A 72,089-nucleotide genomic window follows, 5' to 3' on the forward strand; every position below is an offset into this window, starting at 1 on the left:
ATCGGCCGAGGCCGGTCATGACCTGATGGTGTGTCCGGCCGGAGTTGATCGAGCGTGTTGGGTAAGTTGGTGCACCCCTACAGGGAAGTATTCTATCTATTAGAATAGCCATCTCCACAGTAACGGAAGCTCGGAGTTGTATCCCGATCGATACAACTAGAACTGGATACTTGAGATGATAACTGGATAGTATGGCTCCGGGATTGCTTTCTCGCAGGGAGTCAGGAAAGGATCTCTGGGCGAGGATGATGACACTACTACTACTTTACTTTATGCTAGTCTGCACTCTTCTAATGCCGAAAGACCGCTGGAGATGCTGAAGATGATAGTCTTTCATAGGACTAGGCTCTCCCCTCTATTCTGGCATTTCTGCAGCCCAGTTCACACATACAGCCGTCCTTTGATAATGTTGCATATGTAGTGTAGATCCTTGCTTGTTGAGTACTTCGGATGAGTACTCACGGTTGCTTTGCTCCCTATTTTCCCCATTTTCCTTTCTTTCCGGATGTCGCAACCAGATAGTGGAGCCCAGGAACCAGACGCCACCGTCGATGACTACTACTACTACTACCGCGAGGGTGCTTGCTACTACGTGGAGGCCGCCGACGACCAGGAGTAGTTAGGAGGCTCCCAGGCAGGAGGTCTTGCCTTTTCGATCGTAGATGCTTTTATGCTGGCCTTCTTAAGGCAAACTTGTTTAACTTATGTTTGTACTCAGATATTGTTGCTTCCGCTGACTCTTGTGTATTCGAGCTTATGTATTCGAGCTCTTGAGGCTCCTAGCTTGTAACATAAAGCTTGTATTATTTTAATTTGTGTCTAGAGTTGTGTTGTGATATCTTCCCGTGAGTCCTTGATCTTGATCGTACATATTTGCGTGTATGATTAGTGTACGATTGAATCGGGGGCGTCACAATTTTTTTGGTAAAACTCCAATCTCAATCGATTCCAATTCCAAGATCCAATATCATCGCATAGCCTATACCATGCCAATGCTTTTCCCTTCAGAGATAAAGGGAAAACCTTCTTCTTAGCTTCATCTCCGGGTAAACCTGCATGCTTAAACAATCCACAAATTTATTCCACATACATCAAGTGCATATCAGGATGTTCGGTTCCATCTCCTGCATAAGGATTAGCTAGCAGTTGTTCTATCATACCCGAAGGAATTTCATATTTAATATTTTCAGTAGGTGTAGTGGGTTGAGGGATGACTAATTGTGGTTTCGGTCGAGGTGAAGATACCCCGAACAAAACCCTAAAAGGATTGTTTTCCATAGTAACAAGTGACAATAAATTTCAGCACGTAGTAATAATTTTCCTTCTCAATTTCCACTTACCAGGAGCACTTCACTCCTCGGAAATGGCGCCAAAAAAGAGCCTTGATGACCCACAAGTATAGGGGATCAATCGTAATCCTTTCGGTAAATAAGAGTGTCGAACCCAACGAGAAGTAGAAGGAAATGACAAGTGGTTTTCAGCAAGGTATTCTCTGCAAGCACTGAAATTATAAGTAACGAGTAGTTTGATAGCAAGATAATTCGTAATGAGCAAGTAACAATAGTAGTAACAAAAGTACAGCAAGATAGCCCAATCCTTTTGAGGAAAAGGACAGGCCAAAACGGTCTCTTATGATAAGCAAAGTATTCTTGAGGGTACACGGGAATTTCATCTAGTCACTTTCATCATGTTTGTTTGATTTGTGTTCGCTACTTTGATAATTTGATATGTTGATGGATCGGTGCTTAGGTGTTGTTCTTACTTGAACAAACCACCTACTTATGATTAACCCCATCGCAAGCATCCGCAACTAAGAGAAAAGTATTAAGAATAAATTCTAACCATAGCATTAAACTTTTGGATCTAATCGGTCCCTTACGGAATAGCGCATAAACTACGGTTTAAGTTTCTGTCACTCTCGCAACCCATCATCTAATAACTACTTCATAATGCATTCCCTTAGGCCCAAATATGATGAAGTGTCATGTAGTCGACGTTCACATGACACCACTAAGGGAATCACAACATACATAATATCAAAATATCGAACACATATAAAATTCACATGATTACTTGCAACAAGATTTCTCCCGTGACCTCAAGAAGAAAAGTAACTACTCACAAATGATAATCATGCTCATAATCAGGGGGTATTAAATAGCATATTGGATCTGAACATATAATCTTCCACCAAATAAACCATATAGCAATCAACTACAAGATGTAATCAACACTACTAGTCACCCACAGGTACCAATCTATAATTCGGGTACAAAGATTAAACACAAGAGGTGAACTAGGGTTTGAGAGGAGATGGTGTTGTTGAAGATGTTGATGGAGATTGCCCTCCCCAAGATGGGAGAGTTGTTGGTGATGATGATGACGATGATTTCCCCCTCCAGGAGGGAACTTCCCCCGGCGGAATCGATCCGCCGGAGGGCAAAAGTGCTCCTGCCCAAGTTTCGCCTTGAGACGGCGGCGCTTCATCCCGAAAGTCCTCTCCTTATTTTTTTCTAGGTCAAAATGACTTATATACCAGAAGATGGGCACCGGAGGTGGGCTGGGCTGAGCACAACCCACCAGGGCGCGCCTGGGGCCCTAGCGCGCCTTGGTGTCTTGTGCTCACTAGGTGCCCCCCCCCCTCCGGTAGTTGTTTGCTCCAATATTTTTCATATATTCCATAAAAATTCCTTGTGGAGTTTTAGCTCATTTGGAGTTGTGCAGAATAGGTAGTCTGACATAGCTTTTTCAGGTTTAGATTTCCAGCTGCCGGAATTCTCCCTCTTTGTGTGAACCTTGCATATTAGGAGATAAAAGGCATTACAATTACTCCAAAAATCATTATTATGCATAAAAACATTATAAATAACAGTAGGTAAACATGATGCAAAATGGACGTATCAGACACAGGTTGGGCCAATGTGGGTCCACCCGTGTGGCCATATGTAGTGTTCCTCTAGCCATCTCTTGCTACTCTCATCTCGGTTTGTTCCAGTTGTCAATTGCCCAATCCACATAAGAGATCCATCCTCACTACCATATTTATCTTTACATACAGCCTATCCACTTCATCAGTTTGCCACGTCATCGTTTTTCTTCAATTAGCACACCAAAGCGCAACCTTCTATCCCTAGAAATAAAAGTGAAAATCTTTTTCCCTGGCACCGTCCGAAGAATAATTACTCTAATCTCTTCGCCTTCCTGTCTCTTCACTCAATTCACCCTTCCCCTTCTCTCACCTCTCCACTCGATCGCCTTCCCCTTCACCCTTCCCCTGTCGCTCACCTCCCCTTCCGAGTCGAGTCAACATCTTCCATGGCATATGCAACATACACGACGTACGAACCATCCTCCACATCGGAGACACCTCCATCATCGTCGACCAGTGCCGCGGCAGTTGGATGCCCTACCTTGTCCCCCACCTCCTGCTTGCATATCATGTCCGAACAACGTTTTCCATTCAGATTTTAGACATAGTGCTTGAAGTCCGGCATGAAGCAGAAGTGCCTTTCCCGATCACCTCGTCTACGGCCTGGTCTGCTTCCTCCGGCAGGCCAGTGGTGCTCCATGCATCGACCGACGCCTCCGCGCTGGAAGTGTCCTAGAACTGCGATCATAAGAAACTGACTCCACATAAAACCCATATATACAGTATATGGAAACGATTCTGCAGGCGCACGTACCTAGAGATCGATGCTTGCACGACCCAGGTTTTCGAGAATGGCATGTACGACCGATCTGATCTGTTACTCAGTAACACACACAATGATCTGGTCCACGGATAAGGATGCCGTCCACGCGCTGCAGGACGCCCACTTCACCCGTTGGGCCCGCCAAACACGCACTATTCCATGTAGTATACGCGGCGTATCCTATTTTTCCATTGTTTCTACTGTTTAGTGTCGGACTGTATTCTTAGAATCCCAAGACAGGAACTCTCCATAGACGTGTCAATGATAGGTTGTGTACATGCTTTATATTTCACATGGCGTTATGTAGGTCTACTTTTAAATCTCAACCATTAATTTTTATGGTTAACAAAAAATCAACGGATATAAGGCAATGACGTATGGAGAACCTTGAAAGCCTCCGTTTTTAATAATATTAGGTATTAGGTATAGAATAGCATATTAATGCATATAAAACATTCAAAACAGATAATATAATAGCATGAAACAGTAAAAAATTACGGATAAGTTGGAGACGTATCACTTGCCAGGATCCAAGTTCTAGTTGGGGGCAATCACTGTGGACGAGGAGGGGAGGAGATGCTGCGATGCCGATGCCAACTGTCGGGATCAAGCAGGTGAGGTGCGGCAGGCATGTGCCTGCTAGATCTTGTGGGCGGCGCCTCAACCTGCCTGGTCAGTGTTTAAGGGCGCGTTTGGTTGCTCGCATTAAACCCGGCCAGGCCTGCGCGGGGTAAAATTAAGCTATTTAGTAACCTGCTTTCACTCTTTGGCCCGCATAGCACGAAACTAAAACACCTCTCAGCCAAGCCCGCTAGGAACGACCGAATCGGCCATTTCCAACGAGGCAGGCTGAGGCGAACTACATCAGACACACGTGATGTATCCCGTTGCACCAGAGTATACAACTAGTATACACCATGTATGTGCTATCTTCTCCTACCTCCGTTAAACTCTCCCTAATCTCCTTTCTTCCTCTTGTCGCTCCGGCACAGATAGTTGTCGATCCAGAGCAGCCCACCATCGCGCAACACCCGGTCCCTCGTTCGGGCGGCGAAGTTGGCGGCGCCGCCGGCGATATCAAAGCCGATCCAGATCTTGCATGCGCTTAGGCGCAGCACATCGTCGACGAGGAACTTATGGCCGCCGCGTGGAGGGCCCGCCCAGCGGCGGTGATCGAGGCCCATGCCGGAGGCCGGTAGTAGGGCGCGGAGCCCGCAGCAGAGGCACCAGCGGCGGGGCAGCGGAGGCCGGCATGTGGGGGAGCCCCGTCCGTGCGTCGCGGCCGAGCGGGAGCGCGTGCTGGGTGGGGAAGAGCAGCAGCTCCCGGGGCAGGCCGCCCGGGAGGCGGGAACCGGAGGAGGCGGCGCCGCCGATCTCGCGCGTGATGGCGGTGACGTGCGCGGAGAGGTTGGAGGAGGCGGAGGAGATGCCGGTGGCTGGGTCGTGTTGGGGAGGGGGCGGGAAGAAGACGAGAAGGTTGGTGGAGAGGAGGGAGAGCAGCATCGGTGGGTAGAGGCAGGAGAGGGCCCGGCCGTGCCGGCGACGGGCCGCCAGCAGTTTCAAGGACACGGACCCCATGGCGCGCGTCGTGGGCTCCGGTGCTCCCCGGAGCGAGTTAGATCAATTCATCGTTTGTTCACCTAAATCTGGTGGTACTATTTCTAATTCAGAGCACACTCTTGTATTGATTCATCTTTAGCTTGATGTGTACTTTGCACATCTGCAACTCTGGCGAATCAGAGGCCATAGCCGGCGGCCTTGGTGTCCTTGCAGCCACAGCCGAGCGCGAACCTCACGTTGCTGAACCGCTTCGTCGCCACCATTGTCCATCGCAATCGCTATGGCACTATGTAACTGTGTGTTATGTGTAGCTGTCAACTTTTAATCATATCCAACGTATGCAATCAAATAATGTGCACTCGTATGAGTACAATCAATGCGAGCAACCAAACATAATGCAAAGAGGCCTTGCTATAATACAGGAAGAGGACATGCAGGCAATCAATCAACATATAGATGTTGATTTTTTGCTTGTATATGATCAACCAGGCTTAACTGAAACAAAGTACGCAAATGGGCAAAAATTATGCAGATAATCAAACGCACCCTAAGAGATGCATTGTGTGCAGGTCTTGAGACACTTGTGCAGGCAGGGCTGTGCAGAGAGCTCCTCACTGGCACACGTGGGCAAGCCCAAGAAGGAGCCGCTGAGCTCGCGCACGATGCACGCTTCCATGAAAAATCCAGAAATCCCCATTCGCCGCTCGCTGCCGTAAACTGTTAGGCTACCGCACAGGGCAGTGATGCAAGCGACAAACATGGGCCGGCCAACTTCAAGATTTACACAGGTGTGGTCAACCGGTTTTAGGAACCTTCTAGAAGGTTCTCTAAACCAGGTTTTTTCTGTGTTCGTTCCTTTTCGGTTTTTTGGTTTTCTATTGTGTTTTATTTTTCGTTTTTCCGTTTAACTTCTTTTTCATGATTCCATTTTCCTTTTTCTGTTTGTTTCACAAAACTGTACAAAAATTTCAAAAAAGATTGCATTTTTCAAAAATTTATTTAAAGTTTCAAAAACTATGCTTGTTTTCAATTTTTTTTGTAAATTTATAAAATATTAGAATTCAAAATATGTTCGCATGTTTGAAAATATGTTTGCATGTTTGAAAATATGTTCACAAAATTAAATATCGTTCTGGTTGTCAAATTTTTACAGAAATTTAAAAATTGTTCAATCTTTAAAAAAAATGTAATTTCCAAATTTATGTTCAATCTTTTAGAAATTTTTCCTGTTTTCAAATTTTTGTTCAGAAATTTCATAAATTTTCAATTTCAAAAATTGTTCACTTAATTTTGAAAAATGTTCTAAATTTCAAAAAGTGTTCACCTTTTTAAATTTTGTTCACAAACTAAGAAATGTTTGGTTTCAAAAATATGTTCCCGTTTTCAATATTTGTTCAAAATGTTGAAAATATTAATATTTTAAAATTTGTTGACAAATTCAAAAAATGTTCGTGTTTTAAAATTTTATTCGCAACTTAGAAATTGCTCAGGAATTTTAAAAAATGTTCATATTTTCAATATTGTTCACAAAATTCAGAAAATGTTCCCGTTTTCATAATTTTTTCAGAAATTCAGAAAACATGTTCTTGTTTTCAAAACTTGTTCACAAATTCAAAAAATGTTCGGGAAAGTTCGTAAAGGTTTGTGTCTTGGAAAAAATGTTCATAATTTCAAAAAATGTATGCAATATTCGACAAATGTTCTAGTTTATAAAAAAACACAAATTCAAATGATTTTGTTTTCAAAATTTGTTCACAAATTCAAAAATATTGGGGAATTTTGTGAATGTCTGCATTTCCAAAAAATGTTTGCAATTTTCAGAAAATGTTCGCAACTTCAGAAAAGGTCTGGGGAATTTCATAAAATGCCCTGTCGAAAAAATTGTTCATAATTTTGAAAATGATTCTTGTTTTTCAAATAATGTTCCTCTTGTAAAAATTTCTTCGCAAATTCAAAGATATTCATGAGTTCAAGATTTTGTTCGCACATTAAAAGAATGTTCGGGAATTTCATAAGATGTTCATGTTTTGAAAAGAAAATAATAATTTAGGAAAATGATTGCATTTTTCATATTTTGGACGTGGTTGACTCTCTGCATGTCGTGTGTTCGATCCTCTAGTTCACATAATTTTTTGGGGATTTTTTTGAATGAGTGTTTAAGTTTTGTCACAGTCGCTCGTTCTTTAAGTTTCGGCCTGCATTTTTTACGTTAAAGTGAGCTTGCTGCAGTGGTAGCAGCGCGCCCGCATGTTCTGCTGGTCCCGGGTTTGAATCCCCCGGTTTTTATTGGTTTTCGAAACCTTCTAGAGGGTTTTCTGAACCGAGTTTTTTTTGGTTTTCTGTTTCTTTCTTTTCTCTTTTTCCCTTTTCTGTTTATTTTCTTTCCTTTTTTATTTTATTTAAAAATATGTTCACAAATTAAAAAATGTTTGAATTTCGGAAAAATTACAGGAATTTCAAAAAATGTTCCTGTATTTTAAAAAAACATTGATTTAAAAAATGTTCTTGTTTCAAAAAAATTCTGGAATGGCAAAAAATGTTCACAGTTGCAAATTTGTTCTGAAATTCAAAAAATGTTTACGTTTCAAAAAGTGTTCAAGAATTTCAGAAAATGTTCACTTTTGCAAACTTTTTGTTAGATGTCCCATGGAATGTTGCATTTTTAAATTTTTGTTCATAAATTCAAAAAATGTTCGCGGTTTCAAATTTTTAGTTGGAATGTCATGAAATATTCTATTTTTAAAATATTTGTTCACAAATTCAAAATAAATTCGTGGTTTGAAAATTTTGATCGGAATTTCATAATTTGTTCACAACTTCAAAAGAGGTTCAAGTTTTAAAACAAAACTTTCTGCAATTTCAATTTTTCTCGCATATGCAAAAAAATATTCCTGTTTAGGAAAATTTGTTCAGAAATTCACGCATTTTTCGAAATATACACTTTCAGTAGAAATGTACACCTTTTTGTTAGATGATGACTATAGTAACTAATTCCGGTTGGATATAGTGCATCAGTCTGGTTGTACAGTCATGCTATTATTAATGTGCGTTGTTCTATTGCATGGGACGCTAGTCAGCTGGAGTGGCCAGAAGCGCTCAGTCGCAATTTGCTGGTCGCTAGTTTGACTCCTTGCATTGCGCCTTTTTTTGCTTCCTTTTTCTTCCCACAGAACAGCTCGATGGGCCGGCCCAGTCAGGTTGCCTCCCTGTGCGTGGCGGCGCCAATTTGAGGAGAATCCTATTTAGCGCTGCAGGCGCCCGTTAATGTGTATTCTGCACTTTCTTCCTTCCCGTTTTGTAGATGCAAAAAAAGAAGCGACGCAGTGAGGAATCGAACTCCCGACCTCCACTACGAGGTAGCAGAGAGTAAACACTGCGCCACCATGCCCGACCTATTGACTAACATCCTTATACGTCTTTTCTTATTTCTTCTTTCATTTTACCTTCTTTATTCTTTTTTTTGTTTTTTGTTTTTCGTTTCTGTTTTTTCTTTTTTCATTTTCTTCTTCCTGGCTTGATGATTTTTTTACAATTCGTGAACTTTTTCTTCAAATCGATGAACATTTTTTAAAATTGGCTGAATTTTTTTCAAATTCAATGAACTTTTTCCAAATTCGATGACTTTTTAAAATTTTAATGATTTTTTTTCAAATTCGATGAACTTTTTCCAAATTGGATGAACTTTTTTCAAATTTGTATTTTTTTGAAAATTCATGAACTTTTTTCCCATTTCTATGATTTATTTTTAAATCTATGAATATTTTTTTCAAATTTGATGAACACTTTTTGAAAATCAATGAACTTTTCAAGTTTGTGAACTTTTCTTAAAAAATGATGAACTTTTTCCAAAATTCAGTAACTTATTCTAATCTCGATTTTTTCCCAAAAAACTGACACAATACAGTACATGGTTATGTGCAACAAATATCATTGCGACCATGTTATTTATTGTTTCACGCTGTTTATAATTGCTCAAGGCCAGTGGCTCCAGTGGTTGGCGAGTTTTGATGTGGAGCGAACTGCGTGAGTTTGAATCCCGTTAGTAGCTACTCCCTCCGTCCCATAATGTAAGACGTTTTTTGACACTACACTAGTGTCAAAAAGTATTTTACATTATGGGATGGTGAGATTACTTTTTTGGAGGGATTTTCTGCGCTAATTTACTGTTCGACGCATTTCGTGGGCCGGCCCAACCTGCAGGGCGTGTGGGCGCCGTTTCTCCTAGCCGGCGCTTAAGGCGCCGACTAGGAGCTCCCCGCTTCCCTGCCTTTCCCTGCTCGATTGTTTCCTTTACTGATAAAAAAGGAAATAAGCTCCATCGTTTCGTGGTTGACTGGTAGTGGTAGACCGGTCAACCATTGGCCATTGACTTTTAAAAAAAAATCAGAAAATAGAATTCAAAAATAAAATGCTCACGGACTCTAAAAAGTTCGCGGATTTTCAAAGAAGTTCCTCAAACTTTTAAAAAAATTCACCGATTTGAAAAAACCCATGAATTAAAAAAGCAGTTATGGAAAACAGTTTGTTAATTTTAAAACAAGTTCAGCGATTTTTTTTTAAAAATCGCTACTTTAAAAAAAGTTCATCGATTTTGAAAAAAAAGTATCTACTTTCAAGAAAAAAGTTCACGAATTTCTTTCGCAATTTTTTTCATGAATTTGAAAAAAGAAATTAAAAGGTAATAGGGGAAAAAACGAAGAAAGAAGAAGACGAAGTAGGATTTGGCGGCTGTGCAGCCTGGAGAGCTAACGCTTGTGATTTTCTGAAGGCCCAAATTGACACATGTAAGCTGACTAGTCACTAGTAGGCTACGGGCCTAATGCGTGGAGTTGGTTTGTTACTAGTTTTTTCGGTTTCTTCAGTCGTTTCGGTTAACAAAGTTTTTTTTTAAGGAAAATCCTTCATGATGCACTTTATTTCGCTTTAAAAGGAGATATATCGTTTATTACATCAGAAATAATAAAAGTAGGTGGGGTATCATCCAAAAGACAGTAGAGTTTGAAATACTAGCACGCCTAGCTAAATTGTGTGCCACGTGATTTGCTTCTCAGTTGTAGTGTTGCAAGAAAATATCACCAATCCTCTGAGCTATTTGAAACCAATCTACAAGTATAGCCGCGTAAGGACACCAAACCTGAGTTGTGCTATTGAAAGCTTGAACAAGTTCCAAGGAATCCGATTCTACATTGACTGGAATACACCCCAAGTCTTCAATGGTGTTTAAGCCATGTTGTAGTGCTTTAACTTCTGCTATTGCTACATCTAACAGGTGGTGAAGAGGCCAACATGCACCAGCTATGGCCTCGCCTTTATCATTTCGAATAACCGCTCTTACATCTCCTCTGCCTTCATTCTTAAGAGTGGCATCTACATTCAGCTTGTATACATCATTTGGTGGTTTTTATCCAAGTGAGTTCTTCTTGCTTGGTCCATGAATGTGCGCCTGCAAAATTGCTTGCTTGCTAGAGCTTAAAGTAAAAGATGTGCGAGGCAGCGGGGCTACAGATCCCCCTTAACAAACTCCCGCCGCTGCCACCATACATACCATGCCCTAACTGCAATCAGCTCTTTAAGACCAACATGACCAAGAATTGGTGATTTGTTACTAGTTCGACGCATCAGCTCTTCAAACACAACGGATCTGGATCTATCTATACATGACGCTTCTTCAATAATTTTTAGAAGACCCAAGGTAGCCCACAATTGCTTCACTCGTGCACAAGTAAACATCAAGTGTAAGACGTCCTCCAGACCCATAGAACATAATGGACATTGTGAAGTAGGGATGTGCCCATAGAGAGCATTCCACACAAAAAAATCCACTTTACTCAGTACCTGCAACTTCCATGGAATTTCCCAAACTGGGTTCCGTGACGATGTACCTTGACCATCAGTACAGGTAAGTCTATGCCGGTGAGAATGATCCCATTCAACATAATATGCTGACCTAACCAAGAACGTGTATGACTTTGTATAGTGCCATGCCACGAAATCTTCATCCATATGATCGCTAAGGGGTATCCGAAGAATCCTGTCAACTTCAATAGGGTAAAAAATCTCGTATTAACACAGGGTTAAAACCGAACTGACCGAGCTAATTTCGGTTGTCTAGGCTTCAGTCCCGGGTTTTTTTCAGTTTGGAATTCGGTTCTCGGCTAAAATACCCACCCGTTGCCCCGGGGGTGAAGCAGCCAATGACCGGGCCAAGAGTTTCGTCTCCATTTTGGAAGTTTCGGCTCGATGTTTTGCATCGCTCCTCTAGCCTCTGATATGAGTTAGAATGCTGCTACACACACGGCAAACTCTGAACGATTTTCTAATGATGCAGCAATCAAGCGTCCATGCGCAAAGCAAACTTGGATAGCACCGTTCAATCTCCATCGTCCAAAGTTCAGACGGGTCTCTGTCGCCTGCACAGTAGTTTCGCATGAGTTGAATGGCAGAATTGTGAAACGCAGGAATGTGAAAAACTCAGGAATCTGACGGGGCTCACAAAGCGAAACAGAGGATTACAAAAACATAGGAAAACCGCAAGAATAGTCATTTGGATGAAATGTAGGGAAAAAAACATAAGAAAAGCGCCTCGATCCTCCACGAGTAAGTCTAAAAATGAGGTTGGAGTGGATGTTCAAATTCCTATGAAATTGAAGCATAACGATCCATTCCATACGGATTTGGGTGCCATCATTCCTCGATCCAAAGGCAATCCTTAGGAAAAATTCCAAAGGATTGAAATCGTACAAAATTCCTGCAATCCAGGAGGGCCTTAAGTTACACTGAACTATTAGCATGTTCAGGAGGGCCTTAAGCTACTCTGATTGCTTGCGGTTTGTTTTGCTCATCCATGCGTGCCATAATAAGTGTGTGTCCCCATTATTCGCTGTGTGTCGCCAAGCTTCTCGTCGATGTTGGCGTGCACAGGTAACGCTCCCAAGAATCCTGCCATTGTCGGTTCTCTCCTCTCATGCAGTACTAACATCCAGGGGGGTTGGTTGGTTGGTTGGTTCATGTGAGTGTGAAGTGAATGTGATTCCCCCAGCCCCAGCCCCAGGCCCATGTGATGCAACATGTCCCAACTGTGCCTGCGATCACCAAATGATTTAGTATCCTACTACTAGTAGGGCAGCTTTACTCCTCCTGCACCATCTTCTCTTTTCTTTCCTTTTAATGATGATGAGCTCTGTTCGTTGGTTGGACCGACCTGCTCAGGAGTCGGGACCATGAGATGCCATGCCGAAGCAGACACCCATTAGTTAGTTATCAGAATCACTGGCGCTTCATTGTCTAATGGATGCACAAGCAGAAGCATCATCGTGGAGCACAAGCCTGGATTAATAATATGCTAGCAGGATCTGGGTGTGAATACATTGATCCTGACCTTATTCATGATCTGGAGCGATGTGATGGGTAATTAACACAAGGCACTAGCAGAAGCAATTCAACATCCACAGTGAAATTCAGCAGTAAATATTCTCTCATACCAAACACGTTTGGCAGTCTCAGTCTCATGATGATCTTACTCTTAACAAGTGAGCAGAGGGCGGAACAATCACTAATGATTTGGGTGTGGTGTGGGCAAACAACCCACGGTTACATTCTCCCTGCTCTACTTTATTCCTCGTCTCATCCTTTGGGTGAGAACATTACACTCATAACAACTCTAGGGGGAAGAAAAATAAACAAGAAATAATGATCAGAACATAGACCCTGAGGAGGGCGTTGCATCGCATGTGCCGCCTCTCACCCAAGGAGCAACAGGTTAACTTAGGAAGTGGGAGAGGGGAAGGATCTCTATGAACAAAACTTGGGCACCAACTCTGCCATGGATCTGCTGCCGGTCAGTCGAAGCTCGACGATCGACTCCATCTTCCCTGTAGGTACTCTTCCAGGGACGTGTTTGCCGTGATGAAGTCGTTGCTGCTCACCGAGGCGGAGTCGTCGTCCACGTCAAAGGCGAGATTGATGTACGACTGGATGTTGGTGCTGTTCTCCGGCGGTGGCGCGAGCGTGACGACGTCGTCTTCGTCACCATCGCTATCGTATGATAAACCGACATGAGATCTAGCCCACTTGAGAATGTCATTGTCGCCATCAAGTAGCTTCAAAACCTGATGTTTACAGATGGAAGCTTGTAAGATGGGAGTACAACGGAAATGCACAACATGATAAATGGCGCAATCTATATGCATCACAGACGAAATCTCACCACTGTGATATGAGGACGGTGTTGAGGCGTCGGTCTGATGCAGAGCGAAGCAGCAAGTGTCATCCTCTCAATTTCATCGTTATGGCCTTCGGTAGGCAAGCTAGGATCTGCCAGTTGCGTGAGCTTTCCTCCTTGGATGATAGAATTCGCCTATACAACACAAACAACCAAATTCTCTGTTAAAACTACAGGAAGGAACCATTGTTTACAATAGATCAAGCAAATTTTTATTTTCAAACAAACAAGCAGCATGTGATCTGGGGTGTTGCATAGGGATGATGCACTTACCCACATAACTAGGCTCTCCTGGCCTTTCGGACAACCAGTGCACAGCGGTTTCCTGCCTGAGACGAGTTCAAGAAGAACAACACCAAAAGCAAAAACATCGATTTTGTCGTTCACCTTGCCATGCATGAAGTATTCAGGAGCCAAGTACCTGGGGGAAGGTATGTATACATACATCAGTAAAGCAAATGTTGCAGCAGAGCATAAAAAAGGGAAAGCTAGTGTGCACATGATCAGCTAGCTAACCCAAAAGTTCCTGCTACATCATTGCATGTGATCTGGGGTGTTGCATCAGCGGCCCAAAGCGCAAGGCCAAAGTCTGATAACTGCATCACACAAACGTAGATATCTTGATTCAGCTAATTTGATGCCGCACAAGAACTGAAGCATGTTGTGGAACAGGGTGATAGGTTTACCTTTGGCTCAAAATCCTCTGAGACGAGGATATTTGACGACTTGACATCCCTATGGATCACTGGGCGACTGTTGCCGTTACCATGGAGATAATCCAGTGCATGTGCAACACCTACCGCCACATTGAACCTCTCGGTCCAACCAAACATGCTTTTACATTCTTTCTCACCTACATCACGTTAACAATAAGATGAGTTTTTTCATGGAAACAGCACAAGGAGAAAACAGGTGACACAAGCTATGGAACATACCATGCAGTATTTCTTCTAGGCTGCCTCTTTGCAAGTATTCATATACCAATAGAAGATCATTGTTCTTGAAGGAGAAGCCAGTGATGGATATGATGTTCTTGTGAACGACGGAGCTGACAATCTCGATCTCTGATGTGAACTCCTTCAGTACCTCATCGGAATACTTCAGGATCTTCACTGCCAACTCCTTGCCATTTGTCAAACAACCTTTGTAGACTTGGCTCGTGCCACCTTGTCCAACTATACACTCTGCGCAAACAAGCACCTAATGGCTAAACATGACATGTCTAGGGAAGTGGGAATAATAGAAATCAATATGAAACACATACCAGATGAAAAATTGGAAGTGATATCTGCAAGCTCATTGTAACTGTACGAAGAATAAAGGGATAAGAATTTCTCTTTGAGTGAGATCAGCTCCTCTGGAATTTCTTTATCCAATTCCTCAATCACAACAGAAGTGCCTCCTGAATTGCTTCTGGAGGGGATAACTACCCTATCACGCAAGATACGACTGACATTGTTGGTTGAGTCTGGTCTCGTGGCTCTGTGTTCAACATGGACCGGCGAAACAGCTGAATACCTGCTCGGAAGCCGCATTGCCCACTGCACCACAGACATCTTGGGCTTGTCAGACAACGCATCCTGTCGGTTTGGCAATAACTTCTTCCTTAGGAATGGCCAGCCAGTTGCTACTTCTGGCGATTCACGTCGGCAAACCTTAACTGGAACCAATGCTAGCGAAACTTCCTTTGGCGATGTGTGAGACCTCATTGGCATGGTGACAGCCCGAGAAATGGACCTGTTATCCTTTATACATTCATCCTGAGATCTCTCTCCTATCAGGGAAGTCAAAAGCTTGCGGTAACTCCTCCTTGGAGTCTCGGCTGCATTCCAGTTACAGAGTTTAAGCATACTCATGGCAACCACAGACAGGGAAATGAACAAATGCAAGTGATATGGTTGATTGACTTACGTGCGCTAGTGCTATTGAATGGTTCTTCGTGTGCTGCAGCTCTTTGGTAAATAATCTTGCCATTGTTGACAGCAAGAACCGAGCAACTCGTGGGAACTCTCTTTGCACAGTACTTGGCAACTGAAGTGGAGGAGGATCTGATGGAAAGTTGAAAAGAAACAAGGACACTAATATGAGGAACAAACTAATTTGGACCAATTTAGCAACAAGGAATGGAGAATGTGCGAAATTCAGTACCCAAAAGACCGAGAATTCTTTGCGACACCGAGGATCAGATGCGCAGCACCACATGAAGCCGCCTCTTTAACCAGAGTTTTCCGGATAGACGATCCTGCGCAGACCTTGAGCTCCAAATTGATCTGCCGAAGGTAAGTGGAACAACAAAGCGATGAGAATTTTGAGGAGGAAAAACTTTAAAAGAGAGAGAGTTAATTTTGAGGCAAATTCCCCGTGGTAGGATCAAAGGGCTACAAAGTCCTGGTCCCTCAATCTCTTGCAGATTGACTTGACAAGCAGTGGCAGTAAAAATTTAATGGTTGGAGGTGAAAATTAAGAGGTGCCAAAAATTTCAAGCCGCCAAAACTGAATGAAAACACAAGAGTTGGACCACCCGGTAAGCTATTATCAGCATCAAATGGTACGGAAGAGGTGGAAAGTTTTAAGTTTGAGACATAAAATTGGATGGCCAGCAAATTAATGACGGGTCAAATTGGCAGCTCTCCGTGACGAAAAAGGCAAGTGCTTTGATGAACCGCAGCCATTGAATAGGAATCCGGAAGTTACTCCCGCGAATAATAATAGATAAAGTAGCGGTAACAAAAAAATAGAGAGCGTTTTGGGAAGCAGGGAGGGAGGGACGGACCTGCTTGAGGTTGCAGAAGCCGTCGTACACGGCGAGCACCGTCGCGAGCGAATCCGCGGCCTTCCTCCTCTCCTCCAGCCCAGCCCCTCCTCCGCCTCCTGAACGAAAAGGCAGGAAAAGGGAGGAGATTAATCTCATGACAAGAGACAAGACCGAAGGAATTTTTTTCGCAACCACGGAACTCGAACTTGGTAAAAACTGACGGCGAGGAAATTAGAGACGCGGGCGACCGGCGGCGCTGGGCCGGGGAGAGAGAGGGGGGACGCACCGGCGGCGACGTGGAGGGCGACGACGCGGTCGCCGGCATTGGCGACCTTGACGAGCGCCCAGGTGAGGAGCTCGCGGCTGGCGGCGTCCCACCTGATCCCGACCGCCACCGTCCTGCCGCTGGCCTCCGGCGGCGCCTCGGGCGGCGGGCGGTGCCGGCGCGGCGTCGCGGCCTCGGAGTGCTGGCGCGCGCCGTCGGGGACGAGGAGCCTCATGGCGGGCGGCGGCGTCACGCTCCCTTCCGCCTCCGGCCGCTGCTTTTCGATTCGCGTTCCACTTGACTTGCCGCGGAGGACAGCGAGAGATGGGCGAGAGAGAGAGAGAGGAGCGTTGTGTTGTATCGGGGGGCGCGTGGGAGTGTGGGGAGGACGACGATCCCAGGGGGAGGGGGGCCCTGCGTTTTATGCGGCTTTTTTTTTACTCTTTTTGTTTGCTGGGCCTTCGCGGTTAAGTAGAGGACAATCTTAACGGCGCTTAGAGACATGTTTAATTGGTTGCTATATTTCCGAACTGAGGTCGAGAAAATAGTGATTTACTATAACTGATCCTTATAAATCCATGCAGTTTATGGTGTCTACTCTTTCCATCCTTAAAAGAGCGTACTTCCAACAGTCAAACTTTTTTTACGTTTAACCATATTACACAATAATAGACCAACATTTATGCCATCAAATTACATTAGATTGATGATAAAATATATTTTCATCACATACTACCTATTTGATTTCACAAGCATTGATATATTTTCTTACAAACTCGGTCAAATTTTAAGATATTTTGACCCTCCAACAAAGTTAAAAGTACACTCTTTCAAGGACGGAGTGAGTACTATGAATACACGTGAAATTGAAATTTTAGTTGGTTATAAAGGATAAAATAGAAATTTTAGTAGTTGGCGCTACAAGCCTACAACACTCTAGCTCGTCGTAATTGTCCAATCTGACTCCACAGAGACCTTATCATGTATTGCTGGTGATGGTCTTATTCGTTCGGCATACAGTCATGTTGTTGCAGAGATCAAAGCTTTAATGGTAGATATGGAGTTTATTCCTCGTAAATAGTAGGGAACAAAATAGAGTTGTCGATTGTTTGGCGAATTATAGTCGGACGGAGTGTATCATGGCTATGTGGTTGCATCAAGGACCCCATGTATGGAGAAACTTTTGCCTCTGACAGTAACTTGCACTCATGAAATAAAATTCCCTTTACCCCGCATAAAAAATAACATTGTACATGTGTCAGATGGTTTGGTTCCTTGTGATGGAACTAGCCCACCAAGGTTCAAGTCCTAAACTTGCCATTGGCGCTCGCATTTTTCTTTTATTATTTCAATCTTTTGGCAATGTTCGTTCGGTGGGAGGAGATGTTACCGTCGACTTCGAGGCGCCTATGATGACTTTGTCAATATCAAGATGTTGTGCCGGCTCAGTATTTCGAAGGCGCTCATACGAATAGGATGTGCGAGTGTGCTTTCATAGGGGTTAGTGTATATTAGCATCTACAATTGTACTGTGTTAAAAAAATTGAATATGTGTCAGGAAACTTAGTAAAAGAAATACATGCATAGGAGGAAAAATATGAAAAGCAATATACATCTAGATTAAGGGAGGACCAGGTCCATGTAATTTTGTTTGTAAAAATAAATAACATTTATGAGTTGAGCAAAACTTACAGAGTGAGTTGTTGTACAATATTTACTACTGTGCAATTCACTTTAAAATAAAATTCACCATGTGACTTTTATGCGGCTTGCACATGATCATATTCTAGAATCAAAATTTACAAACATATTTGAACTTGCTTGTTTTTCGTTTAGCATATAACCTTGGGAGAAATTTTATGATCCTTCCACTTACCTACCGAGCGGTAAGAGGAGAATTCAATTCTAGAGGTCAACTCGTTGAGGGTAAATTGGCTATAGTAAATGGTAAGTCTAACAAGTTTGAAAATAATCATAAATGAAATGTTTGCTCTTTTCAAATATAGAGATTTTCATACGCTATGTTTGCTTTTTTAAAACTAATGTTAGTTGAGTGTAGCACACGGCATGCATATGAGTCTTGTTTTAAAGTATGCATAATTTTCTGTTTTACCACGTAATTGGTTGTACAAGAGATAGATTTCATATTTCTTAAAGATATGCTAAATACATAAGCCATTTGTTGTATGTATTACAAATGTTATAAAATAGTTTCTCTCAACTGGATAATTAATTAGTAATACACATACTTTTTTGAAACCTTTAATGCACATACTTGGTATACTTACGTATAGCACCTAAAACTGTTGTTACAACTTTATATATTTATGCATGTGCTTTAATGCCATAGTTCACTTCCTTGTTTGTATGAGTACAAAAATACATATTAGACCTATACTAGCACAGTACTACTTATATATATTTTTAAACACAATACTTATAATACTTGCCACTTGGTCGGAAAAAATGAATGGTTCATAGTATTAATTTGGGAACATCATAAAACCCTATATGTTTCAATAAGTGTTTTCCGATTATTATTATTTTGACGGGAAGTGCTTTCCGATTTTTATGGTAGGTTGCTGGTGTCTACTAGCTGCTTTGGAAATTTCGATTAGAATCGGATGAACCTCGGGGCGGGGGTGTCACACATGGGAAGATTCCTCACCCCACCCATATGCACGATATTACACTGTCTTGCTCCGTTGTTAATGGCTGTGTTGTGCGTGGCTTCGTACCCTGAGCGAGTGCACGCGGTATGGCGCTGACTTTGGCAAGCATGTGATGTGATGTCTCCAGGTTCGATGACATGAGAGTCAGGATGCCTGCATGCATGTGCGCCCGCCAAGGGTAAAAATGAAAAGAAAAGAAAAACATCTCCTACTACGTAAATCCAAACTTACTTAGGATTGAATCCAAATTCACTGGCACTGGAACTGAATCCTGGCCCCTTATTTGATCCGTACGTCCAGGTCTCTCTTGCATGTGTCTAGTTCTAGAGTCAAAGAAGAAGAAGAAGAAGAAGAAGGCATTCTTGGTGAAAACCTTGGAGTTCGTTGTGCTTCTTGCTCTGTACTGCCGTCTCCCCGAAGTACCAATCAAATCTACTAGTAATAGCTAGGCCGCGGGGATGTCAATGTCCACTATCTTTATGTGAAGATTGATCCACACAATTATACACTACTAGTAGTAAACTTAGCCTACTACTACTACTAGTATATCTACTGCTGCTCGTACTAAACGTGGCTAGCTATATGTAATCTGGAGATGAGTTAACTTATTAATCCTCCTCCGCGGTTTGATCCGGCAATCCAGATACCATCTCGTGGAGGCCGGAGACGAGATGACGCGCGAGCCAGCTTGGACGGATCGATCCGGCGTAGTACAGCTAGCGTCACGTCACCGGCATCGGCATGCATCCCCTCCCCGTGAAGTGATCATGTGCGGCAACGCTCCATCCATCGGCCACGGAGAAGATCCACGGACAATGACGTCCAGAGATTACTCCACCCACGAGCGCGTGTTCTATCCAAATAGAGCAGCTTTTTTCCCGCGGTGTTCTCCTTGTCTAACCAACTAGTATTAACTAACTCGCCCGATCAAAAGAGCACCTTTCAATGTACCAACATATGGTTAGATGGTTAGAGAGATAGTGATATCCCCAGTCTAACAGAGTTCAAACCCTCTCGCATTATGTATGAATTTATTTCAGGATTTCCAACAATGCGCTTTTAGTGCGAGGAAATGTTCCCGTCGATGACGGGACGCCTATGACGACTTCATAAATCTCAAGATGATATGTCGGCTCAATCTTTCGAACGTGCTCATAATGTCATGTGTGCGTTCATATGAATGAGTGTATGTGCATATATATGAACGCTTGTGTCTATACTGTATTAAAAAAATGAATCTACCAGGTTTGTTTACCATGGCGGTTGAGCCACTTTGATATAGGAATTTATAACCAGCGAGTGTTCGCTCGGATGGCATGGCAAAGGGAACGATTTTCATGGCAATTTATGTTGTCCGTGGACGGCAAATTTCTCAAGCAAGTATGGTGAATTCATCCAGTTCAATTTTCTTGTCAGGATATGTCATGCTTCATGAGGGATTTGCCATCCTCACAACACCTAAAATTTCCTATAAAACGTTTGTTTTGCCATGCCCTCCTAGTGAACGTCGGCACAATAAAAAAAATCTTAATGTATACTCCAATGAAGACTTCAACTCTTTTCCCGTGAATACAAAAATGAAAAGTTTATTACAGTCACAACACATGCATTAAGCGTTTAAATACTAAACACATGACTATTGAGAGGAGATTCCGCGTTTTTAATAACCACGAAAAGCTTGATCTTCATTTAGGTTGTAGATGTAACTTTTTCATCTTTCCTTTTGACGGCTCCTATCCCTAGACACCAGCCTGTATGTTTGTACTCCCTCTGTTTTTATTTAGTCCGCATATTAGCTTTGGTCAAAGTCAAGGTACGTAAATTTTGACAAAGTTTATAAATAAAAAGATTAACATATACAATAACAACTCAATACAATTAAGTTTATTATTGAATGTATTTTCACATCATATAGATTTCTAATGGTAAATGTTTATATTCTTTTCTATAAACTTGGTCAAACTTTATGAAGTTTGACTTCACTCAACTCTAATATGCAGAGTAAATAAAAACGGAGGGAGTATTTTGTATACACAAAATCTTCAAAGCCTTTTAGCATATCGGATCTGTTTATCTCCAGTACTATTAAATAAGCAAGTTGAGGTGGAAATATTATATCTCAGCCACATATCCACCATCCATCATGGACAGGACTGCCCCAATGTTTTATCACCTCAAATTCATATATTTACTACTTATTTTTTATCATCTTCACAACACAATCGTTGCACCTTAATTATACCTTCATTAGGAAAAAAATCATCACACCATATATCACATAATTGAAAAGGAAACATCAGCGATCATTTCCACAACATCTTAATCGAGATTAATTATACCTTAGCATGTAACTGAAAAACACATCAACCAAAAATCACGCGTCGCACATCTCTCACCACTGTATCTCCTCCCCTAAAACTGCCTCCACTCAGGTAAAAAATGTTAAGTTTCATTCACTAGCCAATGTATACTGTAACACCCCTTCTCACGTGTGACGAAGAAGACAAGTCAACACGTGCAACCGAAAGAGAATGACGGCGCGCGAAACTCACATATGACTCAAGAGGCCTATACATTTTTTTTGAAGCCGGGCGCCACCCCTTTCCATTACTCATCATAACGGAAATACAAAGTTCCAGTCGATCCACAATTAACGAAGATCACACGAACAGATGCAAAGACCTACCAACAACCAAAAGGAAACCGGAAAGGGAGCGCGAGCTCCGAGCACCACTGGGAAACCCACCACGAGCACCCGTCATCGGGCAGCTCATCGCGGGGCGAAAACCCAGTGACACTCAACTCCACCCACAAACCACATGCAGCAAACGAACCAACAGTATCAAACTCGAGGACACCGGCTCACAGCTGAGCAAACAAACACCCACACAGGAGTGAAAAATACGCAAAAGAACCAGGCAGCAGATCGGACCGGGACGAAGTCCTTATCACCAGAAGTCATCAGCTTCAATCCATCATCGCCCTGGTTGGAGCTGCACAAATTCTCATCATTGCCGACGTGTTTGTCTTGAGCATCTTGGCACCACGCTCCACTGCCTCCTTGTCAGCACCAGTCATCAAGCCTGCCCAGTATGTCAAAAAGCCACACGCAGAGTACACCACATTAAAAGGTGTTTTAAGTTGTTTATGCTCAAAAGTAACTTGGTTACGGCTGTTCCAGATAGCCCAGCATACGGCTGCCAGTCCAAAGGTATAGAATCTGGCTCCATCAGGTAAGAAAACATAGCACCAAGAAAAAAATTGACAGATGTTATTCGGGCATAGGTCTGTGCCCAGCACACAGCCTATCGTTCTCCAGGCAACCCGAGCCACTGGACAAGTAAAGAATAGGTGCTGAGATGTTTCAATGCTCCTACAAAATGAACATCTAGGATTCCCAGGCCAGTTCCTTTTTTTCATAACCTCTCTAGTCAAAATGGCATCTTGAAACAATTGCCAAAGGAAAATCTGAATTTTCAGGGGTATCTTCGCTTTCCAGATCCACCTGTAATCACATCCTACCAGCTGCCTTTCCAGGTAACCATAAACTGATTTAGTAGTGAAATTTTTCTTTTTCTTTCCGAGGGCCCAACAAACCTGGTCAGGTTCCGTAGACCCTGGCCAGTATCTAACCACCTCTCCCAGCTTTTTCCATTGATCTACTAGAGGAGGATGTAATTGTCTTCTAAAGAAATCATTGCCCACAAAGCTCTTAAAGCCAGCTACTGTAATCTCTTGATAATTACAAATCCCAAATAAGGCTGGGAATCGATCTTGCAAAGGGGGTTCCCGCAGAATGGTGTCTTTCCACAACCTAGTAATATCTCCAGATTTCATCACCACTTCTCTTCCTGCCAAGTATGTCTCTTTAACTTTCAAAATGGCTTTCCAAATGAGGGAATCCCCAAATTTACACTTCACCGAGGAAACTGTGTCATTCTTAAGATATTTGGCCCGAACCACCTCTTGCCAAAGGCCATGTTGTGTCTCCAGCTTCCACCACCATTTGGTGAGGAGGCTGATATTTTGCTTATGAAGATCTTCGACTCCTAATCCCCCTTTGCTTTTGGATCTACAAATTCTAGACCATTTCACCAAGTGGTATCTTTTTCGACCACTTTTTTCCTGCCAAAAAAACTTTTTTCTGTGCTTGTCCAATTTCTCAATAAATTTTTTAGGTATCATGAACATAGACATGTAGTAATATATGATACTAGTAAGGGAAGAATTCAGGAGTGTCAATCTTCCCCTAGAGGAGGCCAGCGTTACTAATCCACGACTCACAGCATTTAAGGAATTTGTCATCCACAAAGCTCCAATCAAGAGCTCGCAAAGTAGAGAAACTTACAGGCACTCCTAGATACCTCATAGGAAAGTGCCCAATCTGGCAATTGAATAGATCAGAGTATAAAGTTAACAGATCGTCATCTCCTCCTACACAGAGTATTTCACTCTTAAGGAAATTTATCTTAAGCCCAGACATGAGTTCAAATATGTATAGTAAGAGTTTGAGGTTAATTGCCGCTTCTCTATCATGTTCAAAACAAATGACAGTGTCATCAGCATACTGAAGGATAGCTACCCCCCATTAATCAAACCCGGGGCAAGGCCTGTCAGCAGGCCTTCATCTTGGGCGTTGCGGATCATTTTGGACAGGGCTTCAACAGCTATATTGAATAGAAAAGGTGAATGAGGGTCCCCCTGCCTTACCCCTTTATGACTCTGGAAATAGGGGCTAGTTTCATTATTCAGCTTGATACTAACAGTCCCATTTTTTAAAATCTTTTGAATCCAACCGCACCAGGTAGGGCCAAAGCCTCTAACCTTGTGACATTCTTGTTGGGGAACGTAGTAATTTCAAAAAAATTCCTACGCACACGCAAGATCATGTGATGCATAGCAAGGAGAGGGGGGAGTGTGATCTACATACCTAGTAGATCGACAACGGAAGCGTTTGGTTGATGTAGTCGTACGTCTTCACGATCCGACCGATCAAGCACCGAAACTACGGCACCTCCGAGTTCTAGCACACGTTCAGCTCGATGACGATCCCCGGACTCCGATCCAGCAAAGTGTCGGGGAAGAGTTCCGTCAGCATGACGGCGTCGTGACGATCTTGATGCACTACAGCAGCAGGGCTTCGCCTAAGCTCCGCTACAATATTATCGAGGACTATGGTGGCTGGGGGCGCCGCACACGGCTAAGGAATAGATCACGTGGATCAACTTGTGTGTCTCTAGGGTGCCTCTGCCTCAGTATATAAAGGACCAAAGGGGGAGGAGGCGGCCGGCCAAGGAGGGCGCGCCAGGAGAGTCCTACTCCCTCTGGGAGTAGGATCCCCCCCCAATCCTAGTTGGAATAGGATTCGCGGAGGGGGGAAAAGAGAGAGAGGGGCCGACCCCCTCTCCTTGTCCTATTCGGACCAAGGGAGGGGAGGGGCGCGCGGCCCATGAGGGGCTGCCTCTTCTCTTTTCCACTAAGGCCCATCATGGCCCATATAGCTCCCGGGGGGTTCCGGTAACCTCCCGGTACTCCGGTAAAATCCCGATTTCACCCGGAACACTTCCGATATCCAAACACAGGCTTCCAATATATCAATCTTTATGTCTCGACCATTTCGAGACTCCTCGTCATGTCCGTGATCACATCCGGGACTCCGAACAACCTTCGGTACATCAAAATGCATAAACTCATAATATAACTGTCATCGTAACCTTAAGCGTGCGGACTCTACGGGTTCGAGAACAATGTAGACATGACCGAGACACGTCTCCGGTCAATAACCAATAGCGGGACCTGGATGCCCATATTGGCTCCTACATATTCTACGAAGATCTTTATCGGTCAGACCGCATAACAACATGCGTCGTTCCCTTTGTCATCGGTATGTTACTTGCCCGAGATTCGATCGTCGGTATTCCAATACCTAGTTCAATCTCGTTGCCGGCAAGTCTCTTTACTCGTTCTGTAATACATCATCCCGCAACTAACTCATTTAGTTGCAATGCTTGCAAGGCTTAAGTGATGTGCATTACCGAGAGGGCCCAGAGATACCTCTCCGACAATCGGAGTGACAAAACCTAATCTCGAAATACGCCAACTCAACATGTACCTTTGGAGACACCTGTAGTACTCCTTTATAATCACCCAGTTACGTTGTGACGTTTGGTAGTACCCAAAGTGTTCCTCCGGTAAACGGGAGTTGCATAATCTCATAGTTATAGGAATATGTATAAGTCATGAAGAAAGCAATAGCAACATACTAAACGATCGGGTGCTAAGCTAATGGAATGGGTCATGTCAATCAGATCATTCTCTTAATGATGTGATCCCGTTAATCAAATAACAACTCATTGTTCATGGTTAGGAAACATAACCATCTTTGATTAACGAGCTAGTCAAGTAGAGGCATACTAGTGACACTTTGTTTGTCTATGTATTCACACATGTATTATATTTCCGGTTAATACAATTCTAGCATGAATAATAAACATTTATCATGATTTAGGAAATAAATAATAACTTTATTATTGCCTCTAGGGCATATTTCCTTCAGTCTCCCACTTCCACTAGAGTCAATAATCTAGATTACCCAGTAATGATTCTAACACCCATGGAGCCTTGGTGCTGATCATGTTTTGCTCGTGGAAAAGGCTTAGTCAACGGGTCTGCAATATCCAGATCCGTATGTATCTTGCAAATCTCTATGTCCCCCACCTGGACTAAATCCCAGATGGAATTGAAGCGTCTCTTGATGTGCTTGGTTCTCTTGTGAAATCTGGATTCCTTTGCCAAGGCAATTGCACCAGTATTGTCACAAAAGATTTTCATTGGACCCGATGCACTAGGTATGACACCTAGATCGGATATGAACTCCTTCATCCAGACTCCTTCATTTGCTGCTTCCGAAGCAGCTATGTACTCCGCTTCACATGTAGATCCCGCTACAACGCTTTGTTTAGAACTGCACCAACTGACAGCTCCACCGTTTAATGTAAACACGTATCCGGTTTGCGATTTAGAATCGTCCGGATCAGTGTCAAAGCTTGCATCAACGTAACCTTTTACGATGAGTTCTTTGTCACCTCCATATATGAGAAACATATCCTTAGCCCTTTTCAGGTATTTCAGGATGTTTTTGACCGCTGTCCAGTGATCCACTCCTGGATTACTTTGGTACCTCCCTGCTAGACTTATAGCAAGGCACACATCAGGTCTGGTACACAGCATTGCATACATGATAGATCCTATGGCTGATGCATAGGGAACATCTTTCATATTCTCTCTATCTTCTGCAGTGGTCGGGCATTGAGTCTTACTCAACTTCACACCTTGTAACACAGGCAAGAATCCTTTCTTTGCTTGATCCATTTTGAACTTCTTCAAAACTTTGTCAAGGTATGTGGTTTGTGAAAGTCCAATTAAGCATTTTGATCTATCTCTATAGATCTTAATGCCTAATATGTAAGCAGCTTCACCGAGGTCTTTCATTGAAAAACTTTTATTCAAGTATCCCTTTATGCTATCCAGAAATTCTACATCATTTCCAATTAGTAATATGTCATCCACATATAATATCAGAAATGCTACAGAGCTCCCACTCACTTTCTTGTAAATACAGGCTTCTCCAAAAGTCTGTATAAAACCAAATGCTTTGATCACACTATCAAAACGTTTATTCCAACTCCGAGAGGCTTGCACCAGTCCATAAATGGATCGCTGGAGCTTGCACACTTTGTTAGCTCCCTTTGGATCGACAAAACCTTCTGGTTGCATCATATACAACTCTTCTTCCAGAAATCCATTCAGAAATGCAGTTTTGACATCCATCTGCCAAATTTCATAATCATAAAATGCGGCAATTGCTAACATGATTCGGACAGACTTAAGCATCGCTACGGGTGAGAAGGTCTCATCATAGTCAATCCCTTGAACTTGCCGAAAACCTTTTGCGACAAGTCGAGCTTTGTAGACAGTAATATTACCGTCAGCGTCAGTCTTCTTTTTGAAGATCCATTTATTCTCAATTGCTTGCCGATCATCGGGCAAGTCAACCAAAGTCCATACTTTGTTCTCATACATGGATCCCATCTCAGATTTCATGGCTTCAAGCCACTTTGCGGAATCTGGGCTCACCATCGCTTCTTCATAGTTCGTAGGTTCATCATGATCTAGTAGCATGACTTCCAGAACAGGATTACCGTACCACTCTGGCGCGGATCTTACTCTGGTTGATCTACGAGGTTCAGTAGTATCTTGTTCTGAAGTTTCATGATCATCATCATTAGCTTCCTCGCTAACTGGTGTAGGTGTCGCAGAAACAGTTTTCTGTGATGTACTACTTTTCAATAAGGGAGTAGGTACAGTTACCTCGTCAAGTTCTACTTTCCTCCCACTCACTTCTTTCGAGAGAAACTCCTTCTCCAGAAAGTTTCCGAATTTAGCAACAAAAGTCTTGCCTTCGGATCTGTGATAGAAGGTGTATCCAATAGTCTCCTTTGGATATCCTATGAAGACACATTTCTCCGATTTGGGTTCGAGCTTATCAGGTTGAAGCTTTTTCACATAAGCATCGCAGCCCCAAACTTTTAGAAACGACAACTTTGGTTTCTTGCCAAACCACAGTTCATAAGGCATCGTCTCAACGGATTTTGATGGTGCCCTATTTAACGTGAATGCAGCTGTCTCTAGAGCGTATCCCCAAAATGATAGTGGTAAATCAGTAAGAGACATCATAGATCGCACCATATCTAGTAAAGTACGATTACGACGTTCGGACACACCATTACGCTGTGGTGTTCCGGGTGGCGTGAGTTGCGAAACTATTCCACAATTTTTCAAATGTACACCAAACTCGTAACTCAAATATTCTCCTCCACGATCAGATCGTAGAAACTTTATTTTCTTGTTACGATGATTTTCAACTTCACTCTGAAATTCTTTGAACTTTTCAAATGTTTCAGACTTATGTTTCATTAAGTAGATATACCCATATCTGCTTAAGTCATCTGTGAAGGTGAGAAAATAACGATATCCGCCACGAGCCTCAATATTCATCGGACCACATACATCTGTATGTATGATTTCCAACAAATCTGTTGCTCTCTCCATAGTACCGGAGAACGGTGTTTTGGTCATCTTGCCCATGAGGCACGGTTTGCAAGTACCAAGTGATTCATAATCAAGTGGTTCCAAAAGTCCATCAGTATGGAGTTTCTTCATGCGCTTTACACCGATATGACCTAAACGGCAGTGCCACAAATATGTTGCACTATCATTATCAACTCTGCATCTTTTGGTTTCAACATTATGAATATGTGTGTTACTACCATCGAGATTCAACCAGTGAAAGTGCAACTATCCCTAGGTGGTTTTGGTAATTCATAACAACATATAGCTCATTGAGCTAATGCTATTCCAAGATGATTATTTCAGGAAAGCTCAATGATTGGCATGGCATGGATGTGAAAGTGGAACCCTCAAAATGCTAAGGACAAAGGATTGGCTCAAGCTCAAAAGCTCAAGACTCTTCATCTTATATTTTAGTGATCCAAGATCACATTGAGTCTTTAGGAAAAGCCAATGCTATTAAGGAGGGATGAGGTGTTGCTTAATGAGCCTCTTGCTTCATGTGCTTAGTGATATGCTCCAAAACCCTCAACTACTTTCCCATATCCACATATGACCTAAACCCTAAGCCAAACTCGGTCCTACCGATTCTTCCTATCCGGCGCCACCGAGTTTCACTTGTCATTAGCCACTGCCAAACCCTAGCAATTCGGTTCTACCGATAAGGATCTCGGTCTCACCGAGATGGGGTTGCAAACTCTCTGTTTCCCTTTCGTAACTTTTCGGTCCCACCGAAAGAGCGAATCGGTCCCACCGAGATTGCAATATAAACTCAGTGTTTCCCCTTTGTAACTTTTCGGTCTCACCGAGTTCCACTCGGTCTCACCGAAAGAGCAAATCGGTCCCACCGAGTTTGCCTGACCAACTCTCTGGTTAGCTAATTACCAAATTCGGTCTCACCGAGTTTGTGTAATCGGTCTCACCGAGATTACGTTATGCCCAAACCCTAACCGAATTGGTCCTACCGAGTTGCATGTCAGTCCCACCGAAATTCCTAACGGTCACTAGGTTTACATTTTCGGTCCGACCGAGTTTATTGATTCGGTCCCACCGAGATTGGAAAACTGTGTAACGGTTGGATTTTGTGTGGAGGCTATATATACCCCTCCACCTCCTTCTCATTCGAGGAGAGAGCCATCAGAACACACACACCATTCCTACTCATATGTTCTGAGAGAGAACCACCTACTCATGTGTTGAGATCAAGACATTCCATTCCTACCATATGAATCTTGATCTCTAGCCTTCCCAAGTTGCTTTCCACAAAAACCCTCTTTTCACCAAATCCAAATCCTATGAGAGAGAGTTGAGTGTTGGGGAGACTATCATTTGAAGCACAAGAGCAAGGAGTTCATTACCTACACACCATTTGTTACTTCTTGGAGAGTGGTGTCTCCTAGATTGGCTAGGTGTCACTTGGGAGCCTCCGACAAGATTGTGGAGTTGAACCAAGGAGTTTGTAAGGGAAAGGAGATCGCCTACTTCGTGAAGATCTACCGCTAGTGAGGCAAGTCCTTCGTGGGCGATGGCCATGGTGGGATAGACAAGGTTGCTTCTTCGTGGACCCTTTGTGGGTGGTTGCTTCTTCGTGGACCCTTCGTGGGTGGAGCCCTGTGTGGACTCGCGCAACCGTTACCCTTGGGTGGAGCCCTGTGTGGACTCGCGCAACCGTTACCCTTCGTGGGTTGAAGTCTCCATCAACGTGGATGTAGGATAGCACCACCTATCCGAACCACGGGAAAAACATCCATGTCTCCAATTGCGTTTGAATTCTCCAAACCCTTCCCTTTACATTCTTGCAAGTTGCATGCTTTACTTTCCGCTGCCAATATACTCTTTGCATGCTTGCTTGAATTGTGTGATGATTGCTTGACTTGTCCTACAATAGCTAAAATCTGCCAAGAACTAAAATTGGGAAAAGGTTAAGTTTTTATTTGGTCAAGTAGTCTAATCACCCCCCCTCTAGACATACTTTCGATCCTACAAGTGGTATCAGAGCCTTGGTCTCCATTTGCTTGATCTCCATAGCTTTTGGTGGTCATAGCCTTGGTTTCACAACCTAGGAGAGTATGGCGTCTAGCGAGGGAAATTATCACCGTAGAGGTCCTTACTTTGATGGTACCAATTTTGCTAGTTGGAAGCATAAAATGAAAATGCATATTCTTGGACATAACCCCGCTGTTTGGGCTATTGTGTGTGTTGGTTTGCAAGGTGACTTCTTTGACGGGAAAGAACCAAACCGTGAAGCTACCGCGGATGAGTTGAAGATGTTGCAATACAATGCTCAAGCTTGTGATATTCTCTTCAACGGATTGTGCCCTGAAGAATTCAACAAAATCAGCCGCCTTGAGAATGCAAAGGAAATTTGGGACACTTTGATTGATATGTACGAAGGTACCGACTCCGTCAAGGAATCCAAGTTGGATGTGCTTCAAAGCCAACTTGACAAGTTCAAGATGAAGGATGGTGAAGGTGTCGCTGAAATGTACTCTAGGCTTGCTCTCATCACAAATGAGATTGCCGTCTTAGGAAGTGAAGAGATGACCGATAGATTCATCATCAAGAAGATCCTAAGAGCCTTGGATGGAAAATATGATACCGTGTGCACATTGATCCAAATGATGCCCAATTACAAAGATCTCAAGCCAACGGAGGTGATTGGAAGAATTGTTGCTCATGAGATGTCACTTAAGGATAAAGAGGAACTTCACAACAAATCAAGTGGTGCCTATAAAGCCTCATGTGAAGCCCCTACATCATCAAGTGAGAGACAAGACTTCAATGAAGAATTGAGATTAATGGTGAAGAACTTCAACAAGTTCTACAAGAGTAGAAGCAAAGATAGAAGCTCCAAGTCAAGGTCCTACAATGACAAGAGATCTTCTAGTAGAGAGCGAAACTGTTACAATTGTGGAAGATCCGGACACTATTCCAATGAGTGTACGGCTCCCTACAAGAGAAGAGAAGATTCTCCAAAAAGAAGAAGCAAAGGATCACCACCAAGAGAGAGAAGGAGTAAAGATGATCGTTATGAACGAAGATACTCACAGAGAAGCAAGGATTCAGAAAGGAAGGAAAAATCATCAAGGAGCTACACAAGACGAAGACATCAAGCACATGTTGGTGAATGGGTATCCGGCTCCGACTCCGACAGCCACTCCGAGAGAAGTTATCACTCCGACTCCGAAGATACTCAAGATGAAGGTATTGCCGGTCTAGCACTTGTGTCAACCAACTCCTACGACATATTTGACTCACCAAATGAAGGAATTGGAAGATGCTTCATGGCCAAAGGTCCTAAGGTAACACACCCCGAGTATGTTGACTTCAATAGTGATGAAGATAACTTGTTAGGTGATGATTTGCTTGGTGACAACTCTAGTGATGAATACTATGATGAAAGACCAATTAATCATGCTAAAACGAGTGACAATGATAAGGAGAAGATTGAGGCTCTAACTAAAGAACTAAAAACTCTTAAGTTAGCTCATGACACTATCTTCGAAGATCATCGAGAACTTTTAAGAGCTCATGAGAAACTACGGTTTGAAAAGCTCAATCTTGAGCAAGAGCATGAGTTCTTAAAGGCAATCAATGATGATCTCCGCAAGAAAAGTTCTTCTTACATTGCCAAGCGTTTACTCTTATCCACTTACATGCCTCAAGTCAAGTCTAACAAGAAAGATTCTTCCTCTAGTAGTAACAATGATCATGCTAAATCCAATATTGTTGCTTCTAGTAGTTCTCTTGATTCCACTAATGATTCTCTTAGCCAAGTTACACTTGAGCAAGAAAATAGCTTATTGAAGGGAATTATAGAGAAAGGAGTGTACAAAAGCCTTGCCGGGAGTAAGCAATTCGAGGAAATTGTGCGCAAGCAAGGAATGCACCGGAAGAATCAAGGTGTTGGTTTTGAACGAAAGTTCAATGCCAATGGAGTTGAATGGGAAGAAGATCAATACCCCAAGACAAAGTTTGTCCCTCAACAAGAGAAGAATACTTCTTTCAAGGGGACACATGCTCAAGATGATCTTCCACCACAAGACTACGAGCAAAAAGGCAAGGACAAGCTTCAAGAGGAAATTGATGCATTTGAAGAAGCTCCTAAGACCTTAGTCAAGTGGATTCCCAAGACTACTTCAAGTTCCACTTCATCAAGTACAACTACAACTCCAAGAATTCCCATCAAGATGATGTGGATCCAAAAGAAGAAGAACTAGAGAGTTCTTGAGGGTGACTCCGCCAACATACTTCACTCTTATCATTTTGGCAAGAACAAGTGCAATCAACTTCCACATCTTGCACTAGTTCAAGGAGTCACAAACCCTCTTGTTGGTAAGACAAGGGACAAGGTAACCTAAAAGTTTTCATGGACATCATCTTTCGTGTGCATCACTCTATGTCTATGGATATCCTTGTTTGTTCCTTGTGGGACTAACCCATGTAGGTATTGAAAGTGCAATTCACTCAAATGGATAGCTCCAAGAGATCTACATCAACATTGAGCATCCACATCTTCAATATCTACATGAAGTCATCATCGACAAAACCCAAGGTTAGTTCATCCCTCTTAGGGGGGATATCACATCTAGGGGGAGCTTTACTCTAAGACTTGAGCTAAAGCAACTCTAAAGATGTGAACACAACAATGCTTTATGTAAAAGTGGTAACCCCACTTGAGCTTAAACGATGAGTATGACCTATGATCAAGTGTTCTCACTTGACTCCTAAGTCAATATACTCATATATAGATGACCTAGTCATCGCAAATTGCTTGATAGATGCTAGAATTGGTTGTGCATGCCTTGCCACATATTTCATTTGCCATCTTATTGTGTGATCATGCTGACTGCATATTTTACTCATTTGAGGACATCCACTTGTTGTTTTGATTGTTTGGTTTTATCTTCTTTTGCCAAGTGGATGGACAAGAATGCCTAAGAACCTCCTCTAGCTATCTAGGCTTTTCTCGTCTCAAACTCTATTCATGCTGCATCACAAAATTTGATCAAGTCAGATTTGAACCACTCTGTGTGAGGAGCGCTCGGAGTCCCCGATTCGTCATAGACTTAAACTTCCAAAACCTCTTTATGATTCTCGGTCTGACCGATACTCCACTTTCGGTCCTACCGAGATCATTAAGTTGATCTAGGTTTTCGATCTCAGTGCAACCGATTTGAACCTTTCGGTCACACTGAGTTTCAGTAACTGCACGCAGTTATGAATCTCGGTGCCACCGAGTTGTTCCACTCGGTCACACCGACAGGGTCGGGCTATATATAGTCACGGGAAAAATTTGGAAATTTCTCCGAACCCCTTCGCCCGCGCGATAGCCTGCTCTGCCCTTGAGGTCTCCGGATCATCTTCTCGCCGCCAGCAGCCTCCAGTCGCTGGTCTCCATCGCCGTCAACGGGAATTCTGCCCCGCCGTTGACGCCGTAGCAAGTCCCCGCCGAACTAGGGTATGGACTTGATCTTTGTGCTATTCCTCAATCTGATTCCTAGCACATTGTGATCATATTGTTTCTAGCCACGTATGATAAACTTCTATCCAGTCAAAATGCTCATAGATTAGGTTTGATTCGAAAATTCTAGGTTTAGGTTTCCGCCGAAACCATCTCGGACCCACCGAGTTGAAAAACTCGGTCCCACCGATTTGGCTTATGCCATTGCACAAGTGAGACTCGATCTGACTGAGAATTACTTATCGGTGTGACCGATTTTTGAACTCAGTGAAACCCTAGCAGTCTCGGTGCCACCGAACTGTGACTCGGTCCTACCGAGTTCACTAGTTTAGGTTCCAAAACTGCTTCGGTATCACCGAGTTTGAAAATCGGTAGATCCGAGATGATTTCAGTGGGAAACTAAAACTAAGTTTTTGGATCATTCTTTTTGCAAAAATCTCTGCATTTTGTGATGCTCATCCACTCTATCTCCTCTATAATCTATTCACAGGGTCAGCAGTCAGTTTGCAGCATGTCAGACCAGAGTGATAGCCAGAATCTGTCAGAGCAACAAGTGGTGATGAGTGAGGGCACTAGTCCCTCCAGTTCATCTGATGAAGGCAGCAGGAGCACTCCTAGGAATTTGCCAAAGGCTGCCACGAGAAAAAGGAAGAAGAAAACTTCAGACTCTGAAGATGAGGACTATGTGGCAGAGGAAGAGGCCACTTCCAAGAGAATTGAACCAGCTCAAGGCACTAAGCCAGGTCTGAAAATCAAAAGGCCAGCAGGCAGGCAGCCCATGTCAAAGGCTAGAGCCTCAACTGAGAAGCCCACTTCCCAAGAGCCAGCTGCAGCTGAGGGCAAGAAAAGGAAGGAGAGGGTGAAGAAGACTGTGGCTAGAGTGCTTGGCAAAGCCTCCATCATGGAAGAGGAAGAGGAAGAAGAGGCAGCTGCACCAGCGCCCAAGGCACCCAAGCTAATGGGTGATGCCATAAGGTCAGGGGCTACTGCATCTAAGCCCAAAGCTGCCTCCAAGCCAAAACCTAAGACAAACACAAGGAGCATTCCTGCAGCTGAGAAGAACAAGGCCCCAGTGCCTGAGACTGTTGCTGAGGATGAGGAAGAAAATGTCCTAAGGAAGCTCAAGCCCAAGATCCCAGACCACAACCATGCTCATTCTGTGGCTGAGGATATGAAGCTCAGGAGAGACTCAGGGCTCAGGAAGTGGAGAGAAGCAGATCCATATGCTTCTAGGAGAAGGACTGCAGTGGACTACAGGTTTCATACCAAGGAGCAACAGGATTTCTATTAGACAGTGCTACTTGACAAGAAGCCAATTGTATGTGACATGAGATGGGTCGACTGGACCTATATCAAGGACAATGAAGAGTACTACCCAGGAGTATTTGACAGCTTTAGTGCATGTGGAGTTGCAGACTTTGTTGGGCAGAAGCTCACAAAGTGGAATGAGGAGCTAATCATGCAATTCTACTCCACAGCACACTTTTATCCGGATGGCAGGATCACATGGATGTCAGAGGGTACAAGGTACCACTCTACTATTGAGGAATGGGCGAAGCTGATCAATGCCCCAGAGGAGCAAGATGATGACTTGGACATTTATGCCAAGAAAAAGATGGACCACAACTCCATGTCCAACATGTACAAGGAGATTCCGAATGAAGCACTTGACACGTTCAAGTTTGGCTCAGTGCATTATCTGCTATCAGGATTGCCTACGATCAACTGGATCCTTAGGCACACCCTTCTGCCCAAGTCTGGAGATCACAAGATGATCAAAGGTCACGCGATCAATTTGCTTCATGTCTTTGACGTGCCTCAAAAATTCAAAGTCATGAGCCTCATAGTGGAAACAATCAAAAGGACTGCGGCAGATCAGAAGAGGAGCTGCGGATATGCCCCTCAGATTCAGGAGCTCATCAACTCCAAGATGGGCACGGGCGTATATTTGTTGGATAAGGAACACCTGCCCATCCGTCCAGATTTTGAGGACAATGAAGTTGTCATGACTGAGAACGAGCCATCATCTGCTCAAGCATTTGCAAAGAAGGAGAAGGCGAGGAAGGAGAAAGCTGCCAAGATGCCTACTCAAGAGGAGGCATCTGAGTACTTCTTGAAGACCAAACAAGAGCAACTTGGTTACTTGATTGCATCCACGCTGAGGATTGAGCAAAGTCTGGCCACCCTCACTAAGAATCAGCAGAGCCTAGAGAGGATCATGGAACAGAAGTTCTATGACTTGGATGTCAAAGTAACGGAAGTTCAGTCTGCAGTGGAGCAGCTCCAGGAGGACATGAATGAGAGGAGAGGCAGGACCACGACTCATGCCTTTTCTAGAGTGCCACGAGGTCCGAGGTCGTCTGCACTGCCAGTTGCTGACACCAGAGCCACCACTTCAGCACCAGCTACAGCCTCAGCTCCAGCGTCTACTTCAGCTCCAACTCCAGCGACTACTTCAGCATCTACCGAAGCCTTCGTCCTTGGAGTGATCCGGACTCCACCACCACCTGAAGATCAAGCCTGAGCGTCGATCTAGTGCTATGCATTTTCTAGGAACTTTTTGGTAACTTGTTGCCAAAGGGGGAGAAGATGTATAGATCATAGGCTTCGAGAGAGAGAGTGTTGCTTTTCTCTCTTGCTTTATTTGGTGGTTTTTTCGAACTTGTCTGCTTTTGAGTGCGTGATACTACGTCATTATTTGTGAGACATTGATGATCATGTGTTTGATCATAAGCTACACTTAATGCTTGCTTAATGCCATTATCCTATCTATCTTGTGTGATCATTCATTATTCTTGGTGATGAGTGCATGTATTTCATTCTCATCATTTTGAGCGCTCCACCAAGATGTATGTGACATGGAAGAGTAACCCATGACTCTAACTCTTTGTGCATTTGCAGTCCAAAGCAAATTTTAAATATGCACAAATTTAGGGGGACCTCTTACTTATCACATACTTCTCAAAGCGACGATATATTTCATGCTTATTATCATTTGTCGAAGCTTTGATCTATATGTTGTCATAAATTACCAAAAAGGGGGAGATTGAAAGTGCAACTATCCCTAGGTGGTTTTGGTAATTCATAACAACATATAGCTCATTGAGCTAATGCTATTCCAAGATGATTATTTCAGGAAAGCTCAATGATTGGCATGGCATGGATGTGAAAGTGGAACCCTCAAAATGCTAAGGACAAAGGATTGGCTCAAGTTCAAAAGCTCAAGACTCTTCATCTTATATTTTAGTGATCCAAGATCACATTGAGTCTTTAGGAAAAGCCAATACTATTAAGGAGGGATGAGGTGTTGCTTAATGAGCCTCTTGCTTCATGTGCTTAGTGATATGCTCCAAAACCCTCAACTACTTTCCCATATCCACATATGACCTAAACCCTAAGCCAAACTCGGTCCTACCGATTCTTCCTATCTGGCGCCACCGAGTTTCACTTGTCATTAGCCACTGCCAAACCCTAGCAATTCGGTTCTACCGATAAGGATCTCGGTCTCACCGAGATGGGGATGCAAACTCTCTGTTTCCCTTTCGTAACTTTTCGGTCCCACCGAAAGAGCGAATCGGTCCCACCGAGATTGCAATGTAAACTCAGTGTTTCCCCTTTGTAACTTTTCGGTCTCACCGAGTTCCACTCGGTCTCACCGAAAGAGCAAATCGGTCCCACCGAGTTTGCCTGACCAACTCTCTAGTTAGCTAATTACCAAATTCGGTCTCACCGAGTTTGTGTAACCGGTCTCACCGAGATTACGTTATGCCCAAACCCTAACTGAATCGGTCCTACCGAGTTGCATGTCAGTCCCACCGAAATTCCTAACGGTCACTAGGTTTACATTTTCGGTCCGACTGAGTTTATTGATTCGGTCCCACCGAGATTGGAAAACTGTGTAACGGTTGGATTTTGTGTGGAGGCTATATATACCCCTCCACCTCCTTCTCATTCGAGGAGAGAGCCATCAGAACACACACACCATTCCTACTCATATGTTCTGAGAGAGAACCACCTACTCATGTGTTGAGATCAAGACATTCCATTCCTACCATATGAATCTTGATCTCTAGCCTTCCCAAGTTGCTTTCCACAAAAACCCTCTTTTCACCAAATCCAAATCCTATGAGAGAGAGTTGAGTGTTGGGGAGACTATCATTTGAAGCACAAGAGCAAGGAGTTCATTACCTACACACCATTTGTTACTTCTTGGAGAGTGGTGTCTCCTAGATTGGCTAGGTGTCACTTGGGAGCCTCCGACAAGATTGTGGAGTTGAACCAAGGAGTTTGTAAGGGCAAGGAGATCGCCTACTTCGTGAAGATCTACCGCTAGTGAGGCAAGTCCTTCGTGGGCGATGGCCATGGTGCGATAGACAAGGTTGCTTCTTCGTGGACCCTTTGTGGGTGGTTGCTTCTTCGTGGACCCTTCGTGGGTGGAGCCCTGTGTGGACTCACGCAACCGTTACCCTTGGGTGGAGCCCTGTGTGGACTCGCGCAACTGTTACCCTTCGTGGGTTGAAGTCTCCATCAACGTGGATGTAGGATAGCACCACCTATCCGAACCACGGGAAAAACATCCGTGTCTCCAATTGCGTTTGAATTCTCCAAACCCTTCCCTTTACATTCTTGCAAGTTGCATGCTTTACTTTCCGCTGCCAATATACTCTTTGCATGCTTGCTTGAATTGTGTGATGATTGCTTGACTTGTCCTACAATAGCTAAAATCTGCCAAGAACTAAAATTGGGAAAAGGTTAAGTTTTTATTTGGTCAAGTAGTCTAATCACCCCCCCTCTAGACATACTTTCGATCCTACAACAAGAATAGACCACTCTTCAAGGGTGCATGACCATAAAAGATATTACTCATATAAATAGAACAACCATTATTCTCAGATTTAAATGAATAACCGTCTCGCATCAAACAAGATCCAGATATAATGTTCATGCTTAACGCTGGCACCAAATAACAATTATTTAGGTCTAATATTAATCCCGAAGGTAGATGTGGAGGTAGCGTGCCGACTGCGATCACATCGACTTTGGAACCATTTCCCACGCGCATCGTCACCTCGTCCTTAGCCAATCTTCGCTTGATCCGTAGTCCCTGTTTCGAGTTGCAAATATTAGCAACAGAACCAGTATCAAATACTCAGGTGCTACTGCGAGCATTGGTAAGGTACACATCAATAACATGTATATCACAAATACCTTTGTTCACCTTGCCATCCTTCTTATCCGCCAAATACTTGGGGCAGTTCCGCTTCCAGTGACCAGTCTGCTTGCAATAGAAGCACTCAGTTTCAGGCTTAGGTCCAGGTCTGGGTTTCTTCTCTTGAGTAGCAACTTGCTTGCCGTTCTTTTTGAAGTTCCCCTTCTTCTTCCCTTTGCCCTTTTTCTTGAAACTAGTGGTCTTGTTGACCATCAACACTTGATGCTCCTTCTTGTTTTCTACCTCCGCAGCTTTTAGCATTGCGAAGAGCTCGGGAATAGTCTTGTTCATCCCTTGCATATTATAGTTCATCACGAAGCTCTTGTAGCTTGGTGGCAGTGATTGGAGAATTCTGTCAATGACGCAATCATCTGGAGGATTAACTCCCAATTGAATCAAGTGATTATCATACCCAGACATTTTGAGTATATGCTCACTGACAGAACTGTTCTCCTCCATCTTGCAGCTATAGAACTTATTGGAGACTTCATATCTCTCAATTCGGGCATTTTCTTGAAATATTAACTTCAACTCCTGGAACATCTCATATGCTCCATGACGTTCAAAACGTCGTTGAAGTCCCAATTCTAAGCCGTAAAGCATGGCACACTGAACTATCGAGTAGTCATCAGCTTTGCTCTGCCAGACGTTCATAACATCCGGCGTTGCTCCTGCAACAGGCCTGGCACCCAACGGTGCTTCCAGGACGTAATTCTTCTGTGCAGCAATGAGGATAATCCTCAAGTTACGGACCCAGTCCGTGTAATTGCTACCATCATCTTTCAACTTTGCTTTCTCAAGGAATGCATTAAAATTCAACGGAACAACAGCATGAGCCATCTATCCACAAACAAGCATAAACAAGCAAGATACTTATCAGGTACTAAGTTTCATGATAAATTTAGGTTCAGTTAATTTACTTAAAGAACTCCCACTTAGATAGACATCCCTCTAATCCTCTAAGTGATTACGTGATCCAAATCAACTAAACCATGTCCGATCATCACGTGAGATGGAGTGGTTTCATTGGTGAACATCATTATGTTGATCATATCTACTATATGATTCACGCTCGACCTTTCGGTCTCCGTGTTCCGAGGCCATATCTGTATATGCTTGGCTCGTCAAGTATAACCTGAGTATTCCGCGTGTGCAACTGTTTTGCACCCGTTGTATTTGAACGTAGAACCTATCACACCCGATCATCACGTGGTGTCTCAGCACGAAGAACTTTCGCAACGGTGCATACTCAGGGAGAACACTTGATAATTAGTGAGAGATCATCTTATAATGCTACCGTCAATCAAAGCAAGATAAGATGCATAAAAGATAAACATCACATGCAATCAATATAAGTGATATGATATGGCCATCATCATCTTGTGCTTGTGATCTTCATCTCCGAAGCACCGTCATGATCACCATCGTCACCGGCGTGCCACCTTGATCTCCATCGTAGCATCGTTGTCGCCTCGCCAAGCTTGTGCTTCCACGACTATCGCTACCGTTTAGTGATAAAGTAAAGCATTACATCGCGATTGCATTGCATACAATAAAGCGACAACCATATGGCTCCTGCCGGTTGCCGATAACTCGGTTACAAAACATGATCATCTCATACAATAAAATTCAGCATCATGTCTTGACCATATCACATCACAACATGCCCTGCAAAAACAAGTTAGACGTCCTCTACTTTGTTGTTGCAAGTTTTACGTGGCTGCTACGGGCTTAAGCAAGAACCAATCTTACCTACGCATCAAAACCACAATGATAATTTGTCAAGTTGGTGATGTTTTAACCTTCGCAAGGACCGGGCGTAGCCACACTTGGTTCAACTAAAGTTGGAGAAACTGTCACCCACAAGCCACCTCCGTGCAAAGCACGTCAGGAGAACCGGTCTCGCGTAAGCGTACGCGTAATGTCGGTCTGGGCCGCTTCATCCAACAATACCGCCGAACCAAAGTATGACATGCTGGTAAGCAGTATGACTTATATCGCCCACAAGTCACTTGTGTTCTACTCGTGCATATAGCATCAACATATAAAACCTAGGCTCGGATGCCACTGTTGTGGAACATAGTAATTTCAAAAAAATTCCTACGCACACGCAAGATCATGTGATGCATAGCAACGAGAGGGGGGAGTGTGATCTACATACCTAGTAGATCGACAATGGAAGCGTTTGGTTGATGTAGTCGTACGTCTTCACGATCCGACCGATCAAGCACCGAAACTACGGCACCTCCGAGTTCTAGCACACGTTCAGCTCGATGACGATCCCCGGACTCCGATCTAGCAAAGTGTCGGGGAAGAGTTCCGTCAGCACGACGGCGTGGTGACGATCTTGATGCACTACAGCAGCAGGGCTTCGCCTAAGCTCCGCTACAATATTATCGAGGACTATGGTGGCTGGGGGCGCCGCACACGGCTAAGGAATAGATCACGTGGATCAACTTGTGTGTCTCTAGGGTGCCTCTGCCTCAGTATATAAAGGACCAAAGGGGGAGGAGGCGGCCGGCCAAGGAGGGCGCGCCAGGAGAGTCCTACTCCCTCTGGGAGTAGGATTCCCCCCCCCCAATCCTAGTTGGAATAGGATTCGCGGAGGGGGGAAAAGAGAGAAAGGGGCCGGCCCCCTCTCCTTGTCCTATTCGGACCAAGGGAGGGGAGGGGCGCGCGGCCCATGAGGGGCTGCCTCTTCTCTTTTCCACTAAGGCCCATCATGGCCCATATAGCTCCCGGGGGGTTCCGGTAACCTCCCGGTACTCCGGTAAAATCCCGATTTCACCCGGAACATTTCCGATATCCAAACATAGGCTTCCAATATATCAATCTTTATGTCTCGACCATTTCGAGAATCCTCGTCATGTCCGTGATCACACCCGGGACTCCGAACAACCTTCGGTACATCAAAATGCATAAACTCATAATATAACTGTCATCGTAACCTTAAGCGTGCGGACCCTACGGGTTCGAGAACAATGTAGACATGACCGAGACACGTCTCCGGTCAATAACTAATAGCGGGACCTGGATGCCCATATTGGCTCCTACATATTCTACGAAGATCTTTATCGGTCAGACCGCATAATAACATACGTCGTTCCCTTTGTCATCGGTATGTTACTTGCCCGAGATTCGATCGTCGGTATTCCAATACCTAGTTCAATCTCGTTGCCGTCAAGTCTCTTTACTCGTTCTGTAATACATCATCCCGCAACTAACTCATTTAGTTGCAATGCTTGCAAGGTTTAAGTGATGTGCATTACTGAGAGGGCCCAGAGATACCTCTCCGACAATCGGAGTGACAAAACCTAATCTCGAAATACGCCAACTCAACATGTACCTTTAGAGACACCTGTAGTACTCCTTTATAATCACCCAGTTACGTTGTGACGTTTGGTAGTACCCAAAGTGTTCCTCCGGTAAACGGGAGTTGCATAATCTCATAGTTATAGGAACATGTATAAGTCATGAAGAAAGCAATAGCAACATACTAAACGATCGGGTGCTAAGCTAATGGAATGGGTCATGTCAATCAGATCATTCTCTTAATGATGTGATCCCGTTAATCAAATAACAAATCATTGTTCATGGTTAGGAAACATAACCATCTTTGATTAACGAGCTAGTCAAGTAGAGGCATACTAGTGACACTTTGTTTGTCTATGTATTCACACATGTATTATGTTTTCGGTTAATACAATTCTAGCATGAATAATAAACATTTATCATGATATAAGGAAATAAATAATAACTTTATTATTGCCTCTAGGGCATATTTCCTTCAATTCTAACAGAAAGTCCCAGTTAATTTTATCATAGGACTTTTCGAAGTCTAATTTCAGCACCACCCCGACCCTTTTTTTTGGTGCGTGTGATGAAGAACTTCGTGCAAAGTCAGTATGCCATCCATAATATTTCTGTGTTTAATAAATGCATTCTGATGCTTACTAATAAGCTTGTCAGCAAATATAGCCACTCTGTTATCCAAAACTTCTGTGATAAGTTTGTATGGGCAGCGAAGAAGGCAGATAGGCCTATATTGCTGATTTTTCTTGGCTCCACTTATCTTAGGGATTAGAGTAATGATACCATAGTTGAGACGGGCCACATCCAAAGAGTTGTTGTGAAAGGCCTCAAACAGGTGCATGATATTATTTTTCACAAAATTCCAACCGTGTTTATAAAACTCCGCTGGAATGTTGTCCGGTCCAGGCGCACGATTACTATCCATGCCATCTAGGGCTTTTTTCACCTCTTCTTCTGTGAATGCGCCGGTCAGGATTATATTATCTGCTGCGTCTAGCTTTTCACTCTCAGGCCACATATCAGGGGATAATCTAAAAAGTTTTCCACTACCATGCCCAAAAAGCTCTTTATAGTAGGCTGTGGCATGAGCAAGAAGGTTGCCAGTTCCCTCAATCGTTATTTCTCCGTCAGTAAAGGACTGAATTGTGTTCTTACGTTTCTTCCCATTAGCTATTCGATGGTAGAAGGCTGTATTGAGATCACCTTTTAATAGCCATCTTTCATTAGATTGTTGCAGCCAGAACAATTCTTCATTGACCAGGATATTGTTCAGTTCAGCTTGCAAACTAACCTTTTTTTTCATATATCTTCGGATCGAGGGGGCCCTCTTCTTCCTCCTGTTCAATTTTTTCCAGCTCCGCTTTGATGCATTTCTTCCTTTTTCTATTATGCCCAAAGGTATGGGAACCCCACCCTTTAAAATATTTCTTAAGTCGCTTCAGTTTAATATTAAGAACATCAATAGGATCTGTAGCCCGAATTGGCTGTTCCCAATTTTTTTGGCCGTAGGATAAAACTTTTCATCTCTCAACCAACTTAGTTCAAATCTGAACTCTCGTTGTCGTGGGGTGTCAGGATTTTTCGCCCCCGAGGAAATTAAGAGAGGGTTATGATCAGATACGTCCCTTACCAGCTTACGGACCGTAACCAAAGGGAATAAATCTTCCCACTCAAAACTCATCAAAATTCTGTCAAGTTTCTCTAGGGTAGGGTGCTTTTGATTATTAGTCCACGCGTATCTACCTCCACCCATGTGAATCTCTCTAAGACACAGAGAGTTAATAAGTGAGTTGAACTTGTCAACATAAGGCGATCGACTCATAGGTTTATTTTTATCATCATTACTTTGCAAGATATTAAAGTCACCCCCCACTATATAAGGGACCTGAATTCGCGAGCACATTGAGGCAAGCTCAACAAGGAAGTCATCTTTACTGTCGTCATGAGCCGCCCCGTAAACTGTAACGATCGCCCAAACATAATCGAGCTTAACATCATATAGGTTTGCCTGTAAACAGAATCTACCCGAGGTCCAGGATATTACTTCTAAGGTTTCCTTCCTGACACCACAAAGGATACCGCCTGCTTTACCATTTGAGGGTACCCAATTCCAATCAAAATTATTCATACGATCAATCTTTCTAAGATTTTTCGGGGGGAAGTTTTTTTTTCATAGTTTCTTGAAGGCAAATGAAATCTAGGGAATGATCTTTGATTATATCAGAGAAGCATGAAGTCATTTGTTTCTTCCCTGCTCCTCTGCAATTCCAGAATAGACCATTCATTTAATAACAATAGGTTTCTTTCCCTGTTTGGCATTCCTACCAGGAGGCAAGGTAGGGCTACCACTATATTTCTCAGGGGCTTTCCTGTTTCTTTGACTTCTAGTTACAGGTCTAGAGATAACCACATTAATTTTCTTTTCTCTCTTTTTTCTAGACCGAACTACAGTAAAGGATTCCTCATCAACTTCATTTTCCTCACACCCCCTCAGATCCAAAGGTGTCTGATCCCCCTTCCCATTAGTTAACATCAAGACATTATTTCTTTTATCATTGTCATCCTCCTTCCCCTCTTTGTATTCTTTGTTTCTAGCTTTTTCCAATGCTAGTAAAATCAGTATCAGGGATATTTATGCCCATCTTGGCAGCTCTAAGCATTAACATAGGATCGGATAATGATTCAAAGGAGTTGATGTTTTGGGAGTTACCTTCTAGATCCCTCTTTTTTGCCGCCGCAGCAGCTTTGACATCCACACGCTCCAGATTACTCTGCACATTCCTCAGACTGAAGCAAAGATTTTCTTCAGTAACAAGAGGGGGGCAGGAATCACCTCTGTCTCAGGCGACTCCACCCTATAGTCACTGACCACCTTTAAACCAGAGTCATGTTGACCAATCACCTCCACCACCTGGGGAATTTTTTTAAACGCATCAGCATATGACTTAAATTCATTTTTATTGATTTTGTTTTCTGTCACCAAAGGATGCTGGCGGGGTGTACTTACTTTCTCTTTTTCTTCAAATTCATGTTCCATTGTATCAATGATCAACGTAGTATGGAGCGAATCATCAGATTCCATGCTCTCTTGTGACTCCCGAATCGGGTCAGGGACTTCTCTCTGGGGAATGGAGGGAGATTTCCTTCCAAGCCCAGTCGAAGAGCTGCCCATGTTAGCTCCAGGAGTCACGTTTTGCTTCTGATTTTTTTCATTGTCCCCATCTGTGTTAGGAGACACCATCATATCTTTTTTCACACGATTCGGATCCCTCACCAGAACTTGCTCCACCTCATAGAAGAAGTCATAAAAGTGTCCCCCTAAGACTGATTCGGCCACCCCTGGTATAGCATCCACATTTCTACACCCAATTTTAACCCGAGCCGACGCTGGGCGGTGCAGAGTAGCAGAATCAATCTCTAGAGGCACACCCACCAACGGTGCCACAAAAGCAAGGTTCCTCTCACTCCTTTTGTCTAAAGGCACATTGCTAATTTTCACCCAGGCTACCTCCATCAAACCCTTCGCTCCCACTGTAGAAGACCAAGGGGTAGCATGAATCGTGGCACCACTTGTTTTCAGAGTGACAATTTTCACATAGCAGATTTGAGCAACAGCCCGTGGGTTAGGAAAACGCACCACAAATATCCCAGGGCCTATGGCATGAGCTGAGCAATGCCAACCCGTGGCCAAATAGTCCGAAAGATCTAACTCCATCTGCCTGGTCGACGTCTCTCCCTCAACTATAGTAACAATAATGTTGTTCGATCTCTCCTTAAGCTGACTAGCCATACAGGAATCATGGATGTAATAGAACCCCTGCCCTTTGGCTTGAAAGGCGCACATCGGAGCAATACACTCCCAGGGAAGGAAGGCAACACATGCAGATGCAAGGTGTCCTAGCTTGTTACATCGTTCACAGAAAACTTGAGGACATCGAGCAGGAATGTGTTCATGCGACTTGCAGATGGGGCATGGAATAGGGTTTTTGGTAGGGTGCACCTGATTCACATTCTGCTTTCCATGGGGACGACGGATTGGAGACGAGGTTTGATGCCCGCTCCCCGTGCCCTCAGATGAAGCCGCAGCCAATTTCTTCTCCACCCAAACGCCTCCGTCCTGGAGATCCTGGCGCTTTGTAGCGGCCGCAGCATCCCAACGCGAGTTGTCGTCCGAAGCAGATGCTGGAGTAGATGAAGCAGAGATGGTGCGGTCGCCGCTGCCCTCGGTCCGCTTCCAGGAGAACTTGCTCTTGTCTCCACCGCGGCCGTAGCCGCGGCCGGAGTTCCTCCCCGCGCCACGTCCCGCGCCGCCAGCATCAGCGCCTTGACGCCGCTCTCCGGGGAAACCCCACCCCGCATCAGTCGCCATGGGATGCGAGGCCACCACTTCTGTGAAGGATCTGCAATCTCCGCCTACCTTGCCTTTCCACCACCCCCAATCGCCTCCAGATCTCGATCTAGGGTTTTAGCCGCCGTCCAGAAGTGGGCGAGGGCAGCGTCTAGGTCAAGGACTTGCGGAGGGGAGAGATTTATATGCCCGCGGCTGCGAATGAAGGCTGGGATGCGAGCCCACGTGTCGCGCATCCGCCATGGATGGTGGGGGGTGGGAGGTCGGGCCCGCGATGTTGTGCAGCCGCACCCCCGTGTACCGATCCGTGTCGCTCCCGCGCACCGCATCCGCCTGGCCCCCATCTGCCGCAAATCCCGGCGATGGCCCCGTCGCCGGTGCACGGTCTCGAATCCTGGCAAAGTGACAAGGGAACGAGATCAAGTCACCTATATCGATGGATTCCCCCTCGCGGAGATAGCAAGCATCAACCACAACTCCACGCTCATCCATGAGGACGAGGCACAGAGCCTCTCGTCGGAGGACGAGCTCCCCGTCGGCGAATCTAAGGGCCTGAGTCACGAGATCTGCGGCGTAGGAGACCCGCCATCGGACTTCACGTTCGCAGGAGTCCATGGGCTTAGGAGGGAGTGGGCTCCAATGCGATGTTCCAGCGATACCCGCCGGTCAACCGGACGTGACACACATGGCACCTCCTTGCCCCCCAAGAGGCCTATACATGGACACAAAAGGGGGCGGCAACAATTTTTTAGATAAATTGCGAAAGCCAGGACTTGAACTCAAGACCTTAATTAGCTCCAATACCATGTTAAGCTTCATGCACTAGTCAACGCAAATAAAAGTCCGAACTGATGAAAAGGGCTAGTGTAATCCGCGTAAACCGTGTGCCCATGCTCGCGTCATCATCGACGAACCTGCGCCGGCGGCCTGCCATGCCTGCCCAGCTCTCTCCCATCACATGAGGCTCCCGACTCGACTGCTTGCACTATTCACTGATGGCCCAACACTCCTGCCGCGCCCGCCGGCCACCCCTAGCCGTGACCGGGCACACCCATCTATCGTGCCTACGACCTCTAGACTCACAGCACTTGCTTCTCCCCCTTGCTGCGACCGGACACATCACGCAAAGCCGCTTCGGCCAGCATGTCTCAATCAAAACCTGCCAGGACTAGACACATCGTCCGCCTGTGTCCATAGCTCTTGTCCAGCTCGAGCAACACATGCCGGTCGCGCTCCTATTTGCTCTGCCCGCCCAGGTCCTGTTGCTTCATCGACGTCGGGTCACCGAACAAGAACATCCCATGTCCACCTGGCTATAAAGTTTATTTATTTTCTAAAGGTATGCATATGCTTTTTCAGAAAATGTTGTCTGTTTGTGTTTGTTCACCTTAGCTCTCTTTTTTCCCTTCCGTCTCAAAAACTTCTAGCATATTAGCTAATGTCATGTGCATTTTGTTACCTGTTTGATAGACCTACAATTGTCAGTTGTGTTGTGGATGCATTATGTTGACTTTATGTTGTTAATACATATTTGCTAATTACCCGTGAGCAGCGTAGCAGCGAGTCGACGGGTCGCGGCGGCGATAGTGGTTATTCAGCAGTCGAGGGAACTTGATATGTTTTTTCTTTTGTTTAGCGTGCTTTGTACTTTTGTTGTGGTCAATGGTCATCTTGGTAAGCTATAAAAAAAGATTTGGGTCCTTTTGCCAAAAAAAAAAGACTCCAAATATCCTCAGTCCGGAAATTCCGACATGTATTTCGGGACGGAGGGAGTATATTTTAATTTGGTGAGTCCTCCAACAGGAAATACTAGTCTTAACAATTCAGACACTACACTTAAAAAGAAACCTGTAGATCAGTGTGGAACCGTGTCAGTGGAAATAAGCAAAAGCTAGCTAGATAAACCATAAGTAGATTGACTGAAATATACATTAAAAACGAGATCATTGATGATAATCCAATGCATATTGCTTAAAACGCCTTGTGCAATCGTAGATCAAACTGATAGTGACAACTTCACATTTTAAGCTGATGCTATATCTCAGATCCGGACCACGTTTCAAGATGCTATGAACAAGTGCCGTGCACGGCAACTTAACCGGTCGATGAATCAGACGGACAATTAATACGGATTTTGGTGAACTTTGTGGGTTGGAGTAGTTTCAGAGGTGTGCGTTTTATCAACCGCTCTAATCTGGCTTCTACGATCAGCCATGTGCGTGATGATTATCTTTCTCTAAACAAAGTGGCAGGAGTACAGTAGTAGCAGCAACGGCTGCTAATGGTATAGGTCTCCGCTCTCCAATGGAAGCTTCAACAGAGAAATAAAAAGGACCATTCAATTCCATACTGATTTCTTCAACTACCACGAGCGCACAGCCTCTCTCTTTTGGTTGATCAAATTAATAATCAACTCCCTTACAAAATTAACGAAGATCTCATTGGAAGGTATTATTGCATTTCGTTTTCAAAATTGAAAAGCGAGAATGATTACGTTGCCCTTTACTTGAAAAGTTCCAAAAAGTAGTGCGTACGGTTTTCCTATTCCTCATTTGAACAACAAGCTAACATCCAACAACCCAGTAGTGGCAGTAGAGAAAAAGAATAAAACATGGTAGTGATCACGTTGCTCCTTATATTGAATTTTGTATCTTAACTGAATTGACTGAATTTGGGTCATCCAGAACGACGGACAAATCACTTTGGCCACCTTTGACACTTTGGTTTGCTTGATGACAATGGTGGAAATCTTCCTTTAATAATAAAGCAAATACTGCTTCTGGTCGTACGTTGTCGGCATTTTTGAGAAAAATCCTCTCTGTTTTCTTGAAATCAACCCACAGTCCAGACTTAAGTCACAGTCCGAACCGTTATCTTACATTTTTTTTAAAACCCCCTGACATTTTAGTAATTCATCCACGGATCATATTTAAGTTAAACAAATGCTTTTCTAAAATATTCACATCTTTTAAACCGTAATTCCGATTTGAACATGTTATATATAAAGTTTGATTAGAAAAATATGTAGAATATGAATATGATATTATTTTTAGCTCTTAAATATTTTAAATAATATTTTAGAAGATATTTAAATCAAACAAATGCTTTTCTAAATTATCCGTATCTTTTAAATTGTAACTCCAATTTTAACATGTTATATATGAAATTTGATTAGAAAAATATGTACAGTCTGAATATGATGTTATTTTTACTTGTTTAATATTACTTTGGAAGCAAACTTATAGTCTATAGCGCATGATCCGTTTTTCTTTCGTACCGGCGGCGATCCCAATTGCAAATAAACACCCACTAATATCATATAGGAATAAAACATCGATAACTACACATGCATACCTTTGAAAAACTTCGCATGGGAAAACAAGAGATTTCTCATCGCGAGAGTGAGAGAAAGCAAGAGAGGGAGGGAGAGAGAGATGCCTTAGAATTAACCACATTCAAACACGTTTTGGTTTGTGTGCACATTGAGGCCACCGACGACGAGGGTGAGAAGGAGGATAAGAGGCAACACAAATGTGATGCCTCGCTAAAATAAAGGACATCGACCTATTGTGGTCTTGAGCAATGGTTGTTGGGTTAAGAGTGTGTGTTATTTTTTTTCTCCCGTTGCAACGCACGAGCTCTTTTGCTAGTTAACAGGAAAAAAAATCTCCCAAGGAAGTGACAAAAATATCTCCTGGCTTGTCGGAAATTTACGCTCTTTGTACTTCAGCATATAAGCTCACTACAGGCATCTCTAACGCTGACCCGCAAATTTGCACCGGCATCTGTCCACAGACATTGATGCCAGAAATCACCATCCAACGCTGACCGCATACATTTCAAGCCGCATTTGAGCTAACCGGACGAAATGCATGCAAACTGACCGATATTCATCAAAGTTCGGATAGGAAATAACACAAAGCATCCATACATAGCATGCAAATAAGTCCAGTACAACAATTTCTTAAATTCGACGAGATTAACCAAATGTCCAACAAGTTTTTCATCAACGGATCATGTTGTTCCACACATATTGCGCCTTCAGCTTCATCAAACTGTGTGTGTATGTAAATGGCCGCCCCTCTGTTCATGGTACATCATGGCAGTGTGTGCGGGCTACATAATGTATAGATCAACACTGAGTGAATGGATAGTTTAAACAAGTTCAACAAGAAGAAACAAAACTTACGATCTCCTCCTCTGTCGCGTGCAATGGTCACCTGGCTTCCAGCTAACCAACCACATGACAAAACTTGGTGACGCTGGTCTGGATAGCGTACCAGCGATACGATAATGACCTCACATTGCATTCTTTAATGATATGCATGTCGTAGGGCACACTGTGCATTCATGGGTGAAATGATTCATGCACTTGCTGCCAGAAGGTCCCCTGCTTCTGCCTACAAAATCAGTGGATACGGCCAACCACACATCACACAACAGCTCATCCTCCATGGTCGAATACCCCGCCATCCTTCATACTCTAAAAGAATGACATGTCATCCGAAATTAAGCTAAATGACATTTGACCGAACTCCTGTCGAACATAGTGTCTGCCATGGAGGTCGCCGACAGGGGGGAGGGGAGTGTACCTGGGCACAAACGGCTCCAAGGTGGACAACACCGTCGTAAAGGTGAGCGGACGCGTCGATGCTGATTACGGACGTTCGCCGATGCCTCTATGGTAAACGAAGAGGTACAGCGCCGGCGGAGGATGTGGATGCAAAGTAAGGGTAAGAAGGGGTGGAGTGAAAGGAAATGGGACCGGAAGAGGGGATTTAGTGGGCCTCGGGTATTGGAATCCTATGTGGATGTTGTCCGGACTCTCGCACCCCCCTCCCCTTTTTATCCCCACTTTGCAGGGGAAAGCATGTCCGAACAGCCAAACGGACCGATACAGACCCGCATTGGATAACACAACACATTCGGACCCTGCAGTCCGAAGGTTGCGAGCGATTTGAGGGTCGGCGTTGGAGATGTCCTTACTGTTGGAAATATGCCCTAGAGGCAATAATAAAAGCATTATTATTATATTTCTTTGTTCATGATAATTGTCTTTATTCATGCTATAATTGTATTATCCGGAAATCGTAATACATGTGTGAATAATAGACACCAACATGTCCCTAGTAAGCCTCTAGTTGACTAGCTCGTTGATCAACAGATAGTCATGGTTTCCTGACTATGGACATTGGATGTCATTGATAACGGGATCACATCATTAGGAGAATGATGTGATGGACAAGACCCAATCCTAAGCATAGCACAAGATCGTGTAGTTCGTTTGCTAGAGCTTTTCCAATGTAAAGTATCTTTTCCTTTGACCATGAGATCGTGTAACTCCCGGATACCGTAGGAGTGCTTTGGGTGTACCAAACGTCACAACGTAACTGGGTGACTATAAAGGTGCACTACAGGTATCTCCGAAAGTGTCTGTTGGGTTGACACGGATCAAGACTGTGATTTGTCACTCCGTATGACGGAGAGGTATCACTGGGCCCACTCGGTAATGCATCATCATAATGAGCTCAAAGTGACCAAGTGTCTGGTCACGGGATCATGCATTACGGTACGAGTAAAGTGACTTGCCGGTAACGAGATTGAACGAGGTATTGGGATACCGACGATCGAATCTCGGGCAAGTAACATACCGCTTGACAAAGGGAATTGTATACGGGGTTGCTTGAATCCTCGACATCGTGGTTCATCCGATGAGATCATCAAGGATCATGTGGGAGCCAACATGGGTATCCAGATCCCGCTGTTGGTTATTGACCGGAGAGTGTCTCAGTCATGTCTGCATGTCTCCCGAACCCGTAGGGTCTACACACTTAAGGTTCGGTGACGCTAGGGTTGTAGGGATATGTATATGCAGTAACCCGAATGTTGTTCGGAGTCCTGGATGAGATCCTGGACGTCACGAGGAGTTCCGGAATGGTCCGGAGGTAAAGATTTATATATGGAAAGTCCTGTTTCGGCCATCGGGACAAGTTTCGGGGTCATCGGTATTGTGCCAGGACCACCGAAAGGGTCCCGGGGGTCCACCGGGTGGGGCCACATGGGCTGTAGGGGGTGCGCCTTGGCGTACATGGGCTAAGGGCACCAGCCCCAAGAGGCCCATGCGCCTAGGGTTTCAAGAGGAAAGAGTCCTAGGAGGGGAAGGCACCTCCTAGGTGCCTTAGGGGGGAGGGAAACCTCCCTTGGTCGCCGCCCCCCCTAGGAGATTGGATCTCCTAGGGCCGGCGCCCCCCTTGGCCCTCCTATATATAGTGGGGAAGGAGGGCTTTTCATAAATGCCTTTGGTTGCCTCCCTCTCCCTCTCCAACACCTCCTCCTCCTCCATAGTGCTTGGCGAAGCCCTGACGGAGTACTGCAGCTCCACCATCACCACACCGTCGTGTTGCTGCTGGAGCCATCTTCCTCAACCTCTCCTTCCCTCTTGCTGGATCAAGAAGAAGAAGACGTTACGCTGACCGTACGTGTGTTGAACGCGGAGGTGCCGTCCGTTCGGTGCTAGGATCTCCGGTGATTTGGATCACGTCGTGTTCGACTACCTCAACCCCGTTCTTTGAATGCTTCCGCACGCGATCTACAAAGGTATGTAGATGCATCCGATCACTCGTTGCTAGATGAACTCATAGATGGATCTTGGTGAAACCGTAGGAAAATTTTTATTTTCTGCAACGTTCCCCAACAGTGGCATCATGAGCTAGGTCTATGTGTAGTTCTTCTTGCGCGAGTAGAACACAATTTGTTGTGGGCGTAGATGTTGTCAACTTTCTTGCCGTTACTAGTCTTATCTTGCTTCAACGGTATTGTGGGATGAAGCGGCCCAGACCAACCTTACACGTACGCTTACGTGAGACCGGTTCCACCGACTAACATGCTCTAGTTGCATAAGGTGGCTGGCGGGTGTCTGTCTCTCCTACTTTAGTTGGAGCGGATTCGATGAAAAGGGTCCGTATGAAGGGTAAATAGAAGTTGACAAATCACGTTGTGGCTTTCACGTAGGTAAGAAAACGTTCTTGCTAGAACCCTACTTCAGCCACGTAAAACTTGCAACAACAATTAGAGGACGTCTAACTTGTTTTTGCAGCAAGTGCTTTGTGATATGATATGGCCAAAGTTGTGATGAATGATGAATGATCTATATGTGATGTATGAGATGTTCATGCTATTGTAATAGGAATCACGACTTGCATGCCGATGAGTATGACAACCGGCAGGAGTCATATGAGTTGTCTTTATTTTTTGTATGACCTGCGTGTCATTGAGAAACGCCATGTAAATTACTTTACTTTATTGCTAAACGCGTTAGCCATAGTAGTAGAAGTAATAGTTGGCGAGCAACTTCATGGAGACACAATGATGGAGATCATGGTGTCATGCCGGTGACAAGGTGATCATGGAGCCCCAAGATGGAGATCAAAGGAGCTATGTGATATTGGCCATATCATGTCACTATTATTATTTGATTGCATGTGATGTTTATCATGTTTAGCATCTTGTTTACTTAGAACGACGGTAGTAAATAAGATGATCCCTTACAACAATTTCAAGAAGTGTTCTCCCCTAATTGTGCACCGTTGCTAAAGTTCGTCGTTTTGAAGCACCACGTGATGATCGGGTGTGATAGATCCTTACGTTCACATACAACGGGTGTAAGACAGTTTTACACATGCAAAACACTTAGGGTTAACTTGACAAGCCTAGCATGTACAGACATGGCCTCGGAACACAGAGACCGAAAGGTCGAACACGAGTCGTATGGAAGATACGATCAACATGAAGATGTTCACCGACGATGACTAGTCCGTCTCACGTGATGATCGGACACGGCCTAGTCGACCCGGATCGTGTAACACTTAGATGACTAGAGGGATGTCTAATCTGAGTGGGAGTTCATTAATAATTTGATTAGATGAACTTAATTATCATGAACTTAGTCTAAATCCTTTGCAAATATGTCTTGTAGATCAAATGGCCAACGTAGTCCTCAACTTCAATGCATTCCTAGAGAAAACCAAGCTGAAAGACGATGGCAGCAACTATACGGACTGGGTCCGGAACCTGAGGATCATCCTCATAGCTGCCAAGAAAGAATATGTCCTGCAAGCACCGCTAGGTGATCCACCCGTCCCACAGAACCAAGACGTTATGAACGCTTGGCAGACACGTGCCGATGACTACTCCCTCATTCAGTGCGGCATGCTTTACAGCTTAGAGCCAGGGCTCCAAAAGCGTTTTGAGAGACATGGAGCATATGAGATGTTCGAAGAGCTGAAAATGGTTTTTCAAGCTCATGCCCGGATCGAGAGATATGAAGTCTCCGACAAATTCTTCAGCTGTAAGATGGAGGAAAATAGTTCTGTCAGTGAGCACATACTCAAAATGTCTGGGTTGCATAACCGCTTGACTCAGCTGGGAGTTAATCTCCCAGATGACGCGGTCATTGACAGAATCCTTCAGTCGCTTCCACCGAGCTACAAGAGCTTTGTGATGAACTTCAATATGCAGGGGATGGAAAAGACCATTCCTGAAGTATTTGCTATGCTGAAATCAGCAGAGGTAGAAGTCAAGAAGGAACATCAAGTGTTGATGGTGAATAAAACCACTAAGTTCAAGAAGGGCAAGGGTAAAAAGAACTTCAAGAAGGACGGCAAAGGAGTTGCCGCGCCCGGCAAGCAAGCTGCTGGGAAGAAGCCAAAGAATGGACCCAAGCCCGAGACTGAGTGCTTTTATTGCAAAGGGAAGGTTACTGGAAGCGGAACTGCCCCAAATACTTAGCGGACAAGAAGGCCGGCAATACCAAAGGTATATTTGATATACATGTAATTGATGTGTACCTTACCAGTACTCGTAGTAACTCCTGGGTATTTGATACCGGTGCCGTTGCTCATATTTGTAACTCACAGCAGGAGCTGCGGAATAAACGGAGACTGGCGAAGGACGAGGTGACGATGCGCGTCGGGAATGGTTCCAAGGTCGATGTGATCGCCGTCGGCACGCTACCTCTACATTTACCTACGGGATTAGTTATAAACCTCAATAATTGTTATTTAGTGCCAAGTTTGAGCATGAACATTGTATCAGGATCTCGTTTAATACGAGATGGCTACTCATTTAAATCCGAGAATAATGGTTGTTCTATTTATATGAGAGATATGTTTTATGGTCATGCTCCGATGGTCAATGGTTTATTCTTAATGAATCTCGAACGTAATATTACACATATTCATAGCGTGAATACCAAAAGATGTAAGGTTGATAATGATAGTCCCACATACTTGTGGCACTGCCGCCTTGGTCACATAGGTATCAAACGCATGAAGAAGCTCCATGCTGATGGACTTTTAGAGTCTCTTGATTATGAATCATTTGACACGTGCGAACCATGCCTCATGGGTAAAATGACCAAGACTCCGTTCTCAGGAACAATGGAGCGAGCAACCAACTTATTGGAAATCATACATACTGATGTGTGCGGTCCAATGAGTGTTGAGGCTCGCGGTGGCTATCGTTATGTTCTCACCCTCACTGATGACTTGAGTAGATATGGGTATATCTACTTAATGAAACACAAGTCTGAAACTTTTGAAAAGTTCAAGGAATTTTAGAGTGAGGTTGAGAATCAACGTGACAGGAAAATCAAATTTCTACGATCAGATCATGGAGGAGAATACTTGAGTCACGAATTTGGCACACACTTAAGAAAATGTGGAATCGTTTCACAACTCACGCCGCCTGGAACACCTCAGCGTAACGGTGTGTCTGAACGTCGTAATCGCACTCTATTGGATATGGTGCGGTCTATGATGTCTCTTACCGATTTACCGCTATCATTTTAGGGATACGCTCTAGAGACAGCTACATTCACTTTAAATAGGGCTCCGTCTAAATCCGTTGAGACGACACCGTATGAATTATGGTTTGGCAAGAAACCTAAGCTGTCGTTTCTAAAAGTTTGGGGATGCGATGCTTATGTCAAGAAACTTCAACCTGAGAAGCTCGAACCCAAGTCGGAAAAATGCGTCTTCATAGGATACCCTAAGGAAACCATTGGGTATACCTTCTACCTAAGATCCGAAGGCAAGATCTTTGTTGCCAAGAATGGACTCTTTCTGGAGAAAGAGTTTCTCTCGAAAGAAGTAAGTGGGAGGAAAGTGGAACTTGATGAAGTATTACCTCTTGAACCGGAGAGTATCGCAGCTCAAGAAAATGTTTTTGTGGTACCTCCACCGGTTAGAGAGGAGGTTAATGATGATGATCATGAAACTTCAGATCAAGTTACTACTGAACTTCGTAGGTCCACAAGGACACGTTCCGCACCAGAGTGGTACGGCAACCCTATCCTGGAAATCATGTTGTTAGACAACTGTGAACCTTCGAACTATGAAGAAGCGATGGCGGGCCCGGATTTCGACAAATGGCTAGAATCCATGAAATCCGAGATAGGATCCATGTATGAAAACGAAGTATGGACTTTGACTGACTTGCCCGTTGAACGGCGAGCCATAGAAAATAAATGGATCTTTAAGAAGAAGACAGACGCGGATGGTAATGTGACCATCTATAAAGCTCGGCTTGTCGCTAAGGGTTATTGACAAGTTCAAGGGGTTGACTACGATGAGACTTTCTCATCGGTAGCGAAGCTAAAGTCCGTCCGAATCATGTTAGCAATTGCTGCATTCTACGATTATGAGATATGGCAAATGGACGTCAAAACAACATTCCTTAATGGTTTCCTTAAGGAAGAATTGCATATGATGCAGCCGGAAGGTTTTGTCGATCCTAAGAATGCTGACAAGGTGTGCAAGCTCCAACACTCGATTTATGGGCTGGTGCAAGCATCTCGGAGTTGGAACATTCGCTTTGATGAGATGATCAAAGCGTTTGGGTTTACGCAGACCTATGGAGAAGCCTGCGTTTACAAGAAAGTGAGTGGGAGCTCTGTAGCATTTCTCATATTATATGTAGATGACATACTTTTGATGGGAAATGATACAGAACTCTTGGACAGCATCAAGGCCTACTTGAATAAGAGTTTTTCAATGAAGGACCTTGGTGAAGCTGCTTATATATTAGGCATCAAGATCTATAGAGATAGATCAAGACGCCTCATAGGTCTTTCACAAAGCACATACCTTGATAAGATATTGAAGAGGTTCAATATGGATCAATCTAAGAAGGGGTTCTTGCCTGTGTTACAAGGTATGAAATTGAGCTCAGCTCAATGTCCGACCACGGCAGAAGATATAGAAGAGATGAGTGTCATCCCCTATGCCTCAGCCATAGGTTCTATTATGTATGCCATGCTGTGTACCAGACCTGATGTAAACCTTGCCGTAAGTTTGGTAGGAAGGTACCAAAGTAATCCCGGCAAGAAACACTGGACAGCGGTCAAGAATATCCTGAAGTACCTGAAAAGGACTAAGGAAATGTTTCTCGTTTATGGAGGTGACGAAGAGCTCATCGTAAAGGGTTACGTCGACGCTAGCTTCGACACAGATCTGGATGACTCAAAGTCACAAACCGGATACGTGTTTATTTTGAATGGTGGGGCAGTAAGTTGGTGCAGTTGCAAGCAGAGCGTCGTGGCGGGATCTACATGTGAAGCGGAGTACATGGCAGCCTCGGAGGCAGCGCATGAAGCAATTTGGGTGAAGGAGTTCATCACCGACCTAGGAGTCATACCCAATGTGTCGGGGCCGATCAAACTCTTCTGTGACAACACTGGAGCTATTGCACTTGCCAAGGAGCCTAGGTTTCACAAGAAGACAAGGCACATCAAGCGTCGCTTCAATTCCATTCGTGAAAATGTTCAAGATGGAGACATAGATATTTGTAAAGTGCATACGGACCTGAATGTAGCAGATCCGTTGACTAAACCTCTCCCTAGGGCAAAACATGATCAACACCAGAATTCCATGGGTGTTCGATTCATCACAATGTAACTAGATTATTGACTCTACTGCAAGTGGGAGACTGTTGGAAATATGCCCTAGAGGCAATAATAAAAGCATTATTATTATATTTCTTTGTTCATGATAATTGTCTTTATTCATGCTATAATTGTATTATCCGGAAATCGTAATACATGTGTGAATAATAGACACCAACATGTCCCTACTAAGCCTCTAGTTGACTAGCTCGTTGATCAACCGATAGTCATGGTTTCCTGACTATGGACATTGGATGTCATTGATAACGGGATCACATCATTAGGAGAATGATGTGATGGACAAGACCCAATCCTAAGCATAGCACAAGATCGTGTAGTTCGTTTGCTAGAGTTTTTCCAATGTCAAGTATCTTTTCCTTTGACCATGAGATCGTGTAACTCCCGGATACCGTAGGAGTGCTTTGGGTGTACCAAACGTCACAACGTAACTGGGTGACTATAAAGGTGCACTACAGGTATCTCCGAAAGTGTCTGTTGGGTTGACACGGATCAAGACTGGGATTTGTCACTCCGTATGACGGAGAGGTATCACTGGGCCCACTCGGTAATGCATCATCATAATGAGCTCAAAGTGACCAAGTGTCTGGTCACGGGATCATGCATTACGGTACGAGTAAAGTGACTTGCCGGTAACGAGATTGAACGAGGTATTGGGATGCCGACGATCGAATCTCGGGCAAGTAACATACCGCTTGACAAAGGGAATTGTATACGGGGTTGCTTGAATCCTCGACATCGTGGTTCATCCGATGAGATCATCGAGGAGCATGTGGGAGCCAACATGGGTATCCAGATCCCGCTGTTGGTTATTGACTGGAGAGCGTCTCAGTCATGTCTGCATGTCTCCCGAACCCATAGGGTCTACACACTTAAGGTTCGGTGACGCTAGGGTTGTAGGGATATGTATATGCAGTAACCCGAATGTTGTTCGGAGTCCCGGATGAGATCCTGGACGTCACGAGGAGTTCCAGAATGGTCCGGAGGTAAAGATTTATATATGGGAAGTCCTGTTTCGGCCATCGGGACAAGTTTCAGGGTCATCGGTATTGTGCCAGGACCACCGGAAGGGTCCCGGGGGTCCACCGGGTGGGGCCACCTGTCCCGGGGGGCCACATGGGCTGTAGGGGGTGCGCCTTGGCCTACATGGGCCAAGGGCACCAGCCCCAAGAGGCCCATGCGCCTAGGGTTTCAAGGGGAAAGAGTCCTAGGAGGGGAAGGCACCTCCTAGGTGCCTTGGGGGGAGGGAAACCTCCCTTGGCCGGCGCCCCCCTAGGAGATTGGATCTCCTAGGGCCGGCGCCCCCCCTTGGCCCTCCTATATATAGTGGGGAAGGAGGGCTTTTCATAAACGCCTTTGGTTGCCTCCCTCTCCCTCTCCAACACCTCCTCCTCCTCCATAGTGCTTGGCGAAGCCCTAACGGAGTACTGCAGCTCCACCATCACCACACCGTCGTGTTGCTGCTGGAGCCATCTTCCTCAACCTCTCCTTCCCTCTTGCTGGATCAAGAAGAAGGAGACGTTACGCTGACCGTACGTGTGTTGAACGCGGAGGTGCCGTCCGTTCGGTGTTAGGATCTCCGGTGATTTGGATCACGTCGTGTTCGACTACCTCAACCCCGTTCTTTGAACGCTTCCGCACGCGATCTACAAAGGTATGTAGATGCATCCGATCACTCGTTGCTAGATGAACTCATAGATGGATCTTGGTGAAACCGTAGGAAAATTTTTATTTTCTGCAACGTTTCCCAACACTTACTCATTTTATGATTTTTGCATGGCTTGTAGATGGCCGTGTTCTTTTGGCCGAAATTTACATGGATAAGTATCCACCCTTTATCTTACATGTATAAATATTTTCCTAATTTTTGATAACTTGTACTATTTCCGTTCCTAAATATAACACGTTTTGGCAGTTTGATTTTAGCTGTCAAAACGTCTTATATTAGGAACAGAGAGTGTAACTGATATGAATTTTAGACTTAGTTTGGCGTCACTCATATTTAGGCTCGAACAAATTTGCTCTGTGACTGCCGTGACAAGTAGTATTCCACATAGAGAAACAAACAAGGGACACCACCTACGACCTCACTACCTCAGCTAGCAAACTGACCTCCATTCCTTTTTCCTATGGACGTTTATTAGTGGACTCGGTGGCATCCAAAATCCCGTGATCCACACAGCGAAAGTGCTGGATCAACTTGTTCTTTCCATGAAGGCGAGAAAAGGGATCGCCATCTCCTAGTGACCTGTGATCATTTCGATCGTGAAGAATGTTCTTTAGCTCCCTCCCTATAAAGGCAAAAGTAGCTATGGGTCAGAGATAAGAAGCATCGATTCCTTCCTTGAGTGGTGTTCCACGCACTTGCCGACCCATCGAGAGGTCATGACAAACAAGCTTGGGAACAAGAACGTGTATGCCTGAATAAAGATACAACGAATACACTCATGTGGGTTCGATCCTTCTTTTTAGGATGGTATTTTTCACCGATCCGAATGCTCAGGGATGTATCGTTCAAAAACATACTCTTTTTTTGCGGGTGTTCAAAAACATACTTAAAACCCGGTTGATATGCCTTTGTCATGAGACAAGGAATTTGAATGCAGGACGATTCGAGTTGTTGTGCCACCACAACCCATATCATATCTTAGAGCATCTGCAATAGTTGAATTTTTTTCATGCACTGCCTGGCACACAATTAGCATCATGTGACCTAGTCTATTGCACTTTCACAATAGTTTATACTTCAGTTTTGGGCAATGCCGAGGGGGCTGTAACATATTTTCTGAAGGAGAAAAAGAGAGCCTTAAATTAAAAAATATTGTTTTCATTTGGCCCTCCCCAAAGTGCATATTTTCACTTTGCCCTCCCCTTTGATTCTCAGCTAGCTCCTCCATTGGCAGCCTATTGCATTTTCGGCAGCCGGTCCCTTATTTTCTTGCCGTTGAGATTGTATTTATATACACTCCCATCCCATACCCTTAAAAAGTGTTGCATTGTAATATAATTTGTGATAGATCTATGCATATATATTTAGTGTCATAGATGTTGATGTTTTGGCAGGTTTGAGAAAGTTTGTTTAGCAACTAATATAAATGGACCTGCAACGAGACTAATAGAGAGTATATATCAAGATTAAGAGACTTCCAACTTCCCCTTGTTTACGTTGCTTGGAAAACATGCAATGCTAGCCGCCTAGCTAAGCCGACCGCAGAAATATGGCAGTAGTGTAGCATTGAAGCTTGCAACGGCTTGGTCAACTCACTCGGCATCATCGATTTTTACAGACCGAGGACCACGATTTGGGCTCGCCCGGCTATATCCACACCTTGTTTTTGAATTTCAAGGAGACAAAGGTGACATAATTTCCATCTACAAGCTTCCCCGGTCATTTACAAACTTCGCCGCCTGCCCTATGCCGCACGCCTCAAAGCCTCCACTGTTGCCAGATCCAGTGCTCGTGGGTTCGTAGGCGGTGCCAACCTCCGATGGCAGATGCAGCCCCGCCAACCACCTTCCGACGTGGTGACTCCGACCGGCGTTGGTTTCCTCATCTTCGTTTCCAGATATAGTGGCTATGGGATTGCTCAGCCTCAGGCCAGGGAGAAATTCTTGCTCGGCTTGCCGATGCTGGCAGCGGCGGCGCCTGCGGATGTCGTTTCCTTCTTGGAGGCGCTGTCAAGGCTCTCGGCTGCGCCCCTCTTCGAGCTCAGGGGAAACCCTAGGTCTGGTTCCTCCGGACCGGATGGTGATGACGTCTCGGCGCCACGCTCCTTCTTGAAGGCGCCATCTTGCTCGTTCGCGGTGTCTCCGGTTTTGGTTCTTGAGGTGTTGGTGCTCCTGTTGGTTCGGCGTTGCCGCTCTTGGTTCGGGCTTGGTAGGTTTTAGCTGTGGTGTATTCTCTGTTCGGACCGAGCATCCCTATCTTTCTACTCCAGGCACCATGTTCATGCCTGTCTATCAACATGGCAATGGGTACCTGCAACCCGTGAACCCGACGGGTAAAAACCCTATTAAGGTAAGGATTTGGGAAAAATAAATACCCATGGGTTTACAAATGGGAAAAAAATTGTACCCATCGGGTAAGCCGGGTATGGGTACGGAAGGCAATACTTATACCCGTGTACCCGCCTACAAAAATGCAACCGCTAGTCTCGACCCAAAATCCCCTTCCCTTATCCTTGTGCATGATTTTGTTTAAATGCGTTGATCTTGTTTTGTAAACTCATGATTTTGTCTCTGATTTTACTGATCTTATTATAGTATTCTTCATTTGATCATTTCAAAGTAGAGGATGCATAAGTAACTTCAATAAAAGAAAATTATAGAAAATTGTGTCCCTCTAGTTTGTCTTGTAATTGGGAAAAGGAAGAAAGAACATATGTGAATGTTTCTCTAAGTTCACTTATAGGCTACTCATCCATGAATGTAATTCGACATTGTTTGGTGTCATCTAGTTCATGCTTATCACTATCCAATTTTATAAATCAATACCATTTTTTTTTATTCCATCACACAACAAATCTTGATATGTATGTGCTCAAATGCTAAAATGTGGTATATATGTGTTGAAAATTTGAAGTATACATGTTGGAATTTTTTGTATATATACGGAAATGCTAAAAATACATGGTGAAATGTGAATTAGGAAAGGTGGCAGAGATGGGTATTTTTACCCGTGGGTATTACCCGTACCCGGCTGGGTACGGATATGGGAACAATTTAAAACCCGAGGTGTGGGTATGGGTACGGGTTTGGGCGAAAAATATTAAGACAGGTAAGGGTTTGAGCGACCATTACCCGCACCCGAACCCGGCGGGTGCCATGTTGACCCGTTTGTGCCATGTTTTATATCCTTATCTATACTCATTCTGTTCTTTCTATCAATGAAATAATACGCAAGCTTTACGTATTTGAGAAAAAAAAAAGAAAAAAGAAACTCTCGGCCGGCTTCCCGCCGGGCGCTGGCCGACCACGCGCGGGTAATTCGACGTAGGCTTCCCGCGAGTTCGCCTGAGACGCTTGATGCACGAGAGTTGCCTTCCTAAAAATGACGGAGGAGCCGGCTCCTCAGTTTATATATTTTTTAGTTGTGGAGGACTTGCACGATTTTTGAAAGAACGACAGCGGAACCTAATCCGATTTAACAATTACCGCCACGACGTCAGTGCATCAATCGACCGCCTCCGGAGGGCGACGCGTACGGTGACATTTCCAGAATGCATGCATCGGTGCCATTTTCCAAGCGTGGAACAAGGAGGCGATGGAGGCAACTCTTGAGAGGAGAAACGGGTGTGGCCGGGAAGCAACGAACTCCGCCCGAACGGTCGACGTCTGAAGCTGAAGGTCGTGCAACGTCGTACGTAGGTGACAAGGCCCCGGAAAGGGGCCCTAGGCCGGGCCGGCTCTACGTGACGCGCCGCTGCCCGTCGCCATCTCCGGCGTCAGACCCGCCGCGCCGACCTCCTTAAATGGCTTTTGGATCTCTCTTGGCGTCCGTCCGCGCGCGTGCTCGGCCTCCTTCGTCAGCTTGTCTCTGTCGCTCGCCGGCCGGTCCATGGAGGGATACACGCAGCCACGTACGAGCTCCATGCGGCGGCCACGCGACCGTGCCCTGCTCCGATGAGGCGTCCTTACCTGCGTGTCGCGTCACTGTGATCGCGATGGTGCGCGTGAACCCGGCCGTGATTTGTCCGTGGCTACGTCTTTGGTCCCGACGTACGGGGTTTGGTCCGGTTAATTTCTAGGCTGCGACTCGATGGAGATAATAACAGGTCCAGGTCTGAACACTGATGGACGGGCTGCTTAATTGTACTCCTACGACTTTTCTTTCACAAGTTGCACTCTTTGATACTCCCGGTGGGTCAGACAAACAATCTTGGAGGTGGGACAGGAACCATAGGTTGGTAAGCAAAGTTGTACTCTCTCTATAAACTAATATAGACGTGTTTCATACGTACTCCCTCCGTTTAGAAATACTTGTCATTAAAATGAATAAAAAAATATCGTACTTTGTTGAATTATTGGTAGCTACACCTCTCAATAATTCAGCTAGCAGCCTACAGAACGATGCCAATGCCATCAATCAACTTTAACATGCATATGTACACGTACGGGCGTAATTATTTTTCAAACTACTAGTACTAGTTCCTTCTCGCTGGTCCCTGCCGGCCGGATTGCATTCCGTCTTCATTTCTAGACCAGTAGATCAGATGTAGTACTGCGTGCAGCGATGTGCGTGCGTACGTCCTAGGGTGCATCTTTCTACTTTCCTTGCCATCGTTGCAGCAAGTTCTCGATTATATTATGTGGTACCACCTTTGTTTTTGTTGGAAAAAAAGAGCTCCCACTTCAGTTTTAACAACGGAACCAAATGTTCTTTTTTTCCCGCACAAACCAACAACAAAACACCACAGGAATATGAATGCAGTTAGGAGCTCGCTAATAGGCCACCAGCACTTAACATATATGGTAGTAGCACCTGCTTTCGTATGTGCCAGTTACAAAATCGGCACTTGGTATCTCATACAACAATACATTACCGCCATTTGGAATAATATACAAATTCCAGCTGGCTATGCAACATTGGTAGTATCTCCAACTGACCGCACAATCACAGAAATCCCGAGTGCGTTGACTTAGCTGGATATACATACAGGTGAGATGCTTAGGTTAATTAGCTGGTAGCTGCGCACGCACGTGTGCATGGCCATTGCCACGAGGTTTCTCTGCTCTCTCGGCTGGGGCAGCGGGAGACAGCCACAGCTCACACCTCAACACAGCCTGCCGCCGCATCTTATTCGGTTTGATTTCAACTTCTGGACGGTGAGTCGACCGTGCAACTAATTAAACAACTTATGATCCACCACCCTTCCTGAGCACGAGCCGGATACAGAATTAGCGATTGGATTATGCTAGTATGCCACTGATCTCATCTCCAGACACGCTGTATGTCCAGTAGGTCAACGTACGTACTGTATGATAGTATATGGACGGGGTGATCTCTGGCTCGAATCAGACAGACAGCTTGTAATCATGCTCTTTTTGTTGCTTGGAATTCCTTCGGTTCATTATTCGTATGCGCCGTGCGGTGATCCGACGATTGTGAACGTCTGAACCGCAGGAACACCACAGCTAAGAGATGCCATTAGGGACGGGGGGCGGTGGCCTAACTGAGCTCGATGGCCATGGCCACATCACCGCTAACGTACATGTGACCGCTGGTTGAGAGGCAGCACGCACGGTGCAACGTACGTGTCATTTCTGGAGATTCCGCATGTCGGGGCGCCTAGTTACAGCCCATGCATAGCTGAGATTAGTGATCTGTCCCCTCCAATTATAAACCACTCCTTTTACTCAAGAAAAAATAATTTATAAACCACTCCTAAAAGAACACTAAACCGGCGTCAGATTTCTGGTCATCTCGCGTGAACGCTGGTTGAACCGTTAGATCAATAGCACGAATCACGAAGTTGCCAGCATGGCGTCGTACACTGCCGAACATTTGCTCCGGGAGAATATCACGTGCTCTCGCACCTTATATGTTACGGTGATACGAGCTCCTGGAAGCCGTTGGATCTGAGATCCAATAGCTCGCTGGAGGTCTGTAAGTTTTTGTAAAGAAAATCCTCAACAAATCTGAGAATTGCACACAAATACAGAAGCTCCCTCGAGGTCTGAACATTGTTGATGTTTGTTCTCTCTGGATCTACCGCTTTAAGAAGTTGAAACTTAGGGATCATGCTAGGAAGTGGCTTGCTTTTCTCTCTTCTAGAATTCCCTCTGCTGGGTGATTTGCTATGAATTGTAATCTCCTCTCTAAACTAGGTACTTGATGCAATATATTCAAGTGTGGAAGCTCTCCCCCGGTGACCGTTAAAAAAAGTACATAAGCTGCTCAGATGCCATTGGATCTGATCCAATGGCCCACAAACTCGTATCATCGTAGTCTCTAAGGTTTGGGAGCACCGAATATTTTCCCGTTTGCTTCATGGCACGCGCCGCGCGAACAACGCTAACCTTATCGTTTTCACTCGGTGAGAAGGGGAGGGAGGGAGGGACCAGTGACCTTATCCTTGTTCTGGAATCCCCGTCGACCTCCATTTCCATCCTGATGGAGCACCACATGCACATCTTTGTTTTCAAGCCACCGGTGTCGGCGGAGAAGCACAACAAGCTCTCTCTCTCTCTCTCCATCGTGGCCTGAACATTCATGCTCCCACCTGGCGTACTCTTCCTCTTGTCCAAGTCTCCATGCAACAGTTGTGGTTTATATGGTTGTTTGTTGCTATAGCGGTGGCGCACACTCGGGGGTGCGACGAGGAGAGATCTACTAAGTGAGGCAATAAAAAAGCTCTAGAGTGATGCACTTTTGGATTCATTTGATAATTGCAAGTCTTTTCTAATGGGAAAATTGACTAGGACGCCGTTCACAGGCCATATGGAACGAGCGAGTGACTTGTTGAAAATAATGCATCCAGATGTATGTGGTCCAATGAGTATACCGGCACACGATGGATTTCTCTACTTTGTTACCTTCACGGATTATTTCTCTACGTTATATCTACTTAATGAGACGGAAGTCTGAAACGTTTAAAAATTCCAAAGAACTGCAGAACAAAGTAGGAAAATCACGTAAGAAGAAAATCAAATTTTTACAATCAGATCATGGAGGAGAGTATTTGAGTTATGAGTTTAAGAAGTATCTGAAGAGTTGCGAAATTGTTTCTCAATTTATGCCACCCAGAACACCACGGAGGAATGGAGTGTCCAAGAGACGTAATCAAACTTTGTTAGACATGGTTAGATCGATGATATCATTAGCTGAACTGGCATTATCTTTTTGGGGTTACGCTTTAGAAACAATGGCTTTTACACTTAATAGAGCACTGTCAAAGTCTACTGAAACGACACCATATGAGATTTGGAAAGAAAAGAAGCCCAACTTGTCTTTTCTTAAAATTTGGGGTTGCAATGTTTATGTAAAATATGAAGGAAATATGCCCTAGAGGCAATAATAAAGTTGTTATTTTATATTTCCTTATATCATGATAAATGTTTATTATTCATGCTAGAATTGTATTAACCGGAAACTTGATACATGTGTGGATACATAGACAAAACACCGTGTCCCTAGTAAGCCTCTACTAGACTAGCTCATTAATCAAAGATGGTTAAGTTTCCTAGCCATAGATATGTGTTGTCATTTGATGACCGAGATCACATCATTAGGAGAATGATGTGATGGACAAGACCCATCCGTTAGCTTAGCATAATGATCGTTAAGTTTTATTGCTATTGCGTTCTTCATGACTTATACATATTCCTTTGACTATGGGATTATGCAACTCCCGGATACCGGAGGAATACCTTGTGTGCTATCAAACGTCACAACTAACTGGGTGATTATAAAGATGATCTATAGGTATCTCCGAAGGTGTTTGTTGGGTTAGCATAGATCGAGATTAGGATTTGTCACTCCGAGTATCGGAGAGGTATCTTTGGGCCCTCTCGGTAATGCACATCATGATAAGCCTTGCAAGCAATGTGATTAATGAGTTAGTTGCGGGATGATGCATTTGTTGGGTAACGTAGCAGAAATTCAAAATTTTCCTATGTGTCACCAAGATCTATCTATGGAGAGACCAGCAACGAGGGGAAGGAGAGTGCATCTACATACCCTTGAAGATCGCTAAGCGGAAGCGTTCAAGTGAACGGGGTTGATGGAGTCGTACTCGTCGTGATCCAAATCATCGATGACCAAGTGCCGAACGGACGGCACCTCCGCGTTCAACACACATACAGCCCGGTGACGTCTCCCACGCCTTGATCCAGCAAGGAGAGAGGGAGAGGTTGAGGAAGACTCCATCCAGCAGCAGCACAACGGCATGGTGGTGGTGGAGGAGCGTGGCAATCCTGCAGGGCTTCGCCAAGCACCACGGGAGAGGAGAAGGACTTGGGAGAAGGGGAGGGCTGCACCAGAACATTGGTATTGCTGCCCTCCCACCCCCCACATATATATAGGGGCAAGGGAGAGGGGGGAGGCGCAGCCTTGGCCCTTCCTCCAAGGAAGGGTGCGGCTAGGAGGAGTCCCTCCTCCCCAAGGTACCTCGGAGGTGCCTTCCCCCTTTAGGACTCTTCCTTTCCTTATCCTTTGGCGCATGGGCCTCTTGGGGCTGGTGCCCTTGGCCCATATAGGCCAAGGTGCACACCCCTACAGCCCATGTGGCCCCCCGGGGCAGGTGGCCCCACCCGGTGGACCCCCGGGACCCTTCCAGTGGTCCCGGTACAATACCGGTGACCCCGAAACTTGTCCGGTGACCAAAACAGGACTTCCCATATATAAATCTTTACCTCTGGACCATTCCGGAACTCCTCGTGACATCCGGGATCTCATCCGGGACTCCGAACAACTTTCGAGTTACCGCATACTAATATCTCTATAACCCTAGCGTCACCGAACCTTAAGTGTGTAGACCCTATGGGTTCGGGAGACATGCAGACATGACCGAGATGACTCTCCGGTCAATAACCAACAGCGGGATCTGGATACCCATGTTGGCTCCCACATGTTCCACGATGATCTCATCGGATGAACCACGATGTCAAGGACTTAATCAATCCCGTATACAATTCCCTTTGTCTATCGGTACGACACTTGCCCGAGATTCGATCGTCGGTATCCCGATACCTTGTTCAATCTCATTACCGGCAAGTCTCTTTACTCGTTCCGTAACACATCATCCCGTGATCAACTCCTTGATCACATTGTGCACATTATGATGATGTCCTACCGAGTGGGCCTAGAGATACCTCTCCGTCACACGGAGTGACAAATCCCAGTCTCGATTCGTGCCAACCCAACAGACACTTTCGGAGATACCCGTAGTGCACCTTTATAGTCACCCAGTTACGTTGTGACGTTTGGTACACCCAAAGTACTCCTACGGTATCCGGGAGTTGCACAATCTCATGGTCTAAGGAAATGATACTTGACATTAGAAAAGCTTTAGCATACGAACTACATGATCTTTGTGCTAGGCTTAGGATTGGGTCTTGTCCATCACATCATTCTCCTAATGATGTGATCCCGTTATCAACGACATCCAATGTCCATGGTTAGGAAACCGTAACCATCTATTGATCAACGAGCTAGTCAACTAGAGGCTTACTAGGGACATGGTGTTGTCTATGTATCCACACATGTACCTGAGTTTCCTATCAATACAATTCTAGCATGGATAATAAACGATTATCATGAACAAGGAAATATAATAATAACTTATTTATTATTGCCTCTAGGGAATATTTCCAACAGTCTCCCACTTGCACTAGAGTCAATAATCTAGTTCACATCGCCATGTGATTAACACTCACAGGTCACATCGCCATGTGACCAACATCCAAAGAGTTTACTAGAGTCAATAATCTAGTTCACATCACTATGTGATTAACACTCAATGAGTTCTGGGTTTGATCATGTTGCTTGTGAGAGAGGTTTTAGTCAACGGGTCTGAACCTTTCAGATCCGTGTGTGCTTTACAAATCTCTATGTCATCTCCTAGATGCAGCTACCACGCTCTATTTGGAGCTATTCCAAATAACTGTTCTACATGGAGCTATTCTAAATTGTTGCTCCATTATACGTATCCGGTATCTCTACTCAGAGCTATCCGGATAGGTGTTAAGCTTGCATCGACGTAACTCTTTACGTCGAACTCTTTATCACCTCCATAATCGAGAGAATTCCTTAGTCCACTAGTTACTAAGGATAACTTTGTCCGCTGTCCTGTGATCCATTCTTAGATCACTCTTGTACCCCTTGACTGACTCATAGCAAGGCACATTTCAGGTGCGGTACATAGCATAGCATACTGTAGAGCCTATGTCTTAAGCATAGGGGACGACCTTCGTCCTTTCTCTCTATTCTGCCGTGGTCGAGCTTTAAGTCTTAACTTCATACCTTACAACTCAGGCAAGAACTCCTTCTTTGACTGATCCATCTTGAACACCTTCAAGATCATGTCAAGGTATGTGCTCATTTGAAAGTACCATTAAGCATTTTGATCTATCCTTATAGATCTTGATGCTCAACGTTCAAGTAGCTTAATCCAGGCTTTCCATTGAAAAATACTTTCCAAATAACCCTATATGCTTTCCAGAAATTCTACGTCATTTCTGATCAACAATATGTCAACATATACTTATCAGAAATTCTATAGTGCTCCCACTCACTTCTTTGGAAATACAAGTTTCTCATAAACTTTGTATACACCCAAAATCTTTGATCATCTCATCAAAGCATACATTCCAACTCCGAGATGCTTACTCCAGTCCTTAGAAGGATTGCTGGAGCTTTGCATACTTATTAGCATCTTTCAGGATTGACAAAACCTTCCGGTTGTATCACATACAACCTTTCCTCAAGAAAATCGTCGAGGAAACAATGTTTTGACATCCTATCTGCAAGATTTCATAAATAATGCAGTAATCGCTAATATAATTCCAACAGACTCTTAGCATCGCTACGAGTGAGAAAGTCTCATCGTAGTCAACTCCTTGAACTTGTCGGAAAACATCTTAACGACAAGTCGAGCTTTCTTAATGGTGACATTTCCATCATTGTCCGTCTTCCTTTTAAAATCCATCTGTACTCAACAGCCTTATGACCATCAAGTAGGTCTTCCAAAGTCTATACTTTGTTTTCATACATGGATCCTCTCTCGGATTTTATGGCCTCGAGCCATTTATCGGAATCCGGGCCCACCATCGCTTCTCCATAGCTCGTAGGTTCATTGTTGTCTAGCAACATGACTTCCAAGACAGGATCACGTACCACTCTGAAGTAGTACGCATCCTTGTCATCCCACGAGGTTTGGTAGTGACTTGATCTGAAGTTTCATGATCACTATCATAAGCTTCCACTTCAATTGGTGTAGGTGCCACAGGAACAACTTCCTGTGCCCTTCCACACACTAGTTGAAGAGACGGTTCAATAACCTCATCAAGTCTCCACCATCCTCCCACTCAATTCTTTCGAGAGAAACTTTTCCTCGAGAAAGGACCCGATTCTAGAAACAATCCCTTATTGCTTTCGAATCTGAGTCAGGAGGTATACCCAACTGTTTGGGGTGTCCTATGAAGATGCATTTATCCGCTTCGGGTTCGAGCTTATCAGCCTGAAACTTTTTCACATAAGCGTCGCAGCCCCAAACTTTTAAGAAATGACAGCTTAGGTTTCTCTAAACCATAGTTCATACGGTGTCATCTTATCAGAATTACATGGTGCCCTATTTAAAGTGAATGTGGTCGTCTCTAATGCCTAACCCATAAACTATCGTGGTAATTCGATAAGAGACATCATGGTATGCATCATATCCAATAGGGTGCAGTTATGATGTTCGGACACACCATCACACTATGGTGTTCCAGGCTGTATTAGTTGTGAAACAATTTCCACAATGTCTTAATTCTGTGCCAAACTCGTAATTCAGATATTCATGT

At 44.3% G+C, this 72,089-nt stretch overlaps 2 protein-coding genes across 2 annotated transcripts; both read right to left on the reverse strand.

Annotated features, from left to right (window-relative positions):
• Window positions 1–12,696: 12,696 nt before the first annotated feature.
• Window positions 12,697–16,892, reverse strand: LOC125550850 (protein kinase STUNTED). Its single transcript, XM_048713961.2, has 11 exons — window positions 16,515–16,892; window positions 16,247–16,344; window positions 15,622–15,743; window positions 15,385–15,521; window positions 14,738–15,295; window positions 14,409–14,657; window positions 14,160–14,326; window positions 13,990–14,069; window positions 13,747–13,894; window positions 13,459–13,608; window positions 12,697–13,360 (listed from the first exon to the last, which is right to left on the reverse strand). The coding sequence occupies exons 1-11, from the start codon at window positions 16,726–16,728 to the stop codon at window positions 13,091–13,093; spliced, it is 2,193 nt and encodes a 730-aa protein (XP_048569918.1). The 5' UTR covers window positions 16,729–16,892; the 3' UTR covers window positions 12,697–13,090.
• Window positions 16,893–22,132: 5,240 nt separating this feature from the next.
• LOC147974927 (uncharacterized) lies at window positions 22,133–46,648 on the reverse strand. Its single transcript, XM_087520208.1, has 4 exons — window positions 45,287–46,648; window positions 45,113–45,190; window positions 44,990–45,050; window positions 22,133–22,248 (listed from the first exon to the last, which is right to left on the reverse strand). The coding sequence occupies exons 1-4, from the start codon at window positions 46,646–46,648 to the stop codon at window positions 22,133–22,135; spliced, it is 1,617 nt and encodes a 538-aa protein (XP_087376334.1).
• Window positions 46,649–72,089: the final 25,441 nt, after the last annotated feature.

Source organism: Triticum urartu, chromosome 4A (genome assembly GCF_056163025.1).
Source record: "Triticum urartu cultivar PI428250 chromosome 4A, HENAU_Tu73, whole genome shotgun sequence".
NCBI lineage: Eukaryota > Viridiplantae > Streptophyta > Magnoliopsida > Poales > Poaceae > Triticum > Triticum urartu.

Bases quoted from the DNA above. Each gene is read 5' to 3' on its own strand.
- LOC147974927 (XM_087520208.1), bottom strand. From the start codon at position 46,648: ATGGCGACTGATGCGGGGTGGGGTTTCCCCGGAGAGCGGCGTCAAGGC. The intron at 45,191-45,286 runs GTAAGTACACCC...AAAATTCCCCAG, and splicing joins AATTTGAAGAAAAAGAGAAA to GTGGTGGAGGTGATTGGTCA. The intron at 45,051-45,112 runs GTGATTCCTGCC...AGGAATGTGCAG, and splicing joins TGGAGTCGCCTGAGACAGAG to AGTAATCTGGAGCGTGTGGA.
- LOC125550850 (XM_048713961.2), bottom strand. From the start codon at position 16,728: ATGAGGCTCCTCGTCCCCGACGGCGCGCGCCAGCACTCCGAGGCCGCG. The intron at 16,345-16,514 runs GTGCGTCCCCCC...CTTTTCGTTCAG, and splicing joins CGCCCTCCACGTCGCCGCCG to GAGGCGGAGGAGGGGCTGGG. The intron at 14,070-14,159 runs GTAAACCTATCA...TGTGTGATGCAG, and splicing joins CAGAGGATTTTGAGCCAAAG to TTATCAGACTTTGGCCTTGC.